Source organism: Setaria viridis, chromosome 3 (assembly GCF_005286985.2).
Source record: "Setaria viridis chromosome 3, Setaria_viridis_v4.0, whole genome shotgun sequence".
Lineage (NCBI taxonomy): Eukaryota > Viridiplantae > Streptophyta > Magnoliopsida > Poales > Poaceae > Setaria > Setaria viridis.
The window spans coordinates 23,940,480-24,011,759 of record NC_048265.2 but is presented as its reverse complement, the minus strand read 5'-3'; the positions used below and the strand labels follow the sequence as shown (position 1 = coordinate 24,011,759).

At 45.4% G+C, this 71,280-nt stretch overlaps 3 protein-coding genes and 2 pseudogenes across 3 annotated transcripts; 3 read left to right on the top strand and 2 right to left on the bottom strand.

Moving 5' to 3' along the window:
• Nucleotides 1–1,957: 1,957 nt before the first annotated feature.
• On the top strand, nucleotides 1,958–8,580 carry LOC117848774 (nicotinamide adenine dinucleotide transporter 1, chloroplastic). Its single transcript, XM_034730309.2, has 9 exons — nucleotides 1,958–2,438; nucleotides 2,522–2,617; nucleotides 3,624–3,730; nucleotides 3,922–3,970; nucleotides 4,049–4,158; nucleotides 7,413–7,507; nucleotides 7,606–7,694; nucleotides 7,804–7,898; nucleotides 8,018–8,580. The coding sequence occupies exons 1-9, from the start codon at nucleotides 2,306–2,308 to the stop codon at nucleotides 8,264–8,266; spliced, it is 1,023 nt and encodes a 340-aa protein (XP_034586200.1). The 5' UTR covers nucleotides 1,958–2,305; the 3' UTR covers nucleotides 8,267–8,580.
• A 12,865-nt stretch (nucleotides 8,581–21,445) lies between these two features.
• On the top strand, nucleotides 21,446–24,752 carry LOC117847339 (uncharacterized). Its single transcript, XM_034728532.2, has 3 exons — nucleotides 21,446–21,741; nucleotides 21,827–22,162; nucleotides 24,385–24,752. The coding sequence occupies exons 1-3, from the start codon at nucleotides 21,660–21,662 to the stop codon at nucleotides 24,540–24,542; spliced, it is 576 nt and encodes a 191-aa protein (XP_034584423.1). The 5' UTR covers nucleotides 21,446–21,659; the 3' UTR covers nucleotides 24,543–24,752.
• Nucleotides 24,753–33,493: 8,741 nt separating this feature from the next.
• Nucleotides 33,494–37,098, top strand: LOC117848600 (CAAX prenyl protease 2). Its single transcript, XM_034730061.2, has 8 exons — nucleotides 33,494–33,909; nucleotides 34,024–34,086; nucleotides 34,192–34,383; nucleotides 34,922–35,033; nucleotides 35,250–35,318; nucleotides 35,974–36,036; nucleotides 36,562–36,642; nucleotides 36,757–37,098. Exons 1-8 carry the CDS (start codon nucleotides 33,679–33,681, stop codon nucleotides 36,888–36,890), a joined length of 945 nt encoding a protein of 314 aa, XP_034585952.1. The 5' UTR covers nucleotides 33,494–33,678; the 3' UTR covers nucleotides 36,891–37,098.
• Nucleotides 37,099–37,525: 427 nt separating this feature from the next.
• Nucleotides 37,526–45,253, bottom strand: LOC117848599 (disease resistance protein RGA5-like; annotated as a pseudogene).
• Nucleotides 45,254–45,613: 360 nt separating this feature from the next.
• Nucleotides 45,614–46,692, bottom strand: LOC117849157 (2-hydroxyisoflavanone dehydratase-like; annotated as a pseudogene).
• Between the last annotated feature and the right edge of the window lie 24,588 nt (nucleotides 46,693–71,280).

The following is a 71,280-nucleotide window of genomic DNA, read 5'->3' as shown; positions in this document are numbered from 1 at the left end:
GAGTTTCTCAAAGAAGGAAAGGTGATCTCAGCTTACGAAAAGGCAGAATTGGTTAATTAGACAAGATAGAGACAGGTTATTATTGCTGCGTTATTTCATACACGTACTGTCCGCTTTCATCCCTCGTGGCATTACAGAGCCCAGCCAATTAGAGGATGCGAAAAAGTGGAGCATCATGGAAGCACTATGAAAGAATGGTCGTTGTTCTTTACCCCTCTTTCCACCCAAGAATCCTTTAGTTTACGCCGCCTCCAACTTTTCTTGACCCCTCTTTGCATCCATGAATCAATGTTGTTCCTGTTGCCTGTTGCAATCCTGCTTAATGCTTACGAAGGCCAAACCCAGTCCATGGTTAAACAAGTATCGCTTGTGAGTGCTTGTTCGTTGAAGGAGTACGGGGCCGGGCAACGGCAACCAGCCAAATAGGAGTCAGCTGTTCTTGCCATGGAAGGAGTCCCCACAGGTTCTAGACAGAAATTTAGCCTTATTTTGACAGCGACGCGGTCTAAAAGATAGTCCACTCATAATAGTAGGTGTGTACATCTGTAATCATAAATGTCCATGATCGTATATTTATGAGTATGTAACCCAATATATTAATAATTATTTGCAATCTTGAAAAACAGCTAAAAGACATTGATGACCAATGGATCCATAAGATGTGATAGGCTTTTGCTCCTAAATTGCAAAGCAGCACCTTCCAAGCTTCATTCCAAGAAACTGCACAAACTCTGATTATATCATAAAAAATACATTGTTAGTGGATTGTGCTAGTTCAGGGCTAACTAACATGAGCCAATTCCCTCGGTGCCACAGAAATTTTGACGAGTTCCCTATGTGGCACAAAATTTTTCGAATTTCCCTTATTGACATAGAAATAGAAGTCATGGCTTGACAAATAAAAGTCATCATTTTGCTGCGAGGAATAAAAAATCCTTATTGACACAAATAGAGTTAATTTTGAACGAATAAAAGACATTTCTAGCTATTTTTAATAGTTAGACTAGTACATGTCACTGATTTATGACAGGGTATCATAATTGCATCACCTACGTAGAGTTCTCTGGCCATTTGTTAGCAAAGAGAACTTGCTGCCCTCATTAAAAAAAGCAAAGAAAATTTGCCCGGTCAGTTCGGCAGTGAGAAATTTCGAAAATTAACCCTGTCAAATATCAAAATGTCTCGTTGGCAGCCGATTCTAAGTTTCTAACCCATCTCTCATCTAATAGAATATATTCCTTCATTGAAAAAAAAAAAGATAACTCGCGTGTACAAACGGGCAGAGCGCGGATGTGAAAACGAAGTTGCTTCTTATCCTTTCGCCTCCCGGAGTGATCAGGGAGGAAGAAAAGCGAGGAGGAGGAGCGACGTCCATTTCCGCGGCGCGGTGGTCCCCGGGGCCCATCTCGACCGCCCACTTAATTCCACCCCAGCCTGAACGGCCCATGATCCACCGCGTCACCCGGGTAAGCGGCGACCAGACATCGCCGTGGGCCCTGCCGGCCCGCGAGACCGCGTCGCTAGCTACCACGTCAACTCCCACGTTCTATGATCGCGCCACCACACACATATGGCCCGCATGGCAGCGAGGCGGGTGTGGCTGGCTGGGCTCAGCTTACACGGCACACGCAACAAACATTTCCTCGTCAATGACAGTGGGTCCCTTCATGTCAGCCTGTCCAACACGCCGCCTGGCCAGTGGCCACACACCGCTCGATGCCCAGTAGCCAGTAGGTTACTGTTCTCCCGGGCCCACTGCTAGCCGCGGCGGCCGCACGTGCACGCCGGCGAGCGGCGACGAGAGTGCAGGAGGGCACAACACTGTGGAACCTCCTCCGGGTCCCGCCTACTGACGCTTGGGCCCAGAACTGTAAGGGGCCCGCGTGCAGTAAATAGTGGCCCACCCTGACGGCCCTCGCGGCCTAGCCCCTCTCCGAGCCTGAAAAGAGGAGGAGAAGCGGAAGCGAGGGTGTCGTGACGACGGGAACGAAGCCAAGACGGAGAAGCGAGACGAAGCGAGCTTACATATACAGCGCCGCAAGCCCCAATGCCCACACCGCCCGCCTCAGATCCCGAACCCTAACCCTAGGCAGCCGTCCAGGGGCCCGCAACCGCCGCCGGTGACCGGCGGGCGACGCGATCGGCCGCCGACCGACGCGGGAGCAACCGCCGACGGCGCCGTGAAGAGGAGGAGGATAAGGGGGAGCCCCAGGCCCTAGCCGACGTAGCCGTAGCGCCGTGCGGCCGAGGCGCGGATCGGGGAGGGGAAGGGAGGGGGACGGGAGGTTGAAGCGGGGGAAGCGATATGCCGGGGGACGTCCCCACCTCGCCGGCGCCGGCGCCGCCGTCAGCGTCTTCGTCGTCGCAGCACCACCACCATCGCGGCCCCACATCCGCCCGCGGCCTCCTGTGCCACGCCGTCGCCGGCGCCTCCGCTGGTAACTTTTGCGCTGCAACTCTTGTTCATTTCGGTCTACTAGGGGGCTCCTGACGTTTGATGTGATTTGGGCCTTGGGTGCAGGTGTTGTGGCGGCGACGTTCGTTTGCCCGCTCGACGTCATCAAGACGAGGTTCCAGGTGCACGGCTGGCCCAAGCTAGGCACAGGCACAATTGGAGGTGTGTATTTCCTCAGAGAAATCCATCTGAATTTGCTTCAATTTGTGTCGTCTTGTTGACCACTGTAGATTCTGGGCGTTAAGAGGAAATCTGTTTATTAGTAACAGAAGATTGCTTAGTTTCCGCTTGTCGTTTCTGGTGACCTGGACTATCCAAGATTGCTCGGTAACAGATCTACATTTAGATTCGTAACGCTTCAAACAGCTTGTTTGGACGGATATGCTATCCTTAGATTCCTATTGGTTGGTTTTGTACTTGTACAATGGGTCATTTAGTAGCATCCGGAATGAGTCGAGATGTAAGATCGTAAGGGTTTCCATGCGTATGGAACAAGGGAGGCGTCACGTTTGTTGTGCTGTTGTCAATGTGAATTTACGAAACCATGCATGTTGAGAGTGGAAAGGCATGCAAGCTCTCAGTAACAGTAGTTGTACTTATTTGTCCATGCATGTGAAAGACTCAGAGAACAGGCAAACATTTGAAAATGGGCGCAGGACCAGAAGTGTGTCTGTGTGGGCATTATGCCTATTGTTTGCTTTACATGATGCTATGTGTTGTTTGCCCTTTACGGAATTAGTTCTTTGGTTACGTATATGGGTCGAATAGAGCATAACTAATATTTCCAAGCCTGGTGTTTCTGAGATTATGTATTGGAGTTTTTGCTGATATTATATTACATAGAACTAACGCCCAACATGCATTCTGTGAATGCAAAAATATTTCGACTTCCAGAATGCAACCATGGGTGCTATGACCAGAAATGTTCTCACGCAGGCAGATAATCCCTTACACATGAGAAATGTCCTGAGTTAATGGTTGATGTGCTTTGTGTTGCTTGTTACTACTGAATTTGTATCTCAGTAACTGGAACTTTGATGCTTAGCACATTATTTACACTACGTCTGTATTCTGTACTAGATTTTTTTTGTACAAGAAAATGCTTCTAGATTAAATTTGAAATTAGCTTCGAACGCTAAGGTTATATTATTCTATCAACCATTACTAGGTAGTGTAATTATTGGGAGCTTACAACAGATTGCTCAACGGGAAGGATTTCGGGGAATGTATCGTGGCCTCTCCCCGACTGTTCTGGCGCTCTTGCCAAACTGGGCGGTGAGTATTTACTATATTAGCTGCTTTACTCCACCTTATACACATGTAAAGTTTCTGTTCAACAGAGTACGAATAAGAATTAGACCTTTTTTTGGGATTTTTCTGCGTGTATATGAATTGTGTGAACTACTACATGTGAGAAGTCAATCAAATGCCTATGTTTTGGCTTACAGTTTTGTTCTGGGATGCAGGTCTATTTTACTGTATATGAGCAGCTTAAAAGCTTGCTTTCTTCCAACGGTTAGTTCTTTACCTTACATATGGCTTCTTAGTTCTTACCAGCATAGTTTCTAAGTGGTACCTTCATTGGTTTTGTAGATGGCAGTCATCAACTCTCTTTAGGGGCAAATGTTGTTGCTGCATCATGTGCAGGAGCTGCAACCAGTATTGTAACAAATCCACTTTGGGTTGTGAAGACAAGATTTCAGGTAACATATTCTCTTGTAGAAAATCGTTGGCATGAAAGTTTGGGTACTTGGTTAATAATTAGGTATTTCAAAATCTCTTGGGGTTCTATTCCCCTTATGATGTTCAACAAAGGGTTCTACTCTCACTGAATAAATTCATTTTGAAATTTAACCACCAGTAGCTAAGATGCTCCTAAGATATGGCTTGTGGACTGCTGGTTTCCTGCTGTTTGGTTTACCTTTCAATGCGAAGATGCCAGTCCATGAAAAAGAGGAAGTATCAGGTGCAGAAGAACACATTGGTGCTGGTGCACATATGCACATAGTCAGTCCCATCCACTGAATCCAATCTGAATGGCCCAAGTGAGAGGTGGAAATCCCCTCATCCTCTTGTCAGCTTTTAATTGGACCAAATCAATTTGGGCCTAAATCAGGCCAAGAGGGATGAGAGGATTCCCACCCCCACATAGGCCATCCAGATTGGATATGATGGATGAGATTAACTTTTTTTTTGCATATGTACACTAGTACGATCTTCTGCACCTGATTCTCCATGAAAAAAATACATATAGTTGTGTGAACCTCCATGTTTCATTATAGAAGCCTAAAGGGAGACACAAAGTTTCTGATATTTAAGATCTGAGGATTAATATTGAAACAGATTCTATCCAATGGCTACAATATTAAATGTAGCGTTGCATATTGTGGATGCATCACGAGGAGTCAATTTTAGAGTAAAGAAATTTTTCTGTGTTTCTTGATGATAGCGAACACTTTCTTTAGGAAGAGACGGTCCCATTTAGTGACTTTTAGCAGTGGCCAACACTGTAGCCAGATTGACTTTATCCTCACAAGAAGAGAGGATAAATGGGCATGCTTGGATTGCAAGGTGATATTAGGGCAATGTGTTGTTTCTCAACATAAGCTTGTGGTGGCAGACTTTCATTTCAGATGAGCGCACGGAGGGATAAACCAGCCAAGATTGCTAGAATAAAGTGGTGGAAACTGAAAGAGGAGACGCCAGAGGTCTTCAAGGAAAGGGTAATCAAAGAGGGCCCTTGGAAGGAAGGAGAGGACGCAAACAACATGCGGGAGAAGATGGCAAACTGCATTCGGAAGGTGACCTCGGAGGTGCTTGGAGTGATCAAGGAGGGTTGAGGCGTAGATAAAGATACTTGGTGGTGGAATGAGGAAGTCCAAAGGGCTATTAAGGAGAAGAAAGAATGTTATAGGTGCTTGTTCCATGACAGGAGTGTAGACAACATAGAGAAGTACAAGGAGGCAACGAAGATCGCAAAGCGAGCTATAAGTGTGGCAAAGGGTAGGGCATATGAGGACCTTTACCAACGATTAGGTACGAAGGAAGGAGAGAAGGACATCTATGGGGTGGCTAAGGTTCGTGAGAGAAAGACGAGGGACTTCAACCAAGTTAAGTGCATTAAGGATGAAATGGAGAACATCTTGGTAAAGGAGGATGAGATCAAACATAGATGGCAAGAGTATTTTGACAAATTGTTCAATGGGGAGAATGAGAACACAACCTTGCAGTTGGATGACTCTTTTGATGACACCAATAGGCACTTTGTGTGGAAGATTCAAGAGCGGAAGATCCAAGAATCTGAGGTCAAAGAGGCGTTGAAAAGGATGAAAAGTGGTAAAGCAATGAGCTCGGATTGTATCCCAATTAAGGTGTGGAGATGCCTTGGGGATATAGCCATTTGTATCCCAATTAAGGTGTGGAGATGCCTTGGGGATATAGCCATAGTACGGCTAACCAAGTTGTTCAACCATATTTTTCAATCGAACAAGATGCTAGAAGAGTGGAGAAGTATACCGGTACCAATATACAAGAATAAGGGAGATATTCAAAGTTGTACTAATTACCGAGGAATTAAGTTGATGAGCCATACTATGAAGCTATGGGAGAGAGTTATCGAGCATCGTTTGAGGAGGATAATACGGGTCTCTATGAACCAATTTGGTTTCATGCCTGGAAGGTCAACCATAAAAGCTATTTTCTTAGTAAGACAAGTTATGGAGTGGTATAGGGAGAAGAAGGACCTACACATGATTTTCATTGACTTGGAGAAGGCGTATGACAAAATACCAAGGAATGTTATGTTATGGGCTTTGGACAAACATAAAGTCCCAACGAAGTACGTTGGACTTATTAAGGACATGTACAACAATGTGGTAACTAGAGTCTGAACAAGTGATAGTGACATAGATGACTTTCCGATTAGAATAGGACTGCATCAAGGGTCTGCTTTGAGCTCTTATCTATTTGCCTTGGTGATGGATGAGGTAACAAGGGACATTCAAGAGGATATCCCTTGGTGTATGCTCTTCGCGGATGATGTAATGCTAGTTGATGAAAGTCGAGCAGGAGTAAATAGGAAACTGGAGTTGTGGTGGTAGACCTTAGAGTCTAAAGGTTTTAGACTCAACAGAACTAAAACTGAATGTATGAGATGTGACTTTGGCACTACTACACATGAGGAGGGAGATGTCAGTTTGGAAAGTCAAGTAGTGCCCAGGAAGGATACATTTCGATATTTTCAATGCTACAACGAGATGGGGATATTGATGAGGATGTTAGTCATAGAATCAAAGCGGGGTGGATGAAGTGACGCCAAGTATCAGGAATTTTGAGGGTACCATTGAAGCTAAAAGACAAGTTTTATAGGACGGCGATTAGACCTGCAATGCTGTATGGGCAGAATGTTAGCCTACAAAAAGACGACATGTCCCGTAGATAAGTGTTGCGGAAATGTGTATGTTGCGTTGGATTTGTGGTCATACGAGAAGGGATCGAGTTCAGAGTGAGGATATACGTGATAGGTTAGGGGTAGCACCAATTGAAGAAAAGCTTATCCAACACTGGCAGAGATGGTTTGGACATGTCCAATGAAGGCTTTCGGAGGCACCGGTGCGTAGTGGAACCCTAAGACGTGATGGTAATGTGAAGAGAGGCAGAGGAAGACCAAAATTGACATAGGAAGAGGCAATAAAAGGAGATTTGAAGGGATGGAATATACCCAAAGATTTAGCTCTGGATAGGAGTGCTTGGAAAACAGCTATTCATGTGCCCGAACCCTGATTTGTGGCTCTTATTTGTGGCTCTTGTTGAGTTTCAAATCTAGCCTACCCAACTTGCTTGGGAATGAAAGGCTATTTTGTTGTTGTTGTCGTCGTCTTGTACCTCATCTATTGTGACGCATCCATACTTGCATTTCATATGTATTGTATATCAATATGTTTGTTTTCATTTACAGACCCAAGGAATAAGAGCCGGGCCAATCCCGTATAAAGGTACACTTGCTGCCTTGAGTAGAATAGCACATGAGGAGGGCATCCGTGGACTATACAGGTAGCTCGCATAGAAGTTTGCTTTTCCAATTAAAGATTAACTTTATTAATGGTTGATTCTGTGTTCTGATATGCTTGTTGATATTTTCTTTCCAAAAGTGGTCTCGTCCCTGCCTTGGCTGGTGTCAGTCATGTTGCTATTCAGTTCCCTGCATATGAGAAGATTAAAGCTTATCTGGCTGAGCGAGGTATTACTCTTAATCTATTTTCTTTTCCCAGAATGAAACACTTAGGTTGTTTGTGAAGACAAGATTGAATGGTTTATTTTGAACCATTGATTGTTTGATGCTTCAACAGATAATACTACTGTTGAAGCATTGAGTTTTGGTGATGTTGCTGTTGCTTCATCTCTAGCTAAAGTTGCTGCATCGACCATGACATATCCTCATGAGGTACTAAGACTACAAATTTGATCCCCAGTAAATGAATATACGGAGGATCCAAGCCATAAAAATGTTATATGTCCATTGCTGTTATATCCAGGACTTCATCACTCTGGTAATCATTACAGGTTGTTCGTTCAAGGCTGCAAGACCAGGGAGCACACTCAGAGACCAGATACAAAGGTGTAATAGACTGCATCAAAAAGGTTTATTACAAAGAGGGCGTGGCTGGCTTCTACCGTGGATGTGCCACAAATCTGTTGCGGACAACCCCTGCCGCAGTGATTACTTTCACCAGCTTCGAGATGATCCACAGGTTCCTCCTCGATCTAATCCCCCCTGAACCTGAGCCGCACATCCAACCGCTGAAGCATTGACCATACAACAATTGTACCCTATCCATGCTGCCAATGGAAATTAGGAACCCCAGTAAGTAACCATCCAGCAATGCTGTTCACCATGCCCTCTGGCTCTTGTAAAAGAGAATTCTTTTTTCCCGGATATACAACAGTAGCTGCCATTCGAAAGTTGAAAGCTTAGTGTAGGCAGGGTGTATGTAATAGATGTGTTAGCATGCATTTTGGGGAGGTATATGTGGCGATGTTGGGTAATGTTGTCTTGATGATGATGATGAAAAGGAAAGAAAAGAATGTTACTGGAAATGAATGAATAATCGGTGTATTCCTTTCCACCCATGGCGGCCAGTGAACCGGCGTTTCACCGGAGTTGTGCTAGATTTGGTAGTGACTGGCGAATGCGTGATGATGCTAATAAGCAGGCTCTTGAAATCTGTAGCTTGACCTTCTAGCAGTTCTTTCCATATGCAAGCAAGCTTATTTCAGTCAGTTATGCTACATCTACATGGGCCTTCTCTTGTAGACAAGTGTGCGCTAGGCCGCGCGGAACTGTGTGATAGCCAAACGCATTACGGTTAGAAGAGTTAAGTCTTGGTTACTGGGTTTGGTTGAGCGAAAATCACTGTCTCTAACCGTTCTTCAGGGATCCAGCTAACCTGGTGAAATGCCAAGCCCAGTCGATAAGATTACAAGAAGTGGCTTTTTCCCATGTGGTGCTTCGTTTGTTGGGACGAACATGTCTTTCCAGACATGCCACACACGTACTCGTAGCCTTTCAGTTTTCACCTGCCAAAAGGTCAATGTTCTGTCTGCTATATTTCTGTGTATCTCCATTTGAAATTTCAAAAGCCGAACCATTCACCTAATCCAGCGCATGCGTAATGAAACTGTTAGAAATTGTCAGACAAGAAGTAAAAACCCTTTTCACATCTTGGTGCTGACATGAAGTGTATTATGGATTTTTTTTGTTTTGTTTTTGAAGAAACAAGGTTACCACATCATTTCTGAGCATTTGCAGTTGGTTCTCAAATGCTAAATTACAAACTACAGAATTGGGCCTTCAATGCAAGGTACTGATCATATTTTGTGGTTACAAACTTATAACAATGCAGCAATAATCTGTCACTCGTTGCCTTCTCTTGCAACCACTGTGACATGGCTAATTTAGAGGCCCGATGGTCAATCATATACTTGTGGAATAGGATCAGCCGATCAGGTGATGATTGCAGCTCTTTCCAGCGCCCTTGTGCTTGTTAATCGTGCTGGTTCAGTAACCCCTGCCGATAACTACTCCAAAGTATATATAGGCCAGTTAGTGCGGACGAACCATTTGATTTTGCTTTCTTGATGGCATTTGAATTCTGTGATTCATCTTGTACATATGAAGTATCTTATATATGAAGTACAAACGTCTAAAAATTATTTAGCTTGTGTTTCTTTTTCTGATAAGCACAACTAACTGACGGAAATTAGACTTTGTTCTGAGAGAATACTTGCAATGGCTTCTTACTCTTGTGAAAGGATGATCTAATTGAAAATTTGTACTGAACTATTGATCCCTATATATATACTTCACATATGTAGGAATAGTTGATGACTGATAAAAACATGTCACCATTAATTGATTTGACGCACACTTGTCTCTACAAAATTTCTTCTCCTCGTTCAAATGATACTTCTAGTTTAGTAAATTCTCAATGTTGCGGACAAGATCACACTCTACAAAAGCATAGCTCTGATTGCTTTTTTTATATTGGAATATTTTGTAAAATCAAGACAAAACTTTGTCAAAAACACCAATACTTTTATTTTTGCGGGCCAGTCGCTCTTTTGACTTTGGAATACAGTCTCTTTATCAATATATTGTGTTTTGAAGGAGTGATTCCCCAAGATTGCTAAATTATTCCTAAGCTGCCAATGATCGGTATTCTAGACTTCCACACACACTGATCATAATTCAACTCATACACCTGCACGGAAGGATTCCGCTTCCTATAGTGCCATTCCCATTCTAAATTTCTCATATACTCTTTAGTCTTTAGGCTCTGACAACAGAACCTTTAAGAACACCATGCTCAATTATAATCCGGCCTATATTCACAGTATGGTCGATGCCTCCAACATATATCATTGTCAAGCTTGCAAGCAAAGCGCTCATCTGATCCTCAATGATGGCTGTTGGGGATCCGGATCAAGGGGGTCACCCTCGCGCGTCGAATGGGAAGGAATGTTTACCCTCGCATTTCATTTTTACCTTCGTGCGCGGGTGACTTCGTCTGAACCGCCGCGAAAGGTGCCTGCCATTATGTTGTTTGTCTGCGAAGGTATATCTTCTCCGAGAGAATTGAAGCGAGGGTGTTTGCCGGATGCAAATGGGGGCGAAGGACCTATTGGCACCAGTCATACAAGCCGCCATCACTCTAATCTTTGCAGATTGGGAGCTAGAGATACCATCAGTTGCTTAGTATGGGGAATCGGGGCGCCGAGTGCTGCGGAGCAAGCAGGGAGCGACCATGGCGGCATTCGACAAACTACCACATGCCGCCGGCGCCGTCTCTACGGAGATCCCGCACCCCTGGATGGCAACCAAGCGCGTGGCGGGAGTTGTGGAAGAAGCTGAGCACCGGAGACGTTCGATGAAATGCGCGCAAGCGGTGGAGGAAACCCGGGTCGCAGACGAGGCGTTGCCAGCGCTTAAAGACGAGGGAGACGCTGGAGAAGGAGGATGGCATCGGCGGGAGGCGGACTAGGATCAAGGTGAGGAGATCCTCATTGTCCAGCGGCGGCGTGAGGGCCGCCAGGGAGGTCATCGCGTCGCGGCTCTCCGTATGCGGTTCCCTCCATCTTTCTCTCTCCCTAGTCCCTCCTCTTTCCTTGTCTTCTTTTTCTTTTATGCGTGTTGTGGGGTTTGACTGGGGGCCTTGTGGACAGGAGTTCATGTGGGGAAATGGTGGAGGTCTGACGTGCGCCGAGGCGTCTGGCTAGGCATTGGTGTGATAGATCAGTATAAAGGTTAGAGTTCCAATGTGTTGAGCGACTAAGTTGTGAATTCATAATATAAAAATAAAATGCTATTTTCAGAAGGAATGCTCATACCTTTTCCTTTTGGTAACTCTAAACAAAACTGTTACCAGTTACCATGATGCCAAGTTAAGAAATCTAGTCCCGGTTCTAGCTTTGGAAGGAAACTAGAATCACGACAAAGCAGTGCACAAATTTCTGTTAAACTGTCAGAGTCTCAGACATGAGATGCACTGAACTAGCTCTACACCATGTCTCAGCTATTACGTTTTGATGTTATTCTGTTTATATTAGTCTAATTGATGCAATTTATTCTCATAGCGATTCTGTGCGGGAATATTTTTTCTTAGCAGTTCTCTGGTTGTTTTCTTTCTTTTTAGTTTGATTTGGGTGGGGATATTCTTAATTTCCTTTCTTGCAGTCTCTTTGTGGCAGCTGCGCTCATTTGCCGAGCCAAACGGCTTAGGCCTTGTTTGGATAGTAGTGGATTGAAGTAGAATGAGAGGGATTGGAAGGGAAATTAGTTCATTTTAGACTCAATCCCCTTCGTTCCACTTCGATCCAATACTATCCAAACAAGATCTTAAGTAGTTTTCCCCGCTAGATTTCATTTCTGGGTCAGCAAAGTTCTCTCAAGCAGTTATATGATGTCATCTCAACAATTTGTGGGACGAAAGTGGCGTCTGTGATTATTGGCAAGAATGTGTTCCAACAAGATCGCTGCTCATTCACTCTTTTGTTATTAGGTTCAACTTTGCCATAATTCTTGTTGCTAGTTTTTCTCTGGTCATGGCAGCAAATTTGTGTTGTTGACAGTTTTATTTAATTTATTTTGCGACGGTGCAATAGTGAATGGATTGTTAATCTGAAACTTGAATTGTTTCTTGCAGTGTCAATAGTACTGGAGTGCTGTACGTGCAATTTTGTCTCAGCTCTGCGGTACCTAAGCACACAGAAGAATATATGTAAGTTAATTATTGACCTACCTGACATTTTTATCTAGTATCATGGACTTAATCAGCATGATGAATTTCCAAAATAAAGCATGTGGCATTGCATAGGTAGCACAACCATAGTGTTCACTACTACTAATATTGCTGTATCTCCTGATCATGGGTATATTTCGGAGGCTTTTCGGTAGGAAGTTATGCATGTACCTTATAATGTGTTGGTTGAAACACTTGTACCTCATTTCTTTGTTCAAGATGTTATAGCTGCCTGCATGTTACTCTTTTGTATCGGTAATATAGTACATCACTGTCACCCAACTGTGACCCATTCAGTCATTCTCTTATAACGAGTGAGCACGATAGCCCCTTTCACCTTCTTCGTTAGAGGATGCAGACTATCTTCCATCCTTTTTTCTACAAGGATTAATTATGCAACACTGATTTCTGTTCAAACATTTAGTTACACCTAGACATAGATATAACCTTGCTTGATCTGCAGTTTTTGCTAGGTTTTGTGTTGTCTTAGAGCAGTATTAGATGTTAGATGTTACACCTTTTTGTGTGCTGGAATTAGCTTTACTCTTAGCACATCAACCATTTGCTTGACTCTGATATTTTTTTCACTACTCCCCTGCTAATTGCTGAGATATGATCTGACTGCTAGGTAAAGAATAATTTCTGAGATGGATAGCATGAAGTCATACATAACATTTGTTACATCGCTGACATGGATAGCATGAAGTCGTACCTAACAGTCATTATATTGCACACACTGTAGTTGATTGTCACAATGGTTATGTGGTAAGATGCAATTATTGAATGCATACATGATTTTGCTACTTGATTTTGAAATTGACACTTGTCTTGGCTAGATAATGTGTGGAGGTCTTCTTCACTTCTCCGCCAGTTTGTTGTCGGTTTCATCCACCGTGTTGTAGGTGCTCCCTTCGTTGATATGCTCCTCCAACGCCTGGCTGGTGAAACCAAGAGTTTGTGTAAATCTATTCCTGCATTATTTCAGTATCTATTAAGTGCTATGTAGGTGGTATTGTAGAGGTTGTGAGCAAACCTGAGTGTCACTGCATCCACCACCTGGCAGTTCTATTGACTCGTACCGTCATTGTTGCTTATATTATTGGGATTTTATTTATGTCAAAATTCTTTTTTTTACCACCATCATTTCTATGTTAAGAACTTTCGATCCTCATCTTTTTTGTGGTAGTCATTATCTTTGATGCTACACCAGCCCCCTTGCATGGAGTTCTATTGAAGCCACATAGTTTTGTAGAAATTTGAAGCATATATATACTCTCAAATTTAGTAGCAATTTTTAGTACTCAACATACCAACTTGATTCTTTTGCATAGTATTCTGTATTGAATAATTGACCATTCAAAAATTGCGTGTGAAGAATCTAAATGAAGTACATGCTTAGTGAGCCATGATGATTGAACGACTTTACCTATTCTACTGCAGGAGATGAGCATGATCTGCGTGATGGTTATTTGAATGAAGCTCCATTTGGTAGCCCAGTATTTTACCTGTCTCCCAACACACGAGTGCAGCTTGCAAGGAAAGATGCTGCTTTCAAGTTAATCGGCTAGGCATTAGTAGCCGCAACAAGACGTTGCTTATTTGAATATAAGTGTTGTTTATGGATGTACACGTGCCCTTGGCCCCAGCAAATTTGCATCAAGTGTTGTTTATAATCTTGAGAATCGTCGTTGGTCTACAAACACAGCAATGGATGCAGGCGGGGCAGCAATCACCATAGATTAAACATTAACGGCGAAATAGGAATCAGTCAATATAGTTCTAAGTGCTACAATTAACGATGTACTTTTTTAATAGGTTCCGCAATGATTCATGAAGTCTCGTTGTGGGATCAATGCTAATGTGTGAATTCCACCGTTTCTTCTCAGCGTAGCCATTGGAAAAGAAACGTGGTTGTGTGTATCATCCACTGTACTGGTATACCAAGGATGGTCCTTTCTTTTAATTAAGTAGTCTTATCATTCCTTTAGAGTTACAATGTTGCGCATCTTTTTGTGCCTATCGTGTGGCTGTGTCGTTTCTTAATTATGCTCAGGTCAGGAGCAAACACAAAGCTGCTGGCAAATATTCAGTTTAGTCGCAGCTCTGCCACCAAAATTTGGCAGTAATTGTATCAACTAACAATTGTGTTAGCAGTATTCTACGTATCCAATCACTTATGATAATGCGGCTCCAGGAAAATCAAACAAATCTAGTTTACTTTAGTATAGTTCCTCGTGTTCTTTGCTGAAGCACAACGATAGACACTAAGGAGTAAGTTATATTGGATAATAGATAACTTTTATCTGCACTTCAGTGGATACAGATATGATGACCTCCTGTCATCTTGTTCCTCGCCGTCGACCCCAAACCTGCTAGCACGGGGGATCTTCTCTCCTGGTTTCAGCCGCCCCCGCGGCGTGGACGTGGGTTTCTTCTCCGACAGGTGGGTCAATTGATCTTGTGAGAGAAACCCGGTTCCGACTGCCCGTTCCCGCCGCGCCGCCCCTCCCAGGCGACTCAGGGGCGACAGCGCCCCCTCCTCCTTTCCTCCTCCCCATCCCTCCCCTCAACCTTAAATCCCAGTGAACCCCGGTCGCTTCTCCGGCCAATGCCGGCCGTTGGAGGTTGGATCCGTGCCTCCCATGGCCGGATCCACCAACTCCACCACCGGATCTATGAGCTGAGCTCGTCCTTGCTCCTTCCTGCCGCCACCATGGATGCGCTGCCCACCTGGCCTTGGCGGCGCTCCTCACCACCCCACTTTGGCCTTGGCGGCGCGCCCCTCCACCCCCCTGGCCGGGGCCCGGCGGGCACCGCCCGGCCTCGCGCCTTGGCAGTGTGCCCCACCGCCTCCCCTGGCCGGGGCTTGACGGGCACCGCTCGGCCTTGTGCAGCACTATCATCACGTGCCGCCCCTATCGTCAGTCCGCTTGGCTGGCCGCCGGCACTGCTGCGACCACGTCGATGGAGGACCGACGGTCCGGCCACAGGCAAGGGCTGCCGGTCGTCACCATGCCTAGATCCGTGTGGAGGGGTCTCGGTGGTAGCGTCCCAAGCTTGCCGCGGCAGCCTCGGAAGCTGCCACCACTGTGGGTCTTCACCGTTGCCGGATTTTGGGGGAGATGGACTGTCCACCATGGTGGATGGTGTACCACGCTGGCCATTGACCTGCGCCCCACTGACTGCCCTCCTTGGTGCGTGGCGGCAGCTCTAGAAGGTTGGCGGCGTGCTTGGGGATGGGGGCAAGGCGAAAGTCTCTGCTTTCTTGCGAGCAGATGACAGCGACACCCTCAGGCACCGTTTACCTCCTTGGAGGCGTCATTCTTCTGCCCCTCCCCCTTTTGTACCTGCGAGCTTCCTGGGTGTAAACCCTGACCATTTAGGTCAGGCAATGGCGGCGACAGTGGCGTCGTATCCCTCCCTGGAGACGTCGTCTCGGAAGTTCACGCAGTTTGCAGTTGTCGTGGTGGTGGTGGTCATCATTTCTCCAACGGAATTTTTTCTTCTATGCCTGCCTTCACTTTAAATTGTTCATCGTCACCTTGGTTACCACTGTCGTGCTGTTGGTGCTTCCTCTGGATGGATGCTTCACCACTCAAATTGTGGTCGTTGGGTGGATGTTTTGCCACCGTTCTTCGTTGAGGTGGATGCTTTGCCACCGTGTGATTGGGCGGATGCTTTACCGCCATGATGTTGTTTGGGTGGATGCTTTGCCACCACTGATGTTGTGTTGATCGGGTGGATTTTGTGCCACCGCTGATTGGTCCGGGCGGATGCTTTGCCGCTGTTCTTCTGCTCTGGCGGATGCTTTGCCGCCGTGGTCGTGTTGTTCGGTGGATATTTTTGCCACCGTTTTGTGCTTCGAGCTTCCTCTCCTTAGACATCGTTAGCGACGGTGTATCTCTTTTGCAGGTTCAGCTCTTAGGGTAGCCTGTTAGGGTGGCGGGGTTGGGAGTGTCCTCCCCCTTCGTGCTTCTTCTGTTGTCGGTGTGTTGTGGTTGTCATTTCGGTCGTTTGCCGGCTGTAAGTTTGGTTGTACTTTTCTTCAGTGTTTCTTTGTTTTTAATCCTTTGTGCCCTTGTGTTGGCCAAATCCTATTTAACTACGTCAAGATCTATGTCTGTAATATGCTTTCTTCAGGTACGGTCGCGAAAAATTGATCATGTGACTCCACTTCCAGCCACCTGTATCTGGATCCCTTGCTCCGATGCTAGAGCCGTCACGTGCTCGCCGCTAGGCACGATGTCCGCGAGCAGTGATGAGTCGGCGGCTCGCTGTCAGGGACGACTCCCCTCATCATCAGTGGTGAATCTTTCCGCCCATCGATTGCCTTAGCTTAGGCAGGTTGATGATTTGCCGTAGCCCCGGCGCTTCGAGGTCCCTGCATCTGGAACCTTATGGTCGGTGCAAGCACCGGCATTCAGACTTCTGCTATCTGTAGGCGCCGGGATCTGATCTTCCTTGCCTTCGAAGCCATCCATTACGTTTAACCAGATTCGGTGTGAACGGTTGTTTTTCGTTTCGGTCCATCGTTTGACCGACATCCTATTTTACCCCGCCACGCTGTAAAGTCCACTTGAGCCATGTTCGAGCCATGTTTAGTTCCCTCCAAACTCCCAACTTTGACACTATGTAAAAAGAAGATTCCCCATCATATCAAACTTGCGGCACATGCATGGAGTACTAAATGTAGATGAAATCAAAAACTAATTGCACAGTTTTGTTGTACTTTGCGAGACGAATCTTTTGAGCCTAATTAGTCAATATTTGGACAATAATTCACAATTACAAACGAAACGTTACGGTTACGCATTTATGGTAAAATGTCAATTTTGTCACTCCTAAATTGGGAACTAAACAAGGTCGCTAATCTAGGCGCTTATGGGCTGACCCATCCCGTATCGCAAATCTCCAAGTGACGCGTGGGAGTCGTTTCCTCCGTCCGCTGGGATGGGTAGCTACGCCGCAGGTTACAAAATCCGCGTTGGCTGCCCCAGATGTTCTCCTAACCTGCGGCGTTGTCGCTTGATGAGGGCGCCGGGATGGAGGAGGCTGCGGGGAGCTGGGTGCCGACAGAGGAGGCGTACGGCATGGCGTTCCGGGCCATGCTGCAGTGGGTGAGGGACAACATGGACTTGAACACCACCAGGGTCTTCTTCACCAGCATGTCGCCTACTCACGGGAAGTAAGCAAGCAGGGTTTCGCCTTCACCATCACAATCACATGGCTAGCTGCAGGTATCTTACGCCACCAGCAGGTGAGCTCACACACACATGGCGTGGCGTGCGTGCAGGAGCCCGGACTGGGGCGACGCCGGGGGGCAACTGCTACAACGAGACGGCGATGATCGAGGACGAGGGGTACTGGAGCTCGGACAGCCGGCGGAGCGTGATGCGGGTGATCAGGGAGATCCTCGACGGCGACAGCGCCGACGTGACGCTGACGTTCCTCAACGTCACGCAGCTGTTCATGTACCGCAAGGACGCGCACACCTGTCTACAAGTGGCAGTGGATACCGCCGACGGCGGAGCAGCTGGCGGAACCCAGGACGTACGCCGACTGCGTGCACTGGTGCCTCCCGGGTCTCCAGGACACATGGAACGAGCTCCTCTACTCCAAGCTCTTCTACCCTTAGGCCCCTGTTACATTTGGGAGCATTGCAAAATTTTGCAACTGTAATTACATTCCGTCTGTATATTCATGTGCACAAGAATACCTCTGGAATGTATCAGATTCTTAACCTGAAATTTGATAACAATGGGCGCGGGTTGATTCAAAATGAGGAGAGCTTTACAATATGTCAATGTCAATAGCTTGCTCAAAATATTTGTTTACCAGCATAAGCAAGAATGGTATAAATTTGATTTTTGTTGGGTTGCACCTTTTATATGGACGATTTGGTGTATGTTTAATTTGTTTTTTTAAATGGTTTATATCTTTTATACAGGTTAGTTGTCTTAGGGAAAGTATTGTTTACGATTTTTATCCCTGTTGCAGCATAAGGATATAATGGAGACTGTCCATTTGGCAAACAAGACATTGGAGATCGTCGTCTCCTCGGATATCTATGCCAAGAATAGATTGAGAAGGAATATAAACTTTTTTTCTTCATTTTTACTTGTGTAGTCAGGTACTCTTTCACATATTATGTGTGCTTAGCTCGTGAGCTGTAAAAATTTGGTTGCATACGGTTGTAGAGGTTGGAGACTTTTCTATTTTCCAAAAAAAAATGTCAATGTTCTTAGATGAGTCAGATCGATGTTGTTTTTCTAGCATGAGAATATTGATTTGTTAAGTCGAAGTTGGCAGCCACACGAGCTATTATTGTTCTTCTAGAGAAACTCCCACATATGACTCTCCCATAGACCATGCATGCTCCTCCTGTCTTCTTAGGTGGTAGCTCACCAACTATTGGATCCAATCCCATGCATGCTTGCCTCCAACTATGGGCTGGCCTGTCACCATGTTACCTCGCTCAATCTTAGCGAAGGAGCAAGAGCTCATTGCATAAGGAAAAAAGACCACCATAGAAATGTTCACACTTACTTACACCTGCGAAACTACACATCTACACCACTCCTCAACTCATATAGGGACTGTAAAACTTGGACCTGAGCAATACTCAACTCGGGATGGAAAAAGACCAGCTAATTTCGAGTCTAAAATTTGTACTCCCTCCGTTTCAAATTGCAGATCGTTTTAGCTTTTTTAGATTCATAGATATTATTATGCACCTAGATATAATGTACGTCCAAGTAGCATAATAATATCTATGAACCTAGAAAATTCAAAACGACATATAATTTGGAACAGAGGGAGTAGCCACGAACGTCCTAGAGTAGTTTCAGGCTAATTTTTTAGACCATCCTTAAGTAGTTTCATGCTAATTTTTTAGACCAGCTCCTAGCTGGCCAGACTGTCTTCCTTTTTTAATGTAAAAATAATTGAAACAAATTGTTGGGCCGGCTCGAATTTTCTTTCAGAGTTAGGTTCCTCTTCTGCCCAAGCCTGACCCGGCTAGGCTGAAAATGCTCAAATCTGCTAAAGCCCACCAACTAACCTGGCTGGCTAGCACCACCAATGGCCCTGTTGTAGATCTCAATAATCAGTTTCTTAGCAAAAAAGGGCTCTCGATGAACTTATGAGCTTACTCTCATATCCACAACAGTTGCCACAAAGCAACATACCATAAAACTATCAACATAGTATGTAACTTACAGCAAAATAGGGCTCAAATGCCGACTCGATCTATAGCTAATGACTCTAGCATCATCATCAAGCCAAAGTTGTTGCTATGTCTGTGCACCCTCAGGATAAAATTGTCCCTAGGTGGCATTTGGATTGTGGGATATGGAGGGAGGGAATGAGAAATGGGGAAGGATGGAAATCTTATCCAAGTTTGTCTCATGGGAAAAGGAAATAAGAAGGGATAGGGAAAGGAAAATGCGGACCTCATTTCCCACAGATTTATTCCCATCGGGAGGGGTGGGTTAAGATCGGATAAGAGCTTCGTGGTCATCGCAATCGCAATGGGACGCCCTCCTTTTGACCTTACCCGCTATGCTAGTTTCAGCTTCACGAGCGCCACAACGGCATGGCCTCCGGCGTGCTCGATAGCTGGAGATGCGAGCGCCTACGAGCCACCCTCGCTCCGGATGTGCGCTAGCCGTCGAAGATGCGAGCGTCGGTGGAGCCACCCTCACCTCGAACGCATGCTGTCACCTCGCACGTGCACTGGCCGCTGGAGCCCCTTTGCCTTGCATGCATCGGACACTCGGACCGCTAGAGCCCCTTTGTCTCCCGTGCATGTGTGTGGAGTGGAGCCAACTAGAGTCCATAGGCATCCGACCGAGGGGATAAGGTTACCTAGATCCTCCACACACACGCAGGGGAGGCAGAGGGGCTCTGACGGTCCGAGTGTCTGACGCATGCGAGGCAAAGGGGCTCTGACAGCCAGCGCGCGTGCGAGGCAACAGCACGCGTCCGAGGTGAGGGCGGCTCCACCGACGCTCGCATCTCCGGCGGCCAGCACGTGTCCAGAGCTGAGGGTGGCTCCGCAAGCGCTCGTATCTCCAGCTACCGAGCGTGCCAGAGGCCATGCCATGGTAGCGCTACGTGAAGCTAAAACTGGCGCAACGAGCAAGGTCAAGAGGAGGGTGTCCTGCTGCGATTGCGACGACTACAAAGTTCTTATCCTGATCTTAACCCACCCCTCCTGATGGGAATAAATTGGTGAGAAATAAGGTCTGCATTTCCCTTTCCCTATCCCTTCTTATTTCTTTTTAACATGAGACAAACGTTGGATAAGATTTCCATCCTTCCCCACTTCCTATTCCCTCCCTCCATATCCTACAATCCAAACGCCACCTAAGGGTTTTCGGGTCAAAGCCGCGCATGAGAGAAGAACAGGAGGAGTGGGAGGCGGAGGAGAAGTAGGCGCTCTTAGATAATTCAGAATTAGTACGAATCTTAAAATAAGTTTATCCGTTAAAATTAACTTATTTTCCTATATATTTAGGAAGTTGAAAAATGGACACTACTACCTTTACTTTTTGTGAGGGATATACCTAGTATATTTTGATAATTCCAATACTGTAATGACCGTATCACACCTAGTGAAGTCTAAGGCAAAGACGTCCAGAGTCCAGACTTCATCTCACTTTCCGGCCAGTAGGTCTCGTGGACGCATGGACGAGTTGACCGGTTTATTTGGTCAGTCTATACTCTATACTGGGGATTCTTCTATTCTCAGGAGGAAAAGAAATGTAAAACCGCTGGGCATATTGTCACATCGAGAGGCTTGACAGAAACGAGGGAGAAAGTAACAGGAAGGAAACGCGTTGCTGCCAAGTTGCGATCAAATTTCCTCCCGTGACCGAACCTGCCCCGTTCTTCACGGCCTTCTATACGCCACTCACTGCGCGTACTTTTGAATGCTTGTTTGTCTTCCATTGTTGACGTCAATTGGTGTGCACATCTAATTAAAGGAAGGAAAGCACCCTTGATCAACTGAATTAGGCGCCACCGCGCCAACACACATTTGGGGAGAGAAAAAAAAAGTACTGCTCTACTTTTCATGATAAATCGTACGTACGCTTTTAGCAGGTCATATATCATTAGAATTCAGAACTGTGACATATATACATCTAATAAAAAGCAAAACAAAGACCAAAGAAATTAAAAGGACAGACGGCAACGGGTTTGACTGACGCCGTGTTGGAAGTCTTAAGAAGAATGGTTCGGCAAAGTGTTAGGCAGTTTTAAACACGGCCAATCCCCCTTCTAGTAGTTTGTATATAATCAATCCTACTTCTCTAAGCAGTGAGCAGCTTTCCCTCGTTAACCCCAGAGCACACGTAAAGAAATCTGAGGCTTAAGCCCAGCGCGAGCAGCGTCGATCAGCATCCATGGCTTCTTCCGTCCTCCTCCTGCACACAAAGCTTGCAGCTTTCGTCTTCTCCCTGTCCCTTCTTCTCTCCTCCGCACTTGGTAACCATGGCGGTATCGGTATGGTCATATCGTAGCATGTATGACCTGCAGGTTCTGATGGCTTTTGTTTCAACTGTCCTGGCAGGGGCGAGGGTGGTGTGCGAGCAGCTGGCGGCGGAGCTGTGCGCGTTCGCCGTGTCGTCGACGTCGCGGCGGTGCGTGCTGGAGAACACGCACTGCGCGGGGCGGCCGACGGCGTACCAGTGCCGGACGTCGGAGGTGGTGGTCGAGGACGGCCGGCTCGCGGGCACGGTGGAGACCGACCGCTGCGTGCGCGCGTGCGGCGTCGACCGCGCCACCGTCGGCATCTCCTCCGACTCCCTCCTCGACCCGCGCGTCGCCGGCGCGGTCTGCTCGCCGGCCTGCCTCCAGGGGTGCCCCAACATCGTCAACCTCTACGCCAACCTCGCCGCCGGAGAGGGTAAGCGCTCGATCCTCAGTTCGTTACAGTTATAGGATGTTCTGCGCTGGGTTTTGTTCGCATAGGCCGAAGCGTGTGACCAATGACTTTTCTTTGTTTTTTGTTTCGAGTTTTGCTTTTTGCCTTTTCTTTTTTTTGTTTGAACGAAACTTTAGGTAGAACCACGCACTACCGGAAACGTATCGTGTGGAACTTATGGGGGCCAGATCAGGCCAAGTTAAATCAATAGACAACGAGTCTATTTGAAACTGTGTCTACGGCATTACATTAATAACCATATAATAAAAAGTGGGAGCATAGAAACCCACCCTTAAGGATTAATGATTAGAAGAGCTAATGAGCTCGAACTAAATAATTGGAAGAAAAGAAAAAGAAACCCTCAAGGATTATACTGATTAGCTTAACCAATTAGTGATTAAGTACCAAGTCAAATAAAATCTAGTCATGAAATTTAAGTACCAAAAGAACTTTTCGACATTTACATAATTTCAAGTATTTTTCATTTTCATTTCTCATGACATAAATCGAATCAGGTCATGGATTTTATACAGATGCTTTTTTGAAGGAAATTTTATACAGATGTTTCTCAAGGTAATAAAGGTTTAAACTTTATAAGAAAACTGCTTCAGTTTTTCTTTAGATCAGGTAAAACGATTATGAATATGGTCATTTTGTTTTATATAATTTCTCTATAAATTATTTAATGAAATTAACTTGGCATCATTAATATTGCTATTTTGTTCTATAGATTCAGTTAAGCTTGTTAGACAAGTTTAACCTATCGAGAGAACTAAAATGACCAATAATTTGGAAGAGGTCGGAATATAAAATAGAACAGGCATCACTCACATATTAACAATCCACTCCATCACGAGGACACTTAATGAAAACTGAAGTAACAAACATCACCCAACAACACGTTGCTCGCGGTAACAACTGGCATTATTGATCACAAATTCGTCCTCACCATACATACTCCATGAGCCCTTAGCCGACCTTGGGAACCTTGGCCACGATGCCAGCCCTGTCGACGAAGACGCGGACGCGCTTGATGTCGAAATCGGTGGTCACGAAGGAGCCGTCAGGCAGGACGACCACCTTCACGTCCGCCCGGTCGGCCAGGATCTTCTGCTTCGCCACCTCGGCCGGCAGCCCCTCCACCTCCGGCCACGACGTCTTGCGGTTGTCGCCCATTTTCGCCGGTGGTTCGTCCCGATCGAAACCTGCAGTAGTTTAAGTGAAGGGAAGCGCGGTTTGGTGTGTGCGTGGAGCCTGGTATTATAGGCCAGTTTGGGGGCAGATCGATCGATGGGATCACGTCAACTCAGACGATCGACCCAATAACAGGGCATCTTTCTCATCGGATGCCTTTGCGTCGTCTCATATGTTTGAAGCTGACATTTGGTGCAACCTCTTGCTTCCTCCGGGCTTCTGCTCCGTGTGGTTGTCGGACGCGAGGCCGTCTGCTTCGACCAAGTCTGCGTGTTCTGGCCGGCCGGCTTTGTGAGTCCGGTGGCGATACAAACGACGAATTTGCGATGAATGGTGGTACTCCTAGAAGGGAAATAAGATTTCGTGTTCGAAACAGAGGCCCGGTGTGCCAGTTTGTCTCCGGAAGTACTCCCTCCGTTCCCGTTGACTTTTTTTTTCATTTGTTTGACTATTCGTCTTTTCTACAAATTTTTTTGCAAATAGACAAATCTACAAGTTAAATTTAAAGTATATTTAACAATAGACCTAATGATACACATTTTATTTTAGTTAACTAACTCGTTCAATAAATATTATTGGTCAAGGTTGAAGTAAAAAATCAACGGCGTCATATATTTAAGAACGAAGGGAGTACTTGGCTAGCCGCCGTCATTTATTTGATCATGGGAGTGGGGTCATCGTTCTTATCCTCTGCTCGCCAGACAGTGCAGGATAGTCATCACATTACAAAAAATGCTATTAGATGCTACTAAAATTTAGACGAATGAATATTGAAATGTTCTCCTGCCGTCCCTGTTATTGAGAAAAAAATGCAAACATTAGTTAGTTTTGAGGGAAAAATAAGCAAATTGCTGCAAGTGGAGTACACTGTAGTATATGATAAGGTTTGTGCATAGTTAGTTAATTTTGTGCTTAATATTACTTGGTAAGTAATAATGCATAGTATTGGTTTATGCATGCTGAATTGCTGACTAATTGACTCATGTACTATGCTATATTTGCAACGGCAGGCGTAGCTTTTTCAGAATTGTGCGAGGTACACCGTGCGAACCCTCGCCGTGCCATGGCACAGCTCCAGAGCTCCGGTGAGGCACATGGTGCTTCCACCACGGTGCGGTTGGATGCTGCTGCTCCTTCACCGGCGCCGGCGCCTTCAGAGTCAGCTTAATTGGACCTTTGAATCCATGTTGTTATTGATTTATATAGATAAATTTCTTACACCATAGCTCGCGGATTGGAGAGCTGTAACATTTTTACGTGATGAACATGCATTATTGTAATACTTCAAGATTACTTCCTCCTTTCTCAGATCTTGCTTCTTTGCACATTTATTTTGTTGACGTGTTGGCTAGTGAATTGATAAGGAATTGATTTTGTATGAGGCTTTGGATTGCGTTTTCATTTTCTTTCCCTTCATTTTGATTATTATAAACCTGCGAGAGTATGCATGCCCACTCATCCAATGTAAATTTCGTAGAAATTAGCATGCATAGTTTAGTGCCATACTTGAACATCGGACACTTGGCATAAAGACTTTGCCGAAACTTGCATGTGCGTGCACACATGCATCCCTTTTTTTATGCATGAAAATCATGTGATCTAGTGACTCGAACCGTGCACACAATGTGGATAGCTAGGTGTGGAATTACTTTTCACTTAAATGCACCCACATTCTACCTTTGAGCATATTCGAGAGACTGGAGCCAGCCTGATGGAGTATTGATGAAGTCACCAAATATATCTCTCTATCAAATTACACATCACCTACCACAGTATCACTAAAATAATAATGTCATTAATTTGTGATCCAGAAAAATGTGAATACTGAGTTTAGAACTCGAAGCTCGATGAGCACGTTCCACTATAATAAACATAACAAAGAGCACACTTGGGCAGCTCCCCACATGCTCTCTATCACGGAACCAGAACTGTTACCATAAACAAATATTGCAGCACAAAATGATGCTCGCAGCGAGCACCACCTTTGAAAAGGGATCCTCTACTTTCCCCTATTTTCTTCACCACATTTAAAAAGGATATCTTCTGTTTTCGCCCAATTTTCTTCTTTGGAACTAGAGGTTATTGGCCGGAGTGTGAAACTTGTAGAGGGCAAGCCTCTAACCGCTAAATTCTCATATACTCCGTACTCCTAGAATGGTTAGCTTCTAATGGTGTGGCATTGGAAGTTTAGGTTTGGATTGGTGGGAAAAGACTCTCCCCCAATCCAAGTCTAGGTTTCTTGTCCCATTATTCCCTCAATTCAAACAAGGAAGACATTGTCATCACCTCCATGTTTCGAATTCCAGTCCGCTTTTCCCCGCTATCTAAACAACACTCGTGTGTTTTATGTATGGCTAGGTAAGAAGGCTAAGCATGAGCTTTGAGCTACCATGGAGTATTTTTCTCGCTACCAACTTAGAGCAATTCCAACCGACTCCCCATCCCAGCCCTTACCCTTCTTCTGAGGTTCCAGACGGAAAAAACAGTCTCCAAACAAGCCCTCGAAGGCTCGAACCCCAACTCTCATCCATCGCCTGAGCTCTCACATGTGGGACCTCCTACAAGCCTACACGAGTCCTCATCCGCTCATGCCACTAACTGCCTGGATTCACGCTATCCCATCTCTGGAGTGGAATTGAGTAAAGAAAGAAATGAGTGGGTACTAGCGAATCTAGCCGGCCGTGCATCGCCACAACTTAACGCCCTGCCGCCCTGGTGCGGTCCTGCACCGGCCCAGCATCTATGGAGAGGATGGAGGGAGAGAAGAGATGGGGAGGGGGAGGGACTGCGATTGTCGGTAGCGTAGCTGGCTGCTTATGCGGCCTGGGCAGAGGGAGAGAAGAATGATGACATCATGAGAAGCAGAGATAAATGGAGATGTGAAAGAGAGTTTTGTAAATTCATTTCGGATGTTCTATATGCAATTTCACGATCATGCACCTTTTATTTTCTTATTAATGTGCCTCATATTTTCTTTAAATTTGTACTTTTAAATACACGTTCAAAACATAGCCATTTAAAAATAATTGTTGCAAATCTAGTCATAATAGTAGCCACAACATTATCATTTTCACATGAAACAATTAACTTGTTAGTTACATGATATGAATAAAATGATGATGAGTGGAAAATAGAGAGACACATATGAGAGATAAGTTGGAGTCCGTAGAGAAGTAGGGGTTTGGAATGTGGATGAAATAGATGTAAGAATTCAAATTTGAGAGATTGGTTGAAGATGTTTTACCACTTTACCAAAACGTGGGTCCAAGCAAATTGGAGGCGCCTATCTTCCTTATGACTGGTGAAAGGATGAACTCTTTTTTCTATCTCTATCTCTATCTCTATCTCTACAGCTAAAAGACCAAATATCTCACCAAAGAGGCGACGTTTTTGTGGCGGAACCGCCCAACTTAAGCTGGTTTAAGTGCGCCTAATCGCCGTTGGAACGGCAATTATTCGAAACGCACCTAAAACAGCATAAGTCCGGTAGTCCGTCGAGTGTCCCTGGGACTCCTCAAAGAATCCACGGCGTGTCTCATCACCATACATCAGGATAATATCCGCGATGGGATAATATCAACAAACATTACATTTTTACATACATAAATAGGAGGTACGAGTTATTACAAAACATAAGTTGAGGCAAACTTAGTAATGCAGTGTTAGACAAGCTCTAAGATTAAACATAAATAGTTCAGGAGAAGATGCGTCGATAAACTGTTTTCTAGGGTATTGTGAGACTCAGGTCAATACCCTAGGGCTTCGGGGTCTCCTCCTCGGTAGCCTCCTGTGGAGCTTCTGAAAGATAACCACAAGGGGCAAACCCTGAGTACGGGGTACTCAGCAAGTCTTACCCGACTAACCAATATAATAGTTTTTCTTTGGAATGCATGTCAGCCTTTGGGTGTGCTTGGTTGACATAATTTTTGCTGAAAAAGCTTACTACGAGTGAGACCTTAGTTTTATCTTTTATTTTAGTTAAGTCATTACCTAACCATTCTAGATGATAACAGAAGTAAAAGCATTCATAGCGGTTAAATCATACAGTACTTGGCAACAGGAGATTTTATATCGCATGAGTTTATACTACGATGCTTAACAGCGATCAAGTGCATTCATAACCGAGAATTGCGGCGATCCGGATCAAATTACATCCTGCAGGAGAGTACCCCCATCACCAGCATTATACGACTGTCCAGGTCGTACTAACAACCTCTCGATTAGCAAAGTCAATGATTAGGAATACAACTACCCGGACCTAGGGATGCACCCCCACATGGGACCCCACGTCTGGCCTGATCTCCATGTGAGTTTCAGGCTACACCCCTGCCAATCTCCAGCACGTCAAGCGCGGGTACGAAGCATTCCTGATCATAGAATTTACTAATCTACTGGGCTTTACTGGTCCCATACCCAGTAAGTGATCAGATGTTAATCACTTGATCAAAAGTTAAGACATGAATCGGGCCTTAACCAGATTAATCTAGCAGACAGAACTACATCTCTAGCTTCTGTCCGTTTCATATTCCAGACTATCCTTTATAAGCATCATGTATGACTTAAGAGTTTTCCTTAAGGTTGGTAAACTACGCATGTAGGCAAGTAAGCAATTCTAGACTTGGGTAGTTTCTAGGATTTGAACAAGTGGCAAAGATGTCCTTAAATCAAGGCATGATCATACACAAGAATAGGTTTCATCCAACTCCTAGACTTAGTGCATGCAATAAACAAATAACCTATAACTAGTCACATGAAATAACGACTCCAAAATAGATAGGTATAAATGCACCGGGGCTTGCCTTGATTGTTAAAAAGATTAGTAGAAGCCGACGGATTTGCTTCACAGGGAACAAATTCAAACACTTCGTCGGACTCCAAGGGTCCTTCTGAAAATTCCCAGTAATCTTCTTCCGGTGCTTCTGGATCTACGGCAGATATACATGCAGGGGTTAGAATGCAAACTTTTTGAATAACAGACTATACAACTTTCCTTCATGATAAAGTTGCAAGCCAACAAGGACTATACGACTTATCATGATAAAGTTGCAAGCCAAACACATAAAATCTAAAAAGATTTACCTATACTTTTAGTTTTCTTATTTAACCCTTTCTATAGCTTTTTCTTTTAATATTTTTGATAAAGTGGTAAATATTTTCTAACTTGAAAAATCTAATCCCCTATGGTTTAAGAATTATTTGTGATTGATAAAGTATTATTCATATTTTATAAATTTTATAAATATTAAGTATTTATTTAATTACCTTAAAGGAAGGCATTAAATAAATACTCGAATTTTTATTATTTTCCTAGGGTGTGAAAATTTTAATGCATAAAGGAAAATAAAATAAGCCTAACAAAATTGGTTTCACTAATGTTGGACACTTCTACAAATTTCTGTGATTAAAATGGTGTAAAACGAATTTAAACGGATTAAAATACTAAAGGAAATCTAATTTTCCCCGAAAATCGCCCGAAAACTTTTCTCACTCACCCATTCTCTACCCTCTCTCACGAACCGCTGGCCCTACGGCGCGGACCCCACCTTCCTATTCACTTCTACCTGCCGGTTCTTCTTTTCCTCCCGACGGGCCCCGCGGGCCGATTTTTCTTTTTCTCTCTTTTTCTGCGGCCCAGCTCCGGCCCAACGGCCTTCTTTCTTTTTCTTCTTCTCTGTGAAAACCGGCCAGCTCCACTGGGCCTTCGGCCCTTTTCTTTTTCTATCGCTCGCACGCGTGACTCCCTGGGCCTCCGCAACACCAGCCCAAGAACTGCTCCGGCCTTCTTTTCTTTTTCGACCGAACCGCGCGCGCGCTGCTATTGGGCCTCCAACGCGTCGCGGCCCAGCAACCGACCGCACCGCTTCGGCCTGCTCCTTCTCCCTCTCTTCTCTCTGACGCGCGGGCCCGAGCGCCCAGCGTTTTCTTCTACCTCCCGCCAAAACGTGTCCGCGACAGGGGGCGGCGCGGCTCGCCGGCCGGCGCCCTCCCGGCGGCGGGACTAGGTCGCGACACCAACCCTAGACCTACACGACCTCGTGCGCGGCAACAGCTCCCCGGGAGATGGCCGGAGCCATCCCCTCCACGGCGACGGGCGGCGACTCCTTCGGCCGGCCGTGGCTTCTTACGACAACAGCTTAACCGACTCAAACGACTGCTTCTACTCCATCCTAGGACCCTAAGGACTCGACTACGACTACTCAAGAAGGAAGAAAGGCAGCGTAAGGTGGTTCTCACCGTGAGCGGGGGGCGCGACGGCGGCGGACAGAAGCGGCGGCGAGCACGGCTATCCCGGCAAGGATGTGGGACAACGACTGGCTCGGGGTGTAGCTGGGGTGTCTGTGGAGGAGTGGGCGAGAGGAATCGACGGGAGCTGCGGGGAGGTGGTGGAATTTTGCTCGGCGGCGGTGCTTGGACAGAAGAGAGCGGGCGGCGGTAAAAAGAAGATGGTGAAACGGCGGCGCGGGAGCAGTAAGTATATGAACGGTTTACCGCGCGCATGGCTGCCACCGTGGTCTACCCCTAGGCTTGCGTGGTGAGGAGGTGGCCTAGTCGTCGTGCTGGCGAGCTATCGGAAGCGGCGGCGGCGACACGTCCTGATGCTCAGTCACCGTTCTTCTGGCGCCCGTGATCTTCAGAAGCGACTGATGGTCGATCCTCAATCCGACGGCCTCCCGTGCTTTAACAGAAGTTGAAGATAATCTCAAGACCGTCATCTTTTATTTTGGCGTTGGCTCGAGATAAACATCAAATTTGATTGAATTTGGATTTGTTTTCTCGGGTTCTTCTGAATTTCGACTGAAACCATTATTCAGTTTCGTCAGTTATCGTCAGTGTCATGGATCTCACTTGATGACTCGATTTCGTGGTCTAATTCTTCTGCCTTCAGTCCAACTTCTCCTCAAACATGTTCTATATTGTCCCAATGTTCCATTTTGCTCATGAACAAGTACCCTCTTTTAGCTACATTGCTCTGAATTTAATCCCAAAGTTGATGTCCGGCTGCTGTTCAGACTTAGTAAAATTCAGAGTTTCAGTCAATTTGTGATTTTGTGCTGACTTTGAGCTCGAGTTTGACTTCCTTCCTTTTACTGTTCCTGGCCAACAACACATGATTATTGTAGTCCAAAGTTCATATTTCAATGTAGTGTAGTTGTCCTGGTGCACTTAGTTGAAAAATTCTCCAGAATTAAATTTTGAAAACAGACTCTGCTGCTGTTTAATGGACTTGCTGTTTTCGGATGGTGAACAGTAGACGTCATTCTTCTTTTCCTTTTTCTGATTCTTTGAGATCATTAGCACTGATTTGGTTCCAACTTTTTGGTCCCTTAATTCTAAATGCTCCTACACTTGTATCCCCTATGTTTGTCACATTTTTCTGAATTTCAAATTTGAAATTCAAATTTCGGTCAAAATTTGGCCGAATTTGGAATTTTTGCCAAATTCCTTTCTTTTTCTTTTGGATTTCTTTCTAAATTCTCATAGTCACTGTAATACCTCAAATGGCACTTATTACAGCTTTTACGGTCCGTCAATCGCCCCTCGCCCCGTGACCCTCGCTGCGGTCGATTTTAGGCGTCCACTCGAGGCCCAAAGCACGGCAGGCCTGCGATCCTTCCTCCAGCATCCGCATCCTCCCCACAACCCGCGCAGCCCTTCCTTCTCTCCCATCGGCCGTCCGCTCCCTCCTTCTCGATGTGTCATATGGGTGCTGCACCTTAAGTTTCATATTGAGAGAATGGTTGTTCCGTTGTACTACCTGTTGGCAACTGAATTAACAGGGTTATTTGGCATTTAGATGTGTGGTATGCTTTGAAAATTCTTTTATCAGTGTAACGTCACTGGTATCACGGGGATTTCCAGTGTCTCCAGATCAATTGGCATTTGGATGTGCCATATGCTTTAATATTTTCTTAATCAGTGCAACATCACTGGTGTCATGGGGATTTCCAGTTGCTACACCAAATTGTGTGCTTTTGTACCTCTTGTCATATATGATGTATAGCTGAGCTTGCCTTCTCACATCATTATTGAATTGTGCAAAATCTGAATCTTGGTTCCTATGATTTAATTACTTTACTTACCAGCATTTATGTGTTCTGTTGGTTGATGAAATGGTATCTTATTCATCTTAATCTTGATTTTTGAGACATTTGCAAATTAGGAAAATTCGGGAAAAGACTTGTGTTCCATAGTTCCAACTGTGTCAGGCCATAAACCTCATAAGTCAAATGGGGAGTCAAATCCTTTTTATTTGTTTTGTCAGTGTGCGACTACAGCACACAGGCTTGATTTATAACTGACAGCTTGAGCATGTTACATTACATCTCATACAAATATTCACATGACAGTCTGTCAGCATTATGACCATGCTACATAATAGCTGTTTCCAGAACCAATGATCATGGGTTTATTTAACCTTATTAGAACAATTCATGGTTTCTTAAAACTTGGTTTTAGCTAAGAAATGCTTTGCTTTTGTGATTTGCAGCCAGCAGAGGGACGCAACTGTATTGCTGATGAGCATTATTTGCCAACCCTCTTCAGTGTCAATAATTCTTTTGAACTGATATTTTATCTTTGCTTTATTCTTGGTCCCTTGCTACTCCTTTTTATATAGTTGGGCTTTAATCTTCATATGGTACATCCTGGTGGAATTGCTAACTGGTCGGTGACTCATGTAGATTGGTCCGAGGGAAAATGGCATCCAAGGTCATATAGAGCTGCAGATGTTACCTATGAACTCTTAAAGAACATAACGGTGTGTTTTTATCTTGCTAAATGGAAAAAATATTTTTTTGCCACTTGTCGTCTTTGTGTTTCATACTGATCAATTTGTTTGCTTTAACTTTTGCAGTCTGTCAATGAGAATTTCCACATTACAAGTGATGATAAGGTAAGCATATTTCCTCCTTGTCCCCCAAGCACAACTTAGGAATTTGCTATTACTTCGTTGCTGGGATTTGGTCGTGGTTATTGTGTTACATTGTACCGTACTTATCTGAAAACACTTGAAAGTATTTTTCTTTCTTGTGTGCCTTGCGGGTATCAGTCTTGATCTTAGTTTTGGATAGTTAAGCGAGGTAACTGTGACCTATTTTTAAGTACATGCATGTAAACTCTTTTCTGATACATGTTAAGACACTTTCCAACCACTAGCTGGCATGCTGAAGAATGTCTCACTCGAATAATTCTTAGTTGAAAAAAATGATGTGTTGTAGCATGTGTATGAATGTTAATGTATTTTTTCGTCTCCATTGCAGAAAGTTGTGACGCTGATCCCATGTATGTGGAAAGGAACTAAAAGACCTTGCTACCTTTTTGCTAGAAAGTTTTACCCAGAAGCTCTGAACAATCTTTTGAAGCTATTCTCCAATTCATCAGCTTGAGTTCTACAAGATTTTTTGGTCTTCGGCCTAGGAGATTCACCTAGGATTTCTTTCCTCTCTCTCTCTCTCTCTCTCTCTCTCATGTAAATTGTGAAATTGATACTTAGCGGCTCGGCTTAACAGGACGTCTTGTAATTCTGAGTCCCTTGGTAGGGCTGAGGTGCTCTTTGTTTAGTATTGGCACTGCCCTCCCTGTAATTCGTGGTGCCCTCTGTACGTTTCTGTGATCCCTTCAGTTCACATTTCTTGATGCCAGTGAACCACATGTAATTGGTTGATCTATGTCCTTATAAGCCACATGTAATTGGTTGATCTATGTCCTTATACTGAAGTGGTAATTGCTGGCTTTGTATGAATTGGGAGGGATCTTTAACCACTTTCTTCGATACATCAAATGTTCAATGTAGTGCAATATAAATATTTGTTGCCTGTAGTAACGCATGGGTACGGTCGTAGTTCCTGCGAAAAAGGTTGTTGGATGCAAACACGCAAGGCCTTTGTGATCCGAGTTCGTTATTGACTGAATGTGCAGTGGCACAAAAATAACTTTTTTGAGAGGACAAAAATAACTGTTTAACTCAGTTTAAGGGCCAGCGCTTTAAAATAATTGGGCCAATGTCACACTGTCACGGACTCACGGCCCATCCAAACATTGAGCAGCTCATTTTTCCCTTTCTCTGTTTTTTTTAAAAAAATTCCGGCACATTCCCTTTGTCCCATATGGTACCTACCTTTCGCAGTTTCGCCACTTCGAGTCACTCCAGGCCTGCAGCCGCCGTTGCTCACCCTCTTCCGTCCTCCCCCTCCGGCGCCGGCGTCCTTTTCCTCGCTCCACCGCCCCATCCCCTCACCTCTTCCTCCTCTTGAATCTAGGAGCCAATGAACAACCTCGAGTGACGCCCACTCCACCGCAGTAACATGGCTTCGCCGGCGGGTCTCCGCCCCGCCTCGCCGCCGGCGATACCCGGAGCCGCGGCGGTGGCGGCGTGCGCCGCCATGGCCGTATCCTACGTCGCTGTCCTCTACGCCCCGACGGTCATCCTCCGCTTCCCGCCGCCGACCTCGCTCCGCGCCTTCCTCCACCGCCGCTTCGCCTCCGCCGCCGTCGCCTCGACCGCCTCCGCGCTCGCCACAGCGGCGCTCCTACGGGTAAGCGCCCCTGCTCTGATCCCATCTGAACCCCTCTCTAAACCCTGGCTCTGGATCACCGGACCGAATCTCAAATCCACCATCTTCTCGTATTCCTCCCCTTTTGCCTCCCAGGTCTGGAGCCTCGGCGACTTTGCTGATATGCTCGCGGTGTTTGGCATTAGGAAGGATCACTTGGTAAGCGAGCTATCGTCAGCAAACAAGTTGCAGTTTTGTAGCTCGCTCATTAATGTGGAGCTTCTGATTCTTCTCGCTTGGACTGAAACGCTGGTTCTTCTTCAGCTTCAGGCAGTGGCAATTCCACTTTTCCTTACATCCCTAGTGTATGCTGGGTCGTTCGTCAATAAACTCTGGCCTCTTGCGAGCTCGTGGGGCGGAGATGGTGATGAGGCGGGGATCAGCTCCGCCCAGAGGCTTGTTCTTCGGATCCAAGCCGCCCTTGATGATGTAATGGTGTGGCGGAACTATGTAGTGGTCTGTTCTTCTTCCCCTTCACCACTATCGTTCTGTACTTCTTATAATTTTTATAAGATTCTGTAAACCAGTGGCCTAAGATTACCCAGTGCATGGCCGAAGATTTGTGTGGCAAGCGAATTAGCAATAAGTGAAGAATTGATGACTCTGAGTGGGACTATAAATACCACTATACCAGCTAACAGTTGACTACTGAGGCCATTCTCAATGCAAAGTTTCATATTTATGTTTCCAAGAGGGCCATAAGCAATAATGTATTTAATTCAGAGATGAACTAGCTCACACAATGCATAGTTTCATCTTTCGTTGTTTCCAAGGCTATATGCAAGACACAAAGATCTTGGAAACAGTGTACACATGGTTTCATCCTCATGAAACTTTTTTCTTCTCTCACCTTATAAATAGTGTGCCATGTCATCAAAATTGCTCATGTGGCAGCTCATTTATTGTTCATGAAACTCCCATTGAGAATGACCTAATAAACACTTCGATTCCCTCTTTTATAGTTGCAGTGATGTTGTTTGGTGATGATGATCAGGCACCATTTACCGAGGAGCTGGTTTTCAGGGCGTGCATGATACCACTTCTTTTATGTGGTGGATTCAAAATGTCTACAATTATTTTTTTGAGTCCAGTCTTCTTCAGTCTAGGTAAATTTCTATACATTTCTATAATGTTGTACTAATTTTGTATTTGGAAGAGACCAACCTTACATGTATCCAATTTAACCTAACATTTTCTGATTTTTCTTTCTCTAATTTGCAATTGGTTTATAAATCAAAATTGCACATCTGGGGTTGCATATACATTCTCTGCTGTTGATGTTGTTGGACTCTTTTACATTAACTGAACCTTTGTGTTGACAGCACACTTAAATCATTTGTTCGAGCTACAACAGCAAGGATGCAATTTTATGAGGTCACTACTGATTGTAGGTATTTTTCATTACATCTTTTTTTTCCCTTTAGTACCTTCCTGCAATGGTATGAGAAGAAAATTTTTGAGCTAGATTAACTTAATATTGGTGTCAGAATCTCAGAACAGACTTTTGGACCTATATTGAAATAATGTTTGTTCCTGCTGAAATCAAGGAGAACTACAACATACTAGTTCAATGTTTTTATTCTTCAGTGATACAAATTTACCTTCAAACTAGTTGCACTATGGTCTCCAGTTTTCACAATCAATGTACTGCCTGCCTGAAGAGTGAAGAGCCATGCTATGTGGTTTGCAATATGCAATGGATTACCATGGCATTAAGCCTATCATCTTAATATTCATATCTTCATACTTCTTGCTACAACCTCACGCTCATTTCACAAGTATTAATTTCTCGATTGAGATTGGTTACAATTTAGGCATCAGGACTTATTACATGTACAGATTATGTAGCTAGAAACCTGCATTTTTTGACCTTTTAGTATGCTTGGCATGTAAATTGGCATCTTCCAACATATTAGTCTTTTAGTTCTCCACATATCTTTCTTAAACCTTGTCATCAAGTTTTGTAGATTACTTCTGTTTCATCAGTTGTGGACACCTGTTTTCTGCACTTTATGAGCTTGATTTAACTTCTTACCTTCCCTTCAGGTGTCCAGTTAGGCTACACTGTAATCTTCGGGTGGTATGCAGCATTTTTGTTCATTCGAACAGGTCCCACTCATTCTTTTTTTGTGTTTTAGATTGCTCATTTGTATATTGTTAGTGATGTTATCAACTTGCTGTCCTTTCTGAAATTGCTTTTCTAGTTGTAGAATTGAAGTTTCCATGTTTTATCATTGACATTTTCATTTTTTTCCTTCAAAAAAACATTTGACATTTTCATTCTCGTTCCATCCTAGTTCATGCCGGATTGTTTTGAATAATCATATTTGTACTGTACTTTTCACAATTAACAGTTAAGTCTTAGGATGATATTCCAAATTCCAGAAGCTTGAAAACCAACACCTGTATGACACAAAAATTCTGATTCATCATTGTTTTTCCAACCATATTTTGGTACATTCAACTAAGCTTATGGATCGTAACCTGAAAAGTTCTTTGATTATCCTAATTGTGCTTGTAATCAAATTTCGATTTGGTTTTATGACATTGATGATGGTGTAACTACAAGTTTAAATGGTCTGAATAACTTTTCAGTGTTAATTAACTTTCATCTTCTTAAAAAATGAACTACAGGGAATCTGTTGTCTCCTATTGTTGCTCACGTCTTTTGCAATATGATGGGTTTGCCTGTTTTTTCGTCACCACGGACAAAAGGTGTGTATATTTATTTATATACATCCTGTTTTCTTTGAATAAAATGAAATAAATACTAATGCGTGTAAAATTATGCTCAACTTCTTATGTTGCCTGGTTGTTTTTCTGTCACAGGAGTGGCGTCGGTAGCATTTCTGGCTGGTTCAGTATGTTTCTTTTGGCTCCTTTTCCCTGCAACAAGTCCTGAACTGTACAACACTAGGTTAGATCGTTGCAGGTGCTGGCATGGTTTTTGTAATTGGAGATAGTGCAGAACTAGATGGAGAGCAATGGATCCTGAGCCTGACTTTCAGCTACTAACCAGTGAAACACTAAGCTGATAGCAGCCACTGCTGGCAGGTTTTTCATTTATTTTTCATTTCAGTGTTCCATACTGTTGTTGTAAAACATTTTTGTAGATATTGTTCCCTTGTTGTGGGCTAAGAGATTAGACTTGCAAAGAATTCCATTTCATCACTTGTTAAATACTTACCAATGAGAAAATCGCCGAGTCACTTATAGGGTGTTTGATTTGAAGAATGAGGTAGTCCATCATCTTTTTATTCCTTAATTTTTTTGTTTGGTTGCAGAATGGAAAAAGTTGATTAATCACAGATCATTACTCACAAACTAATTAATTAGCTAATAATAAATACTAGTATAAGGAATGAGTTTATTCCACCAAATTTGAGAAATGGGCTTATGATGCACCATCTCATCTACAACCAAACACCCCTTAAAGTTATAGTGTTAGCTTTAAAGAAATACTGAATCCGTACTGCAAAAATTTCGATCGTTATAATTGGGAAATGGGAATAGATATTCGCTGAAAAGCATGGTCGACTCCATGACGTTCATGTTACAGTGGGTTAGTGAACGTTGTGCAGATGAATAGTCTGATCCCTTCCTGCCCAAGTTGAAATTACAAGCCATGTTTATACTAAATTGATTGTTCAAAGTTCTAGCATTGACTAGGTTTACATCTTTGTTAAAGCACTACAGTTCCAAATTGACAAAAAGAGGCATATCGTTATGACATAGTAACCGTTTGAAGAAAATTAGCAGCCTCGCAATTTTAATCAGAAACCTAAGTAATTTTTCACGTTCCTTCGGGGCCTGGGCGGCTGGCTGGATCCTTCGGGGCCTCACGGCCTTTCAACGATCAAGAGCCCAAACTCACTCTCTACCTGTCATCATCTGAGCTCTGAATACACATTGCTAGGATGATTCATACACATTGCTATTACCCTTAACAAAATACAAGAATTAGCAGCTGTCATCATCTGAGCTATAATATAATAGCTCGACCTCTTGGATGTCAGTTGAATCCCCTGTGAGTTTAGCTGCGGGCCCAGCATGGCTTCCTCCCGTACTGCTTCTGCCTGCTGCCACTCCTCCCATCTCGTCAAGTCCATTTCCTTCAAGCATCCTCACCACCTCCGACATCTGAGGTCGGTCCACTGGGGAGCTCTGTGTGCAAAGGAGCGCAACCTGGATCAGGGATTCCACCTCAGAATCTATGCAGCTCTTGTGTATATCTGGATCAATGATCATCTCCAGTCTCTTCTGGTTTAGTATTCCCTTGACCTGCACAAATCACATAAACTCACCATTACGCCAATCAAAGCAGGTATTGTTGTGTCAAGCCACACAGCTAGATTGCAATTTGAACTGAGGACATGGCATTACTAAATTACCCAGTCAAGTAGCATGACATCTTCATCATTGGCAAGGCGAACAAGATCAAACGCACGCTGTCCTGTAATGAGCTCCAAGAGCATCATTCCGTAACCGTACACATCGATTTTCTCGGAGATTCTTCCTGTGGAAAGATATTCAGGTGCAATGTGCCCAATTGTTCCACGAACACCAGTTGTTACCTCATCTGTATCCTTGTGATCCATTAGCTTGGCCAAATTGAAGTGTCCCACTACAGCTTCAAAGTCTTCATCTAATAAGATATTAGCAGCTTTGACATCATGATGGATAATCTTTGGATCACACTGGTCATGTAAACAGGACAAGCCCCTAGCAGAACCTAATGCAATCCTTCTCCTTGTTTGCCAATCTAAAGGGGGTTCAAACGGTTTCCGTTCTACAAAATAAACCAAAGCAATAAATGTTTCACATTTGGATATTGTTGTTGAGAAAGTATAACAAGCTGGAAAAAAAACAATATAAAGGCTGTACGATGACTATAGTAAATAGGATAGAGTACCTCTTAAACGTGATGCAACACTTCCATTACCCATATAAGGATATACAAGCAAACATTCTGCTGATGTCATACAGAATCCACAAAGACGCAATAGATTTCTGTGTGCAACGACCATACCACTCATCTCAACTTCTGTTTCAAACTGTAGTTTCATAACAGGTGTCATCTCCTTTAGCCTCCTAACAGCTACTAACGAACCATCTGCCAGTCTTCCCTTATAGACGTCGCCAAATCCACCTCTTCCAAGAAGGTTCCTATTGCTGAAGACATCTGTTGCAGCTCTTAGTTCCCAAAACGAAAATCTCTTAAGCTGGCCAAGCTTGGCTGCCACAAGTAATTTATTGTCCTCTGATTGTACATCAAATAAATGCTCTTTTGATTTCCTACATCGACACAATGCACAACATATTGCAGGAATAGCCAATAGCAAGGTGGCACTGGCAGACACTCCAGTAGCAATTGCACCAATACAAGAAGAACAACTTCCTGCATGGAATAAAAAAAAAATCAGCAGCAAACTCATATACGCTAAATTACTGCTATACCCATGCAGGCGGGGAGGGGGGCATGAAGAGGGACAAGTAGGCACTGAATTAGTGCCAACGAGGATGTCACTTAGATGAAAGAGCAAAATGGGATGTACAGGTTTTTGGTCCACTAGTGGTGGTGTCGGCCCTAGTCACAACTCACATGGAGAGAAACTAGCAGGAGCGGAGCCAGCCTTAGAAACTAAGGGGGCTCATCTTCCTTCTCCTTGGTTCCTTAAATCTTCCTCTTCCTTTTTCTTCCACCGCAAATTTCATTTTGTGTGTGCGCCCGTGTGTGTTTGGGGTGGGGGTGGGGGTGGGGGGGGGGGGTGATCTAATGTTAGGCTCTCCATTTCTGACCCAGCATAAGCCATGTTGAACTCAACATATTTACATGGACTTAATAGTCAAGGATCTGAACAAATCACCTGGTGATTGCACAGGTGGTGGACTAAAGTGAGAGGCACCAGGGCTAGGTTCCGTGGTGCCAGGCCCACATATGTTAGGGTTGTTGGCAAAACTGCAAAAATAGACAAGTGTTAATAGCAGAAGTGTCAAGGCCGAAAAATTGGTGTTGACATCATAAATTCTAGCTTTACCTGATGGGGGTGGATAATGAAAGTGAACCAGTTGATGGAGCTTGTCCAGTTAAATTGTTGTTGGGCAGATCCCTAAATTCATTATAAACATTTAATTTGCATTGAATAATTACTAATCAGTATATACAAATACCACGTATTCATCTGATAGTGTCTGCTTGAATAGATACATTTAGCACCTGTCAAAATTCTAAGATAGGATGAAATGGCAGTGAACAAACGAAGTCTTTGTTCACAATCAAGAGGGGGACTTAGGTTCAATCCCTATTGATTGGAAGGAAAAATAAAGTAATAACCATGCTAAAACAAGGGGATTTAGTCAAATCACTCTCTACCTAAGCATGGGCATAAATGATATGGGAGATACTAGGAGATATTGAACAATAATAAAAAGAAAGCCATATAACGCCTCTCCCCCTAGTTGAGTTTTTTTTTTTAAATACGTACCCGGTATCAAGTTCTTTGGTTGTGGCTTCCGCTGAGCCCATTTCTTGTTGTTTATCTGAGGACTCCAACAACACCGTAATCCTAGTGGCAACAACCATTAAACACTCAGAACTCATATGGAGATATTGAAGAATGATAAGAAGAAAGCTGTATGTTCTCTTTATTTGAGACAAATACATACCCACTACTATGTTGTTTGCTTGTGGCTTCCACTGAGCCCAATTCTTGTATATCCTGTTCAACTGAGGACTCCAACGACACAGTAACCCTAGTGGCAGTAATCATTTTGCACTTAGAACTCGTATGGTCAGAACAAAGGGTATGGAACCGGAATAAGAAGGAAGCCATATGTTCTCTTTATTTGAGATAAATACGTACCCAGTACCACGTTGTTTGCTTGTGGTTTTCACTGAGCCCATTTCTTGTATTTCCTGTTGTTCATCTACGGACTCGAATGACACAGTAATCCTAGTGGCAGCAGCCATTTAGCATTCGGAACTCATATGGGCAGAATAAAGGGTATGGAACGAGCAATGGTATTGAAGAAAATAAGGAAGACATATGCTCTCTTTATTTAAGAAATACATACCCAGTACCACATTGTTTGCGTGTGGCTTCCACTGAACCCATTTCTTGTATTTCCTGTTGTTCATCTGAGGACTCCAACGACATAGTAATCCTAGTGGCAGAAACCATTTAGCACTCAGAACTCATATGTGCAGAATAAAGGGTTAGGTTATGGGAGCAATGATATTGAAGAATAATAAGAAGGACGCCATATATTCTCATATTTCCTCTTTATTCGAGAAAAATACGTACCCAGTATCATGTTGTTTACTTGTGGCTTCAATGGAGGCCATTTCTTGTATTTCTTGTAGTTCATCAGAGGACCCCAATGAAACAGTAATCCTAGAGGCAGCAACCATTTAGAACTCAGAGCTCATATGGGCAGAATAAAGAGGGTATGGAACAAGCAGTGATAAGAGGAGGCTAGAGTAAAGTCTGCACCTGTTATCAGATCGTTTGTTTGTGTCTTGCTTTGAGCCCTTTTCTCCAATTCCATATCGTTCATGTGAACCTTCTTTTGTGATAACATCTGGAATTGGATTGGTAATTTCTAGAGTCTGGGGTGTTTCCTTTTGAGCTTTTCTACTCCTTTCTTTTTCACCATAAAAGGTCCAATCCACCAATTTTATGTTGACCCTACAAGGGATAAAGGCGGCCTTCAATGCAGACTGTGCAGCCATTCTACTGGATTCATCAGCACCAGCATTTCCTATTTTTGCAGAGATCTCTTCGAGGCCTATCAAGTGTTCAAAGCCAGCATCTACCGGATTGTGTTGAACCAACGTGTTAGCATTGAAGCCTAGCTTGAGCCTTCGAACATTGGGCATTGCTCCTTTAGCAAAGGCTATGCAAAGGGCAGAACAGACGAATTTGAAGTGTTTCAGAACTGGGAATCCCTCCTTGTTAAAAAGGATCCTTTTTGTTGAGGCAGTCTGGACATACAACAAGAGAGCAGAGAGGGCAGGAAGTCCTTCAAGGATATCAATATCATTACTCGATAGGCCCATGACTTGAATCTTTAAAATGGCAAGTAGTCGTAGTTTTCCAATCCACTCAGGAAGGATGGAAAAGATGCAAATCTGTGGCAACAACTCAAGCTTCTGGAGAAGAGCTGGAGGAGAGGACACACTGCTCAAACTATCACAGCAAATATTACTGCTTGAAGCACTTGCCTTCAGAGTAGCATTTGAGGAGCCTGCAAGTAACATGGTTAGAGACTTGAGATTGCTGAGATTCGAGAGAATAGAGCCCAAGCACTGCAACTTCTTCTCAAGATTGTCAGAAGGCATTGTAGAACAGATGAGATGAAGATCTTGTAGATTGGTCAGCTTGCCTAGGTTTAGCACATTGTCTGCTGAATTGCTACTGAGATCAAAGCTCCCTAATGCATGCAGAGATGTCAATTGGCCAATACCGTTTGGCAAGTTTGTGTCACCAGGAAGCCTAAGGTACCGCAGACCTGGTAAATGAACAATATCCAGTGGAACCTCAGTTATTCTAGAATCTATTATCAGTGTCTCCAAGTGTTGTAGACCTTGCATCTTGGTTTGCAGATCCAAAGTGACATTACATACTATCTCCAAATATCTCAGTCGAAACAACTGGCAGACAGTGGTAAGGTCGAAACTTTTGTTATCCTTGTCACCCCAAAGATGAAGGATCATAACCCGAAGGAGCCGAAATTCTGATATAGAAGGCAAAGACTTGAAGAGTCCAAAAAAGGCAAGTGACTGGACTTGCAACAGCCTTAATTTTGTGGGTTGTGCTGCATATTCTGCATCGCCAAATTGGAGAGACAGTCGACGAACCTTATCAGCAAGTCTTATATTGGCCTGAGAATGATCAATAGCAGTGACGAAATTTTCTTCTATGGACTTGTACCTAATAAGATTTAGTATCATGTAGTGCACTGTACATGATAGCACCTCACCGTTGTAGTTGATGTCTACAGGTTGGATCATCCCCCCATTAACAAGCTCATGAAAATAGGTACTTGCAACTTCCTCCTTGCCTAACCCTTCTTGTGCACAGATAAAACCTTCAGCTATCCACTGCTTTACCAAATCGTCTTTCAAGATTATATGGTCCTCTTTATATATACTAAGATATAGCATGCAAGCTTTTAAATGACAAGGAAGATTGTTGTAACAAAGGCTAAGTACTTGTTTCATTCGTTCAATAGTTGGATCTGTCCTTAAATTTGAGCTCAGTGATCTCCTTATCCAGTTACATTGCTCTGCCCAATTCTGATGTCTTACTAAAAGGCTTGCTGTAGTAATAGTTGCTAGTGGAAAACCACCGCATTTTCTTATAATTTCAGATGAAACTTCATACGAGTGCTGATTATTTGTAGATTGATTGCCAGGAAATCTACTAAAAAATATTTTTGTTGACTCATCGTCGCTAAGAGGTTCCATCTTAAAAATATGCTTAGAGTTATGATCAGAACATATCTGAGCTACAACATCGCTTTCCGTTGTAATTAGTACTCTACTGCAACATTTATCATCTGGCAAAGCACGACTGACAACATCCCACGTTGATGAAGCCCACAAATCATCAATTATGATGAAGTAGCTGCAAAAAACTTACAGTCTTTAATGGAAAATAACCATCTTCATAAGATCTGCTATTGAAATATTTGAATTAAGTGGACCAGATCAAAGTTCAGGGGTTTTCTTGTGGAGTAAGGGGACTTCCTTTGGAAAATAATCAGCATGTCATGTACCATTCAAGTATATGATATTAGTTTCTTGAAGTAATCTTATATCTCAAATAGCACAGGCAGTAGGAGACATTCTCAGAATTCAGGCATGCATGTAGATAAACCCTAAATTTTGGTGACCATCCAAGTTCCTATAGAAGAACTATTATTTGGTTTGCATCATACAGTGTTTCAGGTGCACATTCCTGTGTCAAGCCAAGGGTCCATAATGTTTCTAGTGCTTGGGAGAGTTCCTGATTTAAACACAAAATGCAAAATGTTCAATAATAAATGCACTGAAATTTTGTTACTTTCCAGACACATCTCTTCACCACCTAATCACCAAATCAAAAGTATGGTTCCTCTGCTCAATGCAAAATGTGCAGTAATACCCCCCCCCCCCCCCTAAAAAGTGCACAATAGACAGCATTAAACTTCAAACTAAGAAGGTGCAGTTTAGGTGAACAAAAGGGAACTCTGAGGCAACTGAAAATCAGCAAAGTGGATATAATCGTATCTCTGTGTAGTCAAGTACCCAGGGTTTTCTAGAAAACCATATGGTCTTTATAAGCCTAACTGAGCAACTACTCTGAGGAAAAGATTTGCCAATATGTGTGCAGAAACTTACTTCTTATCTTGCAGGTGCGCCCTGATCGTGCCAATGAGATTACCCAGCTCTGCATCATCAGGCAACCGTTGTCGACGAACTTGTAAGAGTATGCTGCTGAGAAGCCTCCTCATGTCAGGCTTCTGGGATGACCGTGCAAAAGCCCGGCACTCAAATCGCCTTCCGAGCTTGCGGTACAGCTCTTTCGCAAGAGTTGTCTTGCCAACTCCCCCAAGTCCAACAATGGACACTACTCTCAGTTTCTGCTCTCCATCTCCAGTCAACCACTCACCAAGCTTTTCCATGGAGCTGTCGATACCAACCAGGCGCGTCGCCTCCATTCCACACAGCGGTGGTATTGGGGGTTCATCCGAATCAATCCTGACTACCCGACTCTGATGCTTGTCAAGATTGTACCTCTTGTGCCGCTGAATCGCATCCTCCAATCGGGCCCTGAATCGTGCGGTCTCGCAGGCGACCCACCGGCTCCGGCTCAGGTCCTCCCGGAGCCTGGCGACCCTGCCGCGGAGGTTCTTCCGGGCGGCGGCCGAGTGGAGCCCGTGGGTGAGCTCGTCGAGAAAGTCGTCGATGTCGTACGACAGCTCGCGCACCTCCTTCACCCAGCACCTGGCCGCCGAGGCCGGAGCCTCCACATTCGACGGCTCTACCAGGTACTTGTCCATCAACTCCTGGAGGTGGTGCTTGAGGAGGCGAATCTTGTTCTTCTCCCCATTGCGCAGCCGCAGCCATTGGTCGGCCTCCGGCGACAGCAGCCGCTCTAGCTTGGCAGGGAGGGAGCGGACGACCCCTAGCGAAACACTCACTGGAGCCTCCGCCATTTCCCACAGCAGATCAGAGAAAATCCTTTGTCACAGATGCCTTGAAGAACATGGATTCTTGTTTCCAGCCTCGTGTTTGTGATTCATAACGGGCAACACTTCGACGAAAGGAATGATATACCGAGAAAAGTTTATACATGTCGTTTTGGATATTAGATGGTTAGCTATTCCGATTGCTTACCGGTCGTTTTGGGTCACTTGAGATTATCTTTCGTGTAGAGTTGCGCGATGCAAACACTAGTTGCCTCATTCGTCGATTGTATCTGAGTCGCGACTATATTTGTTAAGTTTCTATTTTATTCTCATGCCGTATTTGTAGGTTGGCATTTATAACATATGAAGTTTCTGGGGAATATATAGTATCTCAAAATTGAGGAATATCTAATTATTTGCGAATATACAGTATCTCAAAATTGAGGAATATCTAATTATTTGCCATCCTTGAAAATGGCGCTAAGCCACTTTTATATTTGCATCTACATATTTACCACCGGAGAGATGTTTTAGCAACAAAATTATCATTTTGTCCGACGTGGCACGCCATGTCACGGTTCACGCTAGTTTTTGCTCGCCAAATGACCCCCGTGCCCCTAGCCTTTATGCTCCCCGCGCGCAGCTCTTCTCTCTCTCCGTCTCCCCTGGCTGCTCCACCCCCATGGCTCACCGCACGCCGCCCGCGGGTCACCGCCGCCGTCGGGGCCACGCCTCCGCCCGCAGGCCACCGTGCTGCCGTCACGTCCTCCGCCGGTTGTTGGAAGCTGGTGACGAAGGCTAGCTCCTTAACGGAGTTGGGGTCCTTGGGCCTGTCGAGGAAGTAGACATGCCGCTCGCCAGGAGTCTCGTACTGCTCGACCTCCCTACCCCACCCGCTGCCATTGAGCGCTGCTGCGTACGCCAGGTCCTGTGGACGGAAGTCGTCCAGGCCCGATGACGTCACGGCCATGCGCGAGCTCACCACCCTTCACAGCCCCGCCATGGGCAGCGACAGCGGGTTCACCAGCGGGTTGTCGATGCCGTACCGCCCGCCGCAGATGAAGGACCACGCCGTCTTGTACTAGCGCCGCATCGCCTTATTCGTCGTCTCCCGACCATGGGCTCTTTGCCCCAAAAGTAGGGATCAAGGAGCAAGAGCCCCGTGATAGCCGCGCCGCCATCTAGCCCGCCCTCTGTGCCCACGCGCATGGCCATGTTGTGCGCGATGTTGGCACCGGCGCTGTCCCCGGCAACGAACAAGCGGGAAAGGTTGCCTCGGTCCCGCAGCCACGGCTCTGGCCCGGACGTGGTGTTCCGGGTGACCCAGTTGAGCGCCTGCCACGAGTCATCGTATGCCGCCGGTAGCTGGTGCTTCGGCACGAGGCGGTACTCCACGAGCACTGCCATGACGCGCGCCTTCGCCGCCACCGTGTTCAGGTACGCGTGGTACAGCAGCGTGAACGTGGACTCGATGATGAACGCGCTGTCATCGTAGAACATGAGCACGGGGAGCCGATCCTTCTTGTTCCCTTTCGTCCTACCAGCGGGCGCCTGTCTTGGCCTCTTGAGCCGGGGGGTGGAGCGGCCCATGGCCGACGTGGGTCCTGAGGGGGAGACGAAGAGAGAAGAGCGGCGTGCGGGGAGCGCCAGGGGGCACGGGGTCATTTGGCAAGCGGAAACCAGCGTGGACCTGTCCCGTGACATGGCGTGCTACGGAGGATAAAATGACAATTTTATTGCTAAAACATCTCTTCAATGGTAAATATGTAAATGCAAATGTAAAAGTAACTAAGGATATCAAATAATTAGATATTCCAAAACCGGAGTGACTCGTGGATGTTGGTGCAATTTTCACATTGGTAATGGACTGCATGGCAGCAAGAGCAAAGACATGCGCTGCGCCCACAGCGAAAAGGAGTACCACTACCACAACGGCACAACCACACGTGTCCAGCTGTTTAAGTCAAAGCCTGCCTGCTTTATCTTCACCCGAGGCCCCTAAGTCAAAAATGGCTATCAGTAACAATGGTGCTGCGAAACAGTGCATATGTAATATGTTAGGTCGGCCGCTTTCCAACGGTAGTATCCCAACCAAAGACCGATGCAACATTGTATCTTCTTATTATTATTAAAGAATGTAACATTGTATCTGATCCGACAAAGTTTATTAGGGTATTTGGGAGCACTTCACTTCACGAAAAATTACTCCACTCCACCAACTCCGAAAATTTCGCAGCCAAACGCGTCTAGTTCCAGCAACTCCGGCTCCAGAAAAAAGGTGGAGCAGGGGGGTAGATCCACGTTTTTTTGGAGTACCTCAAGGGGTGCTCTAAAAACCCCCTTTACAGACATCCTCGTGGAGTTGTTGGGTATTTACCCACCATTGCTACTCGTTACACACATACCGGGTATGTTCGATTCAGGAAAAAGAAAAAGGCCCGTCGCCTCCCTCATCTCATCCCGCCGTGCCGCCCCTGCGCCCGGCTCGCCGCGCTGCCTCTGCCTGCCTGCCGCCCGCCGCCCCGGCTCGCCACGCCGCCCCTGCCCGCCGCTCGCCGCGCCACCCCGGCCTGCCGCGCCGCTCGCCCGCCGCGCGCCCTGCCTGCCTGCCGCTCGCCGCGCCGCACCACCCCGCGCCCGCCCGCCCCTGCGCCCTGCGCGCCGCGCCGCCCGCCCGTCGCCCGCCGCACGCCGCCCTGCCTGCCGCCCGCCGCGCCCCGCGCTACCCGCCCGCCACCCCTGCGCCCCGGGAGAAGAAAGGAGAAGGAGAAGAAAGGAGAAGAAAAGGAGACTGACAAGTGGGCCCTATTCACATGGGTATAATAGACAATTCACAACAAGAGCTAATGTTTTTGGAGCTGGAGCACTGCCATTAGCCAAACACGTGCAGCAGCTCCATGTTTTTTTGGAGTTGGTGGAGTGGAGCTAGGAAAGTGTGGAGCTGGTGGAGTGGAGCTGGTTTTTCTGGAGTGGAGTGCTCCCAAACAGGCCTTAAAGAATGCAACATTGTATCTGATCTGACAAAGTACATGGGAGTTCGGATAAACCAGCACGATCCACGGGCCTTTGTTTGGCCAGCTTAAACTCATGGAAAAGCTGGTGACCTGGCGTATTAGAAAAAGGTCCGAGAAGCAGCTTGTTGGAGAATCCTGATATCAGAAAAGCTCCCTCAGTCCCAAATTATTATTAGTAAAATTTTTAAGGTGAAAGTGCATCTTAGCTCCCAAAGTAAGTTTGGTGTTTATGATATACATAATTAAGGAACTAATTATTTTATTGAGAAATTGATATGCTTAAAGCAAAAGATGTGCAAAGGTGTAAGGTAGGGGTCTAAAATAATTGAAGGACGGTGTAAAAAAGAATGATTTATAATTTTATAATTTTAAATTTAAGTATAGGAACATCGTACTATTAAGGGAGACACGTCCGGTTGGCTTGAAGTTGTTAAAAGTGCTTATTTGAGATGCTAACCACTTATGAGAGACACAACAACCTTGCATATACACATGCTATTTCTCACAGTTCCTGAGGGTGTTGGAAGTTCCGACATTTGTCGAAAGTCTCGGGTAACTTTCGACAATGGGTGCTCAATGTATTTTAATTTAATACCATCCGAAGTTATGACCCTGTGTCAGAAGTTCTGATAGGTACTTTAACACACAGTAACAGCTAGTTTTTTGGGTCGGGTATTTATACCCCTCACCCCTTTCTTCATTTGCTGCTAACCTAACCCGAGACAAACTCTTTATAGAGCATTCAATACTCCTTCCCACTCCCTTCTTAAGCTAATCCTTGAGAGATTTGAGCTAGGGTTTGGGTGAGAGGAAGTTTGAGGTGTGTGACTCTACCTTTGAGTGTGAGGTCAACCTTGTTCATCTCAAGAGCACTTGAAGTATTTTTGGTCTTTGATTCGTGTTTGTTACTCTTGAAGCTTGCTTCTAGATGGTTAGGCGTCACTCGTTTGAGGACCCTCTTGTTGTGGTGTGCCCGGAAAGTTTATATTGCCTATCGTCTTGGAGGATTCATAGTAAGTGACCTAATCCTCCTTTTGTGGTTGATTGGGGAGGTAAAGGGTTAGTGAGGACCCAACTCTTTATAAGCTCCTCAACAGATACATAGCTTCTTTTGTGGGGGTGAACTTCGGTAAAGAAATCCTTTGTCTCGTGTGCTTATTGTGTTCTTCAAGTTCTTGTTGACCTAGAACTTGTTTGGTCCCAATCTATGCGTTTGCGAGTTTTTTCTTATAGGGATCACCTACAGAAGTCTATCTACATCATTACTGACCTTTTGATTCAAATGGAATTTGCATAAACAAGTTTGTATTTGAATTTCGAGTAAATCGTGTGTTCGAGTTCACCTTCGAGTTACTGATCTCGGCAAGCCCCATGCGTATAACACTACCTCAGGTACCCCGTCGGTAGGTTGCCGGGTCTAAACACAGATAGCTGGTGCGCCAGGTAAGGAACCTCGCTGAGAATCTGCTGGCAAACTTGATGGCCCAAGTCACCATCAATCCCATCGTCGCGTTCGAAGTGGGTGTGACATTCACCTTTAGCTCCTGGGATTACATTGCAGACGGCGCTGGAAACTTCCACCTCCACATTGCGCCGGCCCCGGAGGAGAAGCAATACGACATCAACCCTATCGCCAAGCTCTGGAGGATTTTGTCAAAAAGTTCAATGAAATTTTTGACTTATTCCGAGGCTCGGGAGACGAGTCCGAGTACAACTCAACTTCTCCCACTATCCCAGATTGGTTCCCACGAAGCTGGTGCTTAAGCCATTGTGCGAATCAGTCTACAATACAAGTCGATTCCCATTCGGACTCTGAAACTCAGGTGCTACCCAGCAAGCTACATGTCCAGATTACAATCCAACTCGAATTTGATCGAGGACCTCGACTATTACTCCAATCCAGACAAGCAAACTCCATTACTAGGTCCACAAAAGGCATGGTGATCATATTAACTCCGCAAAAGCAAATTTGTCTACTGGCCCAACATGAAGCCACCTGCTCTTACCAAAGATGACGAGTCATCCTTGTTGCCTACCTCGACACCCTCCCATACCAGGAGGGTACCCCTCGGTCGCCTATCTACGAAGAAGATGGCTCCACAGAGGTCATCACATCAAGTTTGGGTAGCTATTCTCCAAAGCTGGAACTCCTCACCATCGTTACTCAACAAGGGGCGAGGATGAAGATCAGCCAGAAGGAGAAGAAACCGAAGCTCAAAGGAATCGACAGCGGGTAAGAAACGCTACAAGAGTAGAGTGCCATCGCCGCCTTGCTGTTGATCTACACATCATGAACTTGGATCACGCGTTTGAAGTAGTTCAAACGCATCAGCAACATACTCCTCTCGCCATCATCGCATCCATCGACCTGATTACTCGGACCATGCCACAAACTAAGTACAACAGGCAACTAGCTCAACTGGCGAAGCGTGCGTATGAGCAACTCGATCAACAAAGCCAAGTACACTAGATTCGAAACACCTCATCCCAACATGGCAGTAGCCATAGGCGACCAAGTCGAAATGAGGGTGCCAAAAATGAGGGTGCCAGAATTGAGGGTCCCAGACCAAGCCAAATCAGGGCAGAGGGTAGTCGGGCGGAACCTTCGGGAGGTCGTGGCCACCATGGGCCCCACCTAGAACCTGAACCCCCAGTAAATGACCTCCATCAAAAGATTAACAACAGCCGCGACGCTCGTACAATCACTGAAAGGTGTCGTCACAAGCGCGAACAAGAAGTCAAGTACCTAGGAGGGGTTTCTGACGAGTTTCCCACCTTCTCAAAATGTGTATGAAAGACGGTTCTACCTAACAAGTTCAAACCTCTGGCATCACTAAGTACGACGGCAAGCAGGACCCAGTCCAATGGCTGCGGTGCTACTCGTTGTCAGTTCAGGCGGCGGGAGGAAACGACGACACCAAGGTCATCTACTTCCCCATCTACATAGAGGCAGGGCCACTCACATTGCTCGAATCCCTAGATAAGAACTCCATCGACACATGGAAACACCTCAAGGCGGCGTTCGCAAACAACTTCACAGGGGCTATACAGTGTCCTGGCAACAGGATCGAGTTAAACAGCACAAGGCGAGACCTTGCGCGGTTATGTTCATTTTTTTTACAAGAAGGCCACTATCGTGGACATCACGGAGCAAGACTCCATAGATTGCTTCCAGAATGGTCTATATGACCGCTAGATGTTCCAAGATTTTGGCAGGAGACGCCCAGAGGATAACAAATCTCTCAAGATCATGATACAAGCTTGGGCAGATGATGAAGACAAAGAGATCAAGAGGTTCGAGTCCAGTCCTAACAAAGGCCAGAGCAACATCAATCAGAGTAATGGCCAACATAATGACAAAAACCGTAACGATCAACCCAATAACAACAACCGAGGCAACTACTCGGGTGGTCTAAATTGCAAAAGGAAGTCAGACAATATTGTCACGGTGATGTTCCAGTCTTCCCAGAAAGGCAGCGGGAATAAAGAAAGGACTCCGTTCAAAGAGCTCCGAAAAAAGCAGTGCCCGTTGTCGGGGATACATTCCCAATACCCGCAAGGAAGGAAGAAGATGGACTCTTACTAGGATTCCTCTATAATACTACTAGGACTCATACCATATAATCCTACTAGGACTACTCCTTGTAACTGACTAGTTATCCCGTCCCCTGAAGTATATAAAGGAGGGCAAGGGTACCTAGATCGCCGGAGTCTCAGAGAATAGAGGACCAAAACCTCATACCTCAACACCCAAGCGCAGGACGCAATATACAACACCCCAAACAGGACGTAGGGTATTACGCTACTCTAGCGACACGAACTTGTATAAATCCGTGTGTTGTGTCCTTGCTTTTACCTTCGAGTTACAGGTTTGGCGATTCCCCACCAACCAATCTATTACCTCGGGTACCCCCTTGGTAGGTTGCCGGGTATAAAACACCGACATCTGGCGTGCCAGATAGGGGTGATTGTCGAGATCATTGGGTGATCTTGAAGGACCTCGTCAACAAAACCAATCCGTTCAGCACAGCGCATTTGAATTGCTAACAAGTCAGCAATTCGGCGTGATGCAACAAGATCGAGACGGAGTCGAAGACCTTGATCCCCGCAGCTTTAATCTGGGTTGAAATCAATCTACGATGGCATGTTTTTGTGGGTCATACTTTCATCTCCAAAGAAAGACAGCATGTTCCATCTACATCGAGAGAAGAGAAATTGCTGGTGAATCAGAGAGAATTTTCTCTATTTCGTTGCTTGAAGAGGGGACAATTTCGCTGTTGCTGCACGAGTTTCAAAACAAACCTACCAGAGAAGATCTTGGGATATTTTTCGCTATATGCACATAAAGGATCACCAGGACATCTATTGCTCCTGCTAATCGTACTTGGAAGACGTACGTGGGCGCACATATTGCATCGTTGAACTCGAGACGAGGATGGAGTCGGGTAGGCAGAATTCAAGCGGAGTCTGATTTCGTGGATCGCCCGTCTGGTGCCTGAATTGAATCAAGGCAAAGGGCAAAATTCATCTCCTCCATTGGAAACTTTGAGCAAAAGGGATTTTTCCACCACACGTACATGCAAGATGCACCAAGGATTGCACTAATCTGAATTACAGCTCGCGCGACAACACCTACAATCGGCAAGCCGACACGCCAGAGACAACCTTGACTACTTCAACTTCACGAGAGCGCCCGACGACCCGCCGATGACTACTTCGACTACTCGTCTCGACTAGAAAACTAGTCGAGGGTGGGTTCTACGTGATTAACAACAAGTCGGAATTGATTCCGACTAGTTGGCTTCATCAACAATCGACAAGACTGATCCGCTACCTCGCCGATGACAACTTCGACTCCTCGTCTTGACTAGAAAATTAGTCGGGACAAACTTCACACTGTCGACAACTAGTCGGAATCGACTCTTACTAGTCGGTTTCATCAACAACAATCGCAGCTTCATCAACGACCGCCATGGCTTCGTCGATAATTATCCACAAATCAAGCTAAGTCACTTTTTAATAATTATTTTTCTATCGCTTGTTTCAGCATGATTGACCAATGCGCACAACATGAGCTCTACTCGCCGGAGGGCAACAAACTTTTGCGCACAATGCGCGCTTTATTCTCCGGAGGGCAGCAAACTCTTGCGCGCAATCACGCTCTCTTTTTGTCGCAACGACCACAACTAATTTTTGTGTTCTCTTAAGGTCACTAATCTTCTCTAGCAGAACACGCCTTAATTCGTGAAAGCCTCGGATCATCTGTCATGCCAAAATGCTAGCACACATACACGAGACAAAGATCTCAGCTGTGCAAACGGCAGCGCCCATACGCATACAAGAGACAAAGATCTCGCCACACAACTGCTACGGCTAAACAGAGGCTGAGAGCCTAAAACGTAACAAGCTAACTACTTAGGAGAAATATGTCCGAAACAAGAGCATGGCATACAACATTTATATTGATCGCTGAATAAATTTCAGTAGTTTTCTATATGCTACAAATATGCTACATAATGTATGCATCTTTTCTTTCAGGTCAAGCTTCGGCGACGATGCTCCAGGACACTAAGCGTACCTCCAACAGCACAGCTAGTTCCCAAACTTGGGACGCTAAGCGCCAATTACTACTTGGAATATCTCCAATGGCTCGGCTAGCTTCCTAGCTCGGGGGCTAAGCACCAATAACTACTCGATGTGGCTCCTACGACTTACCTGGCGCATAAGCTCGAGGGTTGGATGCCGCAAAACAACTCGGATGATGACTTGCGTGAAGATTCAAGATTCTTGGATTAATTATTCAATCAATCTAAGGCTTGGGGGCTGATAAGCTACATCCAGCAATTGATTTTTTTTCAAGACAAATGAAGAAGATTCAAGCATCTATTGACCCTCAACCTGATTCTACGATTCAACCTAAGGCTCGGGGGCTACTCCATATGGAGTGCGACTTTCGCCGCCCTCCATATATGAAGATTACAGAATCAAGATGATCAAAGGCTTTGAGCACACCATAGCCTCAAGGCAGCTTTCAGAAATTTTAAAGATTCAACCAGATAAAGTACTCGAAGAGCACCAAACTACTCGGCCAGGATCTTAAAACTACTCGAAGACTACTGCATTCGACTATGAAGGGCTCGGGGGCCTGTCGGGGATAGATCCCCAGTACCCGCAAGGAAGGAAGAAGACGGACTCCTACTAGGATTCCTCTGTAATCCTATTAGGACCCATACCATACAACACGTGGAGTATATAAAGGAGGGCAAGGATACCTAGATCGATGGAGTCTCAGAGAACAGAGGACCAAGACCTCATACCTCAACACCCAAGCGCAGGGCGCAATATACAATACTCCAAACAGGACGTATGGTATTACGCTACTCTGGCGGGCCAAACCCGTATAAATGTCTTGTGTCCTCACTTTTACCTTCAAGTTCCTGGTCCGGCGATTCCCCACCAACCAATTTACTACCTCGGGTACCCCCTCAGTAGGTTGCTAGGTATAAAACACCACCACCCGTGGCACCCACACTCTAAGCACTCTACGATGGATTGGTATAACCTGCGCAAAGTCATGAAGGATCTGCCGGAACCTTCGGGAGCAAAGGACAAGGGCGAGGCCAAAGAAGATGAAGACGATGGTGACAACGTCAAATTCCAGAACCCGTCCAACAGCGTCAACGTCATCTTCGGCGGCACACCGAGTACTACTACTAAGCGATCCTAGAAACTAGCCCTCCGAGAGATTATGTCAATTGAACCAGCAACGCCTACGTTTCTCAAATGGTCCGAGGTGCCAATTACGTTCTCCAAGAAGGATCAGTGAACTAGTTTCTCTGACCCAGGATGTTATCCTCTTGTCCTAGACCCAGTAGTCGCAGTCTCTCAATTCACCAAGATACTCATAGATGGCGGTAATGGTCTCAACGTACTCTTCGCCAAGACTTTGAGGCAGATGGGCCTTGACATTACGAATATGGTCACCCCGATGAACTCTTCATTCTACGGGATTGTACCAGGCAACGCGGCTGTACCCCTTGGTCAGGTGATTGTGCCAGTTACCTTCGAGACCAAAGAACACTACCGGATAGAGTACATCCAGTTTGAGGTGGCCGATTTTGAAACTTCGTATCACGCTATCCTCGGAAGACCTGCACTGGTCAAATTCATGGCCATCCCGCATTACGTGTACCTAGTACTCAAAATGCCGGGACCCAAGGGAGTACTCTCCCTGCGCGGAGACTTGAAGAGATCATACGACTATGACACAAAAGTTGTAGAGCTACTAGCGACTACTCAAGTGCCAAATTCGATGATGCAAGTCCTCGCCGCTTCCAAGAAATTGTCCCCAACAGAATTTGAAATCCTAGAGAAAAGTCAAGGGCAATAAAGGTCAAGCTGACAAGTGAAGTCGATATCAAAGCTATTGACCTTGAGACTGGTGATAGCTCTAAGACAGCCCTGATTGGCTCAGAGCTGGACCCCAAATAGGAAGACGCGCTCATTAGCTTCGTTCGGGCCAACTGAGACATCTTCGCATGAAAACCATCTGATATGATGGGGGTGCCCAGGGAGTTGATTGAGCACTCGCTAAATGTGGATCCCAAAGCTACACCAAAATGGCAATGGCTATGCTGATTCGCCCAAAACAAAAGAGAAGCAATCAAAAAAGAGTTGACCAAACTAGTCACAGTTAGCTTCATAAAAGATGTTTATCATCTAGAGTGGCTGGCCAATCCCGTCTTGGTACGGAAGAAAAACAACAACGAGTGGAGGATATGTGTTGACTACACAGACCACAACAAGCACTGTCCAAAGGATCCCTTCGGGCTCCCTAGGATTGATCAAGTCATTGACTCGACAGTTGGATGCGCTCTACTCTGTTTTCTTGATTACTATTTGGGGTATCACCAGATGGCCCTCAAGGAAGAAGACCAAATCAAGACCGCGTTCATCACCCCGTATGAACCTTTCTGCTACACAACAATGTCATTCAGGTTGAAGAACACAGGCACCACCTATCGACGGGCCATCCAAAAGTGTTTCAAGAAACAACTACACCACAACGTGAAAGCGTACATGGATGACGTGGTCATAAAGACCAGAAGTCTCAAAGACTTGATTACGGATCTAGAAGAAACTTTCACAAGCTTGTGAGAGTTTCGGTGGAAGATGAACCCAACAAAGTGTGTATTCGGTCTACCCTCTGGAAAACTACTCGAGTTAATCATCAGGCATCAAGGGATTGAAGCTAATCCCAAGAAAATCTCTGCCATCACCAACTTTCACGCTTCATCGTGCATCAAGGATGTCCAGAAGCTGACTGGATGCATGGTAGCCCTCAATAGATTCATCTCAAGACTTGGAGAATGGGGACTACCCTTCTTCAAACTACTCAAGTGGCAAGATAAATTCTAGTGGACCGAGGAGACATATCAAGCCCTTCAAAAGTTGAAGGACTTCCTATCAAAGCCACCAGTCCTCACGGCACCTAGCCCCAATTGTCGGGCATGCACCCCATGCCCACGAGTAGACCTTGGACGGCCCACTGAGGGGCGTACTCGGACACGATCAGGACAAGGGATAGGTGTATTCCACTCGGACTAGTCAAGAATGTTTATGGAAAACTACTCGGGCCATACCGAGTAGAACTCTGTAATAGTACTTGACTAGGACTCAGACTTGTAACCCTGCCCTCCCATGTATATAAGGGCGGGCAAGGACCCCCCTCAAGGACAACTCCAGTTCATCCAAGATCAATACAAATCAACACACAGGACGTAGGGTATTACGCGATCTAGCGGCCCGAACCTGTCTAAATCGTGTTCCTGACGTCACCATTGATTCCTTAATTCTCGACGATCCTTACCGCACAAAAGACCACCTAGGGCACCCCCTAGGCGGGTTGCCGGTCTAAAACACCGACACCAATGAAGATTTGCTACTTTATATTGCCGCAACTACCAATGTTGTCAGCACGGCGATCGTGGTCGAAAGACTAGAACCAGGCCATGTATACAAAGTACACAGACCCGTCTACTTCGTCAGCGAGGTTTTATCGGATTCCAAATCCAGGTACCCACTAGTTCAAAAGCTGCTATATGCAATACTACTCATCTAGTGGAAGCTATAACACTACTTCTAGGAACACAAAATCTCCGTCATCACAAACTTACCCTGGGGAGAAATTCTCCACAATTGAGATGCAACAGGAAGAATCTCCAAGTGAGCGGTAGAACTCGGAGCCTTGTCCCTGGAATTCAAGCTAATGACTGTCATCATGTCATAAGCACTAGTCAATTTCATGGCAGAGTGGCAGGAAAACAAAGTACCAACACCGGTAGAACGCCCAGAGCATTGGGTCATGTACTTCGATGGATCACTTAAGCTCAAGGGCGCCAGCGCAGGAATACTCTTAATCTCTCCCAAAGGTGAACCACTCAAATATGTCTTGCAAATCTTCTAGGAGGTATCCAATAATGAAGTTGAATACGAAGCGCTTCTACATAGGCTCCGCCTAGCAGTCTCGTTGGGAATCAAGCTATTGTTGGTCTATGGCGACTCACTAGTAGTCATCAATCAAGTCAACGATGAGTGGGATCGACACAAGGATAACATGGATGCATACTGCCTAGAAGTATGCAAGCTAGAGAACAAGTTCTCTAGTTTGGAGTTCCATCACGTGGCTCGTGATAACAACGTTGCCTCAGGCGTCTTGTCCAAACTTGGATCTACTCGTGCTCAAGTTCCAGCCGAGGTCTTCATCCATGAACTACACAAGCCATACATAATAGAGCTAGCACCGTAAAAAACCACCGATCAAGGTCATGATGCACCAGACCGGGAGGTTATGATGATCAACGTAGACTAGAGAATCCCCTTCATCGACTACATCAAGGAGCACAAGTTACCTCCGGACAATACTGAAGTAGTGCAAGTCTCACGATGTGGCAAGAACTACGTTCTAGTCATGGACAAGCTCTACAGATGAGGTGCATCATCAGGAGTACTCATGAAGTACGTCTCACTGCAAGATGGCAAGGACATACTGGAGGAGATCCACAAAGGCATCTATGGCAACCACGTATCATCAAGAACGATCTTGGGCAAGGCTTTCAGAGTAGGATTCTATTGTTCTATAGCTCTTGCTAACGCCAAAGAACTAGTCCGCCGATGCCAAGAGTGTCAATTCTTCGCCAAGCAACAACACATCCCTGTGTACAAGTTGATCACCATACCACCCCCTTGGCCCTTCGCATGCTGGGGGCTAGACATGATTGGCCCTCTTCCTACGGCGCCTAGGGGCTTCAACCGAGTACTCATGGCGATCGACAAGTTCACCAAGTGGATTGAGGTGAAGCCAGCAACCTGCGCCAAGGCTATAGAGTACTCGACTTCCTCAACGAAATTGTCCATCACTACGGCTTTTCCAATCGCATCATCACAGACCTGGGCTCAAATTTTAACAATAACGAGTTCTGGGAGTACTATGAGAACAACGGGATTGATGTCCGGTATGTCTCTATCTCTCATCCGCGGGCTAATGGCTAGGTTGAGCGTGCAAACAGGATGTTACTAGAGGCTCTCAAGAAAAGACTACAGGTCATTGGAAACACCAAAGGGGGCAAGTGGCTCAAAGAGCTACCCAATGTCCTCTGGGGGCTTCGCACACAGCCGAGCAAGCCTACAGGGTACTCACCCTACTTCCTGGTCTACGGATCAGAAGCCGTCCTCCCCTCCAACGTCATGTGGAAATCTCTAGCAGTCGAGTAGTATGAGGAGGGCGCAACTGAAGAAACAAGGCGTCTAGACTTAGACAGCCTCAAAGAAGCTTGCTGTGCAGCACTCGTCCAGTTAGCAAGATACCTTGAAGGAATTAGTCACTATCATGATTGCAACGTCAAGGAACGTTCGTTCAACATAGGCGACATGGCCCTCAAGCATATTCGAGACACCGAGGGCTGCACAAGCTGAATTCGCCATGGGAGGGTCCTTTCATCATCTCCAAGGTCACTGGACCTAGGTCGTATAGGCTACAAACTCTCTCAGGCAAACAAATCAATAACTCATGGAACATTGAGCATTTGTGTCGATTCTACCCATAGTTTACATATTCATATAAATTGGCCATCGACCTCATTTTGTACAATTAAAATTCAATAAAGCAGATTTATTTTTGTCATAAAATGAATACCTATTTCTTTTTGATCGTGACTTGTAAAAAAAAGTTCATTGCGCAATTTAGCTCCCTGGGTTCTACACAAACCTTGAAAGGGCTTTCGACGCAGTTCAGGCTCAAGAGCACAATACTCCACTTGCGGCAATTGCCTCAATCAATCTTTTAACAACGTTGATGCCCTAAGACAAGGATAACGAAGCCACAGCTCAACTCGTGCAGCGTGACAACGGACTAATCGCACAACTCGCGTAGCAAGCCTACAAGTTACTTGACAAAGAATCACCAATTCCGTTCGTTCCTTGCATCACAGCTCACCAAGAAGGCAGCAGGGGAGCTGCAGACAACAATAATGCCCCAAGAAACAACAATGAAGTTGTCAACTAGCCTCGGCAACACAGCCAAGGCCCAAGCAAACACAAGGCCCCAGCACGCCATAAGGATGTTGGAGAGGTCAGCTGCACCAACTCGATAAAAAGTATTCGTTCTACTCAGAAGAACCACAAAGTATCAAAATTTAGTGATCTGCGAGAAATCCTCAACAGTCGGCGCGAACGAGAAGTCGACAACTACAACAATTTTCTTGCTTTCACAAATCGGGTAATGAGGACAAAACTACCCGAGAAGATTAAGCCGACTGGAATCACCAAGTACGATGGCAAACAAGACCCAATTCAATGGCTACGATGGTACTCACTAGCCGTCCAAGCAGCCGGGGGCAATAACGACACCAAAGTCATCCACTTCCCCATATGCATGGAACCCGCACCACTGACCTGGCTTGAGTCACTCAAACCCAAGTCCATTGACTCTTGGGCAGACTTGACAAAGGCTTTCACCAACAACTTCGCCGACTCCATGGCTAGACCAGGCAACAACATCGACTTAAGTCAAATTAAGCAAAAAGAAGGAGAGACCTTACGCGACTAACTATGTCGATTCTTCGAAAAGAAGGCAACCATAGTTGACATCTCAGAAACAGACGTCGTCGAGTGCTTCCAGAACGGACTCTACGATCGACGGACATACCAAGACTTTGGTCGCCGACGACCAGCTAATGTCAAAGACCTCAAAGTCATGGTGCAGCAGTGGGTGGATGAAGAAGACAAAGAGCGAGAGCGGTTCGGCTCTCACCGTAACCGTGGACGCGACAACAGCAACAACAATTACCAAGATAGAACTCGACACAATGATACTCGAAACAACTTCTCGGGTAATCACAACCGCAAAAGGAAGCCCGAGAACACTGTTGCTGCCATGACCACCTCCGAGAAAAAGGGATCTCGCAAAAACGATGAAGGGCCAACCTTCACTGAACTACTCAAAAAGCAGTGCCCATGGCACCCGACTAGCAAGCACTCGGCAATAGACTACTATAGCATGCGCCGAGTAATGCAAGACTTACCCGCACCCCCCCCTCAAGAGTACACCAAGAAAAAAGATAAGGGCAAAAACAAAGTCCACAACGACGAAGACGAAGCAAGCGACTTCCAGACCGCCTCAAAAACTGTCAACGTCATCTTTGACGGTATTCCAGGCACCGCATCCAAGCGAGCCAACAAACTCGTACTCAGGGAGATCATGGCCATTGAACGAACGGATCCAACACCGCTAAAATGGTCAGAAGTGTCCATTTCCTTCAGCAGAAAGGACCAATGGACCAAGTTCTTAGAACCAGGTCGTTTCCCCCTAGTACTCGATCCGGTTGTGGCAGGCTCAAAGTTAACCAAAGTACTCATCGACGGCGGAAGTGGACTCAACGTTATTTTCGCCAAGACATTGAGAAAGATGTGCCTCGACGTCACTGAAATGCTTACTCCAACAGATTTACCTTTCTACGTATCGTACCCGGACATGCAGCTATACCACTAGGACAAGTCGTCCTTCGAGTCACCTTTGGAACTAAAGAACACTACCGTACCGAGTACATCATATTTGAAGTCGCCGACTTCGAGACATCTTACCACGCCATACTCGGAAGGCCAGCACTTGCCAAGTTCATGACCATACCACATTATGTTTACTTGGTACTCAAAATGCCAGGCCCCAAGGCAGAACTAATGCTACGAGGAGATCTACGGCGATCCTACGAATGTGACACTGAAGCCGTGGAAATTGCTGCGACTTCTCAAGCACCTAGTCCCATGCAACAAGTCTTCACAGCTTCAAAGAAGCTCCATTTAACTGAACTAGAGATCCCAGAAAACAAGTCGGGGTCTATAAAGGTGAAACCCGCCAGCGAGCATGATTTCAAACCAGTCGACCTCCAGATGGGCGATCCTTCCAAGACAGCCTTGATCGGAACAGGGCTAGATCCTAAATAGGAATCCGCGCTCGTCAGCTTCCTTCGGGCTAACCACGATATCTTCACTTGGAAACAGGCTGACATGCCAGGTGTGCCCAAAGAGCTGATCGAGCACTCTCTGAATGTTGATCCCAAAGCTACCCCAAAACGGCAGCGACTTCGCAGATTCGCTCAAGACAGACGAGAAGCAATCAAGAAAGAGTTGGCCAAGCTACTCACGGCAGGGTTCATCAAAGAAGTCTTCACCCTGACTGGCTCGCCAACCCCGTGCTCGTGCATAAGAAAAACAACGAGTGGAGAATGTGCGTCGACTACACCGACCTCAACAAGCACTGCCCAAAAGACCCTTTCGGGCTACCCAGGATCGATCAAGTAGTCGACTCTACCGCTGGGTACGCTTTACTATGTTTTCTCGACTGCTACTCCGGCTATCATCAGATAAGCCTCAAAGAAAAAGATCAAGCCAAAACAGCTTTCATCACACCTTTCGGAGCTTTCTGCTACAAAACAATGTCCTTTGGACTAAAAAATGCTAGGGAAACTTATCAACAAGCTATTCAGATGTGCTTCGAGAAGCAGCTTCACCGCAATGTTGAAGCTTATGTCGACGACGTAGTCATCAAAACAAGAACCAGGAGGAACTCATCGCTGATTTGGAGGAAACTTTCTCTAGTCTACGCGCTTTCCAATGAAAACTTAATCCTACTAAGTGTGTCTTTGGAGTACCTTCTGGCAAGCTACTCGGGTTCATCATTAGCCATCGCAGCATTGAGGCCAACCCAAAAAAAATATCTGCCATCACAAACATGCAAGCACCAGGTAGCATCAAGGATGTCAAGAAACTCACAGGCTGCATGGCCATTCTCAACCGGTTCATCTCGAGACTTGGAGAATGGGGACTACCTTTCTTCAAGCTTCTCAAACACCAGGACAAGTTCAAATGGATGGAACAGGCAGACAAGGCACCAACACAACTGAAAGACTTTCTGTCAAAGCCTCCTGTACTCACCGCTCCTTCTCCGAATGAAGACTTGCTCCTATACATATCAGCTACTACTCATGTCGTTAGCACGGCAATAGTAGTCGAATGGTCTGAACCAGGCCACGCTTACAAGGTCCAACAACCTATCTACTTCGTCAGCAAAGTACTCTCGGACTCCAAAACTCGGTATTCACCGATACAAAAGCTCTTATACGCAATTCTGCTCACCTCCCAGAAACTGCGCCATTATTTCCAGGAGCACAACATCACAGTCATCTCTGACTTCCCACTCGGCGAAATTCTCCACAACAGAGACGCCACGGGTAGAATCTCCAAATGGGCAGTTGAACTCGGAGCTCTCACTTTGGACTTCACGCCAAGGACATCTATCAAATCCCAAGCTTTGGTCGACTTCGTAGCTGAATGGACTGAAAATCAAGTACCAACACCAGTTGAACAGCCAGAACACTGGATAATGTACTTCGACGGGTCCCTCAAACTTGATGGGGCCGGTGTGGGCGTATTACTCATCTCCCCCAATGGAGACCAGCTCAAATACGTACTGCAAATCTTCTGGGAAGCATCTAACAACGAAGCCGAGTACGAAGCATTGCTACACGGCCTTCTCCTTGCAATCTCCCTCAGCATCAAAAGACTACTGGTGTACGGCGACTCACTAGTCGTTATAAACCAGGTCAATGACGAGTGGGACCGAAACAAGAACAACATGGACGCTTACTGCAAAAAATTATGTAAACTGGAAAACAAGTTCTCCGGCTTGGAATTTCATCACATCGTCCGCGACAATAACGTTGCCGCTGACATCTTATCCAAAATGGGCTCAACTCGTGCAGAGGTTCCAGCAGGAATTTTCGTACATGAACTGCGCAAGCCGTCCATACCTGAACAAGTCACGCCACCAGCTGTCCAGACTGCTGACATCTCTCATGAAATCATGATGATAGAAGTCGACTGAAGGACACCCTTCATCGACTATATCAAAGATCACCAGTTACCATCCGACAAAAATAAGGCTGAACAAATCTCCCGGCGAGTAAAAAATTATGTTCTAGTCGGAGACAAGCTCTACAGGAAAGGTGCATCATCCGGGGTACTCATGAAGTGCGTTACCCGGGAAGACGGTCAAGCAATCTTAGAGGAAATTCACAAAGGAATCTGTGGCAACCACGCCTCTTCACGAACAATAGTTGGCAAGGCTTTCAGAGCAGGCTTCTACTGGCCAATGACTCTAGCCGATGCTAAACAACTAGTTCAGAAGTGCAAAGGTTGTCAATTCTTTACCAAACAACAGCATATACCGGCCTACAAGCTAGTCACAATACCTCCAACATGGCCGTTTGTCTGCTGGGGGCTCGACATGATAGGGCCATTACCAACTGCGCCAGGAGGATTCAACCGAGTACTCGTGGCAATCGACAAATTCACCAAGTGGATCGAGGTCAAACCAGTCACTTGCCCCAAGGCGGACCGGGTCCTTGACTTCTTAGATGAAATCATACACCGCTACGGCTTTCCCAACAGGATTATCACAGACCTAGGGTCAAACTTCAACAATCACGACTTTTGGGAATACTGCGAGAATAGCGGCATCGACGTCCGCTATGTCTCGGTCGCTCACCCGCGAGCCAATGGACAAGTTGAGCGTGCTAATGGCATGATACTTGATGCCTTGAAGAAAAGACTACATGACGTGGGCAACACCAAAGGCGGCAAATGGCTCAAAGAGTTACCCAATGCTCTGTGGGACTTACGTACCCAACCATGCAAGACTACTAGGCTCTCGCCCTATTTCCTCGTGTATGGCTCGGAAGCCATATTACCCGCCGACATCATGTGGCAATCACCTTCAGTTGAACAATATGAAGAAGAATTGGCAGAAGAAACAAGGCAAACAGATATAGACAGTCTAAAAGAAACAAGATGCGCAGCACTAGTGCAATCTGCCAGATACCTTGACGGTTTAAGGCATTACCACGATCGTAACGTCAAGGGAAGATCTTTCAGCTTGGGTGATATGGTCCTCAAGCGTATCCAAGACACAACAGGGTTGCATAAACTCAATTCACCATGGGAGGGTCCTTACATTGTATCAATGGTTACGGGACCTGGATCTTATAGACTCCAAGAGCTTTCAGGTGAACGAGTACCAAACTCTTGGAACATAGAATACCTTTGTCGCTACTACCCATAGCAGCACCCGAGTAATCGCTTCAACAACTCAAGATGACTATTCGAGCTAACAGCTCGGCTACCGACTTCAAGATACATTAGTCTTGGCTCAAGAATTATCAACTCAACAAGGATCACTGCCCTGGTACAAAGATTCTGTAAAGTAATTCTTTACTCAGAACCGAAGATACATCATCAAGTTACATACGAGTTTGAGTACTCGAAATACACAAGGACTACAAGCAACTGCCTACTCGCGGGCTGCATTTAAGCCTCAGGCTTACTATATCACAAGGCCACTCAGATCTGCCGACTACAATGGGAAGGGCCTCCACGCAAGGAAGTTGCGCAAAACGCAGTCATATCCAGGTCTCTACCCAAGGCAATGTCAGGAACTCCTGCATCGCCACTGCCTTGACAGCGGCAACGATGAATCCCGCGTGACGCGCCTAGAGAGAACCAAGGTGCTCTTTTGCTAGCCTTGCGGAGCCAACCCACTCTACGGCCACACCTCCACCTCTAAGAGAGCGGGATAAAGACCGCAGCACTCATCACCTATCACTTGCGACTTCCAGCGTGTACTCCACTGGATCACGAGCTACAAGATGAGGCACGCCATGAAACCTCCTACGAGGATTCTTCTAGCATCGCGACTATCCCTACGAGCGCAGGAGTCTGTGGAGGGAAGGTGGCCTTAATCTACGAGGAATCTTCTGTTGGGATACGAGGTAGGCTACACTAGCACAAATCAAAAATTTCTACCACGTAAACCAGGAAAACTGTCGTATAAGGATCACGGGATTACCACTCGATGCACTGGTGCGGAAGTTGTAGATTCGCGTCGATGCAGCGAAGTCGATCAGCGTAGTCCTACGTAGTCGATCACGTCGACGTCCAGCAGCTCCTCAGCAGCTCGTCCACGTGCAGCAAGATCGCCCTCGTGCCGCGGCTCGTCGTCGGCTCGTCGTGGCTCGTCGGCGGCTAATCGTGGCTCGTCGACGGCTCGTCCAAGTGCTACAGGCGCAACACCTCCAAGGTATCCACACATGCAGGGAGGAAGCGTCGCAAGTTGGACTGCTAGATCCGTGAGTTGCAACAGGTGAGGGCGTGGGAGGCGCGGCAGATGTGTTTCGCCAAAAAGGTGTAAACCTTAGGGCGCCCCCCCTCTATTTATAGAGGTTCCTAATGGGCCTCTGGGTCCGAGGCCCATTAGTACTTCTAAACCTAATCCAACTCGGATCACATCCGAATTGGGCTTCCAGCCCCTTAAGTGTGTGACCCTATGGGTTCGGATACGTATAGACATGGTCCGAGTACTCCTACTCGGCCCAATAGTCGGTAGCGGCCTCTAGCAAGACGTGCCAACTCCTATATGCACACGAAGATCATATCAGACGAACCATCACAACATTATATACGTGCTATTCCCTTTGCCTCACGATATTTGGTCTAGCTTCAAGCCGACCGCTCTTTCTCGATCCTGTGATTCGGAATCCCTTTGTAGGTAAACTCTTAACCGTACGTAGCATGGCCATGCATTTTTGAATCCGATCACTCGAGGGCCCCAGAGATATCACTTTCAATCAGAGAGGGGCAAATCCCATCTTGATTGACCATGTCTCATAGCATGCTTCTTGACAAACCCGAAAGCTACCTTTATAACTACCTTGTTACGGCGTAGCGTTTGATAGCCCCTAAGTAGGTCGATCCACATATAGAATACATGCGACAATCTCAGGTCTAAGGACAAAGCGTATATGTTTTTTAAAGAGAGAACTACTTCTCGTGTTGGGTCAGTCCTAGCACATGTCTCCACATGTGCCCACATTATTAGTTCAACATCTCCATGTCCATGACTTGTGAAATATAGTCATCAACTAATACATGTGCTAGTCTAATATTCATGTGTGTCCTCACATGAACTCCGACTAGGGACAACTTTAGAATAACCATACAAGTAAAGAGTTTCACACACAATTCACATAATTGCAAATCAATTCAAGTAGCCTTTAATGGATATTCAAGGAACACAATATAAAACATGGATACAAATGGAATATCATCATCTCTATGATTGCCTCTAGGGCATACCTCCAACAGTCTCCCACTTGCATTAGAGTCAATCTAGAAGGTACCTAATACCCATAGCTCTTACATGCGCATCATGTTTACCCTGCAGGAGTGGTTTTGTCAACGGATCAGAAATATTCAGATCCGTGTGTATTTTGCATATCTTGATCTCACCCCGGTTAATGAAGTCTCGAATGAGATGAAATGGCCGCATTACGTGTTTGTTCTTCTGGTGGTTCCTTGGCTCCTTTGCTTGCGCAATTGCCCCATTGTTATCACAGTAGAGATTCAATGGGCTGGACGTATTCGGGAACACACCAAGCTCAATGAGGAAATTCCTTATCCAAACAACCTCCTTCGTGGCTTCCGAAGCCACGATGTACTCGGCTTCTGTCGTAGAATCGGCCATCGTCTCCTGCTTGGAACTCTTCCAACTAATAGCACCACCATTTAGCGTGAACACAAATCCTGATTGTGACTTTGAATCATCTTGGAAACTAGCATCGGTGTAACCTATTACAATGAGCTCCTCCTCACCTCCGTAGACGAGGAACATATCTTTAGTCCTTCTCAAGTACTTAAGAATATTTTTCACCGCTGTCCAGTGACTCTCACCTGGATCAGACTGGTGTCTGCTTGTCATACTTAGCGCATATGAAACATCTGGGCGAGTACTTATCATTGCATACATGATAGATCCAATAGCCGAGGCATATGGCACTCTACTCATGCGATCCCGCTCATCAGCAGTCGAAGGACACTGAGTCTTGCTGAGATGTATGCCATGTGACATAGGCAAGAACCCTTTCTTTGCCTCTTCCATGCTGAACCGCTTCAACACTTTGTCAATGTAAGTATCTTGGCTTAATCCTATAAGCCTTCTCAATCTATCTCTATAGATCTTAATGCCCAGAATATATGCCGCTTCCCCTAAGTCCTTCATCGAAAAACTATTTTTCAGTGAAGTCTTTACAGACTCAAGCATAGGAATGTTATTTCCAATCAGCAATATGTCATCTACATATAAGATTAGAAATACTACAGAGCTCCCACTAACCTTCTTGTAAACACAAGACTCTTCTTTGTTCTTGGTGAAGTCAAACCCTTTGACCACTTCATCAAAACGAATGTTCCAACTCCTAGATGCTTGCTTCAATCCATAAATGGATCTTTGAAGCTTGCATACCTTTCCAGCATTTTTCGGATCGACAAAACTCTCAAGCTGTATCATATACACGTCCTCAGCTAGGTTTACATTCAGGAAAGCTGTCTTCACATCTATCTGCCATATCTCATAATCGAAATATGCAGCTATAGCTAGAATAATCCAAATGGACTTAAGCATCACTACGGGCGAGAAAGTCTCATCTTAGTCAACTCCTTAAACTTGTCGAAAACCTTTTGCGACAAGTCGTGCTTTATAGATGTGAACATTTCCATCCATGTCCTTTTTCTTCTTATAGATCCACTTGCACTCTATGGCTTTAACACCATCAGGCGGGTCAACCAAGTTCCAAACTTGATTGTCTCCTATGGACTCTATTTCGGATTGCATGGCACTCTGCCATTTTTCGGAGTCTGGGTCCATCATTGCTTCTGCATATGTCGCAGGCTCATCATTGTCCAACAATAATATTTCCCGCATTTCGCGGAGCCTTGACGACCTTCGTGGTTGTGGCGGTGCTTCTCTTGCCATGGGTATCTCAACTTGTTCTGCTATGTTAGCATCACTCATTGATTCTTGCCCAATCGGCTCATCTTGAACTTCTTCAAGATGCACTGTCTTTCCACTCTTTTCTCCTTTGAGAAATCTTTCTCTAGGAAAACCTCGTTCCGAGCGACAAACACTTTGCCCTCTGATCGGTTGTAGAAATAATATCCCAAAGTTTCCTTTGGATATCCCACGAAAATGCACTTATCCGACTTGGGTGTGATCTTGTCCGACTGAAGTCGTTTGACAAACACTTCACATCCCCAAATCTTTAGAAAAGACAAACTGGGAACCTTTCCAGTCCACATCTCATATGGTGTCTTAACTACGGATTTAGATGGTACCCTATTAAGTGTGAAAGCTGCTGTTTCTAGAGCGTATCCCCAAAATGACAACGGTAGGTCCGACTGGCTCATCATTGATCGAACCATGTCTAGCAAAGTTCGATTACGTCGCTCGGATACACTGTTTCTCTGAGATGTTCCAGGCGGCATAAGTTGTGGAACAATTCCGCAACTCTTTAGATGATTGCTAAACTAGTGGCTCAAATACTCGCCTCCACGATCAGATCGTAAGGCCTTAATTTTCTTGCCACGCTGATTTTCAACTTCATTATGAAATTTCTTGAACTTTTCAAAGGTTTCAGACTTGTGCCTCATCAAGTAGACATAGCCATATCTACTAAAATCATCAGTGAAAGTTATGAAGTATTAGAATCCTCCTCTAGCCATCGTGCTCATTGGTCCGCATACATCGCTATGTACGAGTTCCAACAAGTCTACTGCTCTCTCAGGAAATGCTGTGAAAGGCGTCTTGGTCATTTTGCCTAGCAAGCAAGCCTCATATGTCTCGTATGATTCAAAATCAAACGAAGTTAGAAGTCCATCAGAATGGAGCTTCTTCATGCGCTTTTCACTTATATGACCCAAACGACAATGCCACAAGTAGGTAGGACTCAAATCATTAGGCCGAGGCCTTTTAGCACTTACGTTACAGATAGGTGAACCATCAAGATTTAAAACAAATAATCCATTCACAATGGGTGCAAAAGCCATAAACATATCATTCTTAGAGATCACACAACTATTGTTTTCACTCGCAAATGAATAACCATCCTACATCAAGCATGAAGGAGACAAAATATTTCGACTTAAACTAGGAACGAAATAACAATTATTCAACTCCATAATAAATCCTGATGGGAGGTGGAGTTGCATCGTCCCGACGGTCAACGCAGCAACTCTTGCATTATTGCCCATGCAGAAATCAACTTCTCCTCTTTCCACGCTTCTACTTCTTATCATTCCCTTCATCGAATTGCAAATATGAGCAACCGATCCGGTATCAAATACCCAAGAATTAATAATTGTATCAGTGAGAAATATGTTGTCTATAACATTAATAACAAGCGTACCTAAGGTGGAAGTACTCTTACTTCCACCATTCTTCAACGAAGCTAGGTACTGCTTGCAATTTCTCTTCCAGTGACCAAGTTCATGACAGTAAAAGCACTCTTTGTCTGGAGCAGGTCCAGGTCCAGCTTTAACCTTGGGCGCTGGGTTTGGCTTGGACGTTTTAGCCTTGCCCTTCTTCTTCCAAGAATTGCTCTTCTTCTTAAAGCTAGGCTTGTTCTGTATAGCCATCACATGGTTGCTACTAGCGCTTTTCTTGATGTCAGCCTCTGCTGTTTTAAGCATGCCACACAACTCATTCAGACCCTTCTCCGTCCCATGCATATAGTAGTTCGAGATGAAGTTCCCATAGCTAGGCGGAAGAGACAAAAGAATAAAATCAGTGGCCAACTCTTGGCCCAGTGGGAAGCCCAGCTTCTCCAACCGTTGAGTGTAACCAACCATCTTGATTACGTGTGGTCCTACTGCTGGGCCTTTTGCTAGCTTGCTCTCCACAAAGGCCCTAGACACATTGAACCTTTCAGTCATGGCCTGTGTTTGGAACATGTCTCTAAGCACCATGATCATATCGTGCGCCTCATGGTTTGTTTCGAACTGCATCTGCAGCTCGGGTTCCATGCAAGCAAGCATAAGGCAGCTTACTTTGAGGTTAGCATCACATGCTTTCTTGTAAGCATTCTTAGCAGCAGCAGGTGCATCATCAGCAGGTTCTTCTGGTAGTGGGTTGTCTAGAACATCTTCCTTTTTCTCAGCCCTGAGAACAATTCTCAGGTTACGGATCCAATCCGAGTAATTTGTTCCATTCAACTTGTCCATCTCAAGGACCCAACCCAAAGCAAACGGTGTAGTGCTGCTAGGTGCCATTTAATCTACAACAAAAGTAATGCAAAATACACTAAGACAAACGTATCCATGATAGAGCAAATCACATTAAACTATTTTAACAGAATCTACTCCCACTAAAATCAATATCCATCTATTGATACTTAGTGATTCAGGATCCACAACTAACAAGTCTACTAGTGAGCTTTAGCATCACCGCTAGCAAACAAGGTAGATCGGTAAGCAACTTTTGCTAATCATATTACATATGACTTCTGTTGTTGGGTGACATCTCCATGTCTCGGCGCCCAACCTTTATGCCCCAAGGTCCTTAACCGTTAAGTTAACCTTGTTAAGCAAACCAACCCTTATGCGTGTAAGTGTCCGACACAAACCCGTCTAATCAAGGAAAACTAGTGGCACCCTAATTTCATAGACCCACCACTAATTGTACAAGACATGAGACGGTGCAAGTTTTAGTTGGGAGGGCGTACTA

What these genes read in the sequence shown, in the direction of transcription:
- LOC117848774 (XM_034730309.2), top strand. Translation starts at nt 2,306, where the DNA reads ATGCCGGGGGACGTCCCCACCTCGCCGGCGCCGGCGCCGCCGTCAGCG. An exon ending in GGCATCCGTGGACTATACAG is followed by an intron (nt 7,508 to 7,605) that starts GTAGCTCGCATA and finishes TCTTTCCAAAAG; the next exon opens with TGGTCTCGTCCCTGCCTTGG. An exon ending in CCATGACATATCCTCATGAG is followed by an intron (nt 7,899 to 8,017) that starts GTACTAAGACTA and finishes TAATCATTACAG; the next exon opens with GTTGTTCGTTCAAGGCTGCA.
- LOC117847339 (XM_034728532.2), top strand. Translation starts at nt 21,660, where the DNA reads ATGGCTTCTTCCGTCCTCCTCCTGCACACAAAGCTTGCAGCTTTCGTC. An exon ending in TCTTCTCTCCTCCGCACTTG is followed by an intron (nt 21,742 to 21,826) that starts GTAACCATGGCG and finishes CTGTCCTGGCAG; the next exon opens with GGGCGAGGGTGGTGTGCGAG. An exon ending in CAACCTCGCCGCCGGAGAGG is followed by an intron (nt 22,163 to 24,384) that starts GTAAGCGCTCGA and finishes TTGCAACGGCAG; the next exon opens with GCGTAGCTTTTTCAGAATTG.
- LOC117848600 (XM_034730061.2), top strand. Translation starts at nt 33,679, where the DNA reads ATGGCTTCGCCGGCGGGTCTCCGCCCCGCCTCGCCGCCGGCGATACCC. An exon ending in GAGGTCACTACTGATTGTAG is followed by an intron (nt 35,319 to 35,973) that starts GTATTTTTCATT and finishes CCTTCCCTTCAG; the next exon opens with GTGTCCAGTTAGGCTACACT. An exon ending in TTCGTCACCACGGACAAAAG is followed by an intron (nt 36,643 to 36,756) that starts GTGTGTATATTT and finishes TTTCTGTCACAG; the next exon opens with GAGTGGCGTCGGTAGCATTT.